The 60,948-nt window shown below is 41.0% G+C and overlaps 1 protein-coding gene across 1 annotated transcript; it reads right to left on the reverse strand.

The window, feature by feature from the left end:
* Positions 1-21,538: 21,538 nt before the first annotated feature.
* Positions 21,539-50,202, reverse strand: HPGD (15-hydroxyprostaglandin dehydrogenase). Its single transcript, XM_074355813.1, has 7 exons — positions 49,856-50,202; positions 49,477-49,600; positions 46,306-46,412; positions 38,700-38,796; positions 26,484-26,560; positions 23,527-23,690; positions 21,539-22,544 (listed from the first exon to the last, which is right to left on the reverse strand). The coding sequence occupies exons 1-7, from the start codon at positions 49,946-49,948 to the stop codon at positions 22,406-22,408; spliced, it is 801 nt and encodes a 266-aa protein (XP_074211914.1). The 5' UTR covers positions 49,949-50,202; the 3' UTR covers positions 21,539-22,405.
* Positions 50,203-60,948: the final 10,746 nt, after the last annotated feature.

The following is a 60,948-nucleotide window of genomic DNA, read 5'->3' on the forward strand; positions in this document are numbered from 1 at the left end:
ATAGCCTCAAAGGCAGACCCCAGCCTCTGATTGCTTCCTCTGACATTGGCATGATAAAGACTCTCCGTTTCTCAGGTTTGTGAATTGACAAGGTGCTTAAATGAACAGTTGGCTCCCCCAGGCAATAATAGAATGGAAGGACCACAGCCAGCAGAGTTCTGTAAGTCAGCAGTTCAGCGTGGCATGGCTGGGTTCTCTTTTCAGAGTATCACAAGGCTGAAATCAGGGTGTAGACGGGGCTCAGTTGTCATTTAGATTTTTCCTCCTGGAAAACCCACCTCATAACTTCCTTCTTGTTGTTGGCAGAATTCAGTTCCTTTGGTTGTAAGACTGAGGTCCCTGATACCTTGCTGAGTGTCAGTCAAAGACTGGTCTGTGCATCTATAAGCTATTTGCATTCCTTGACACATGACCCATCCATCTTCAAGCCAGAAATGGAGCATTAGAATCTTTCTCCTGCTGCTAATCTTCTGCCCACAGCCTTCTTTTTGTGTATACAAAGTGGAATGTGAACCTGGGGAAAGCCTTGTAATACATCCTGGAGTCCAGAGTAAGTCTTTTGAGATTACGTGTAGCTCTGATTGCCCTATTACTGTGTAGATTTGTAGATTAAGTGCATCTATTCCAATGTAATGACACTGAACGATATAAGAAAGAATCATCTAAATTGGTGCCTTCTGAAAAAAAAATAAATGGCAAATGTTCTGGAGTTTGTGCATCAATTTTTGGATGACTAAGTTCAAATCCTTTGAAAAATAATGACTATCTTTTCCTTTTTATTATATAACATGGTTCTCTAATGTCTGTCACAGTCAGTCCTAGATGCATTACAGAAGAAATGCTCATCTTTTTTATACACACTGTCTCATCTATTTTGGCTTTGTCATTATGACTCATACTTTCAGGCATTATTTATGCCAACTATGTCAGAGAGCATTTGAATTTCTTTTTGCCTATTTTCTAGCTAGCGTTGGCTTATGAATATGCAATTATATTTCCCCGTTTCTGTTGTTTCTTTTAACCTGTTTTTTCAGAACAAAATTTTTCCTTGGGTGAAAATGCCAGGTTGAGTTTAAGCTGGATTTTACTGATAACTTTGTGAGTGTTTAGCTAATATATATTATCTTCCTTTCTACAACAAAGACGCCAGTTGAAAGAATCACTTATAAACCTAGTAGGATTTAACAATTTAACAATATTTTATATTATTTGCTTTTGCATGGACTGATCAGACAAGAAATTGTGTTAACTGTTCATTTTCATTTTAGAAAGAGATGAGTTCCTAATTTTTAATTTAGAGGGGCCCATTAGATACCTCTAAGAATTTAATTTGTATAACTGATTTTTGTCACTTTGATCTGCCATGTAAGCAGTACAATCATTTAAATATTGTGCAAACAGCTCTAAAACTTGGCAATAAAGCATGACTTTCCATAGCCAATATGTCAGCCAAGTCCCTGAATTCGCATTGTTTAGAGATATCTGTCCTCTTGAGACGACTCTGACTAAAACGAAATGCTTTCTGCTGAACGGTTTTCCAAGCTACAAGAATCTGTGCACTCTGTTCAGTTCATCCCAAACAGTCATTCAAAGGACCTGGCATTAGGGGAATGATTGTAAAACATTAAAATCATGCACTAAAAAAAAATGTTTTTAAGTTACCACAAAAAATGGCAGTATCTTTGCAAGTGGACATTTGGCTTATCCCCACTGCTGAATATATAAATATTTACCTCTTTGAAAATAGAAGAATGTGTACGTTAAATAAATTTTAAAATATTCTTTGTCTTGTAATGTCATTGACCCAACATTGGGGAGGGTTTTCCCTTCCAGGTAAAAGATGTGTTGGGGTTGCAACGCCCTATTTTGTTGCTAGGCAACAGATCTCCCGCTGGCCTTTCCTAGATCTCCATTCTTCTGCACCGCCACCAGGATGTTTATCTCATGTCTCAGTCTCAGGGATGGGGACTGTGTGTGTGGTGTAGATGTGGGTGTGTACATGGGGAGGTAGGTAAAAGTTCCAGAAGCAATCTTGCTTTGCAAAATGTACGCAATTATCGAATGCATTAAGCTAACTAAGTATGTCTGAAATGTGTGATAAGTTATAATTTCCCAAGAGTCAAATTGATTTTATCGTCACTGATTTTCTTAGGAAACTGTTATATCTCGATTGCTCAAGCTTTACATCATCACTCCCCGGAGAACTGTGCTTTTATTTTCCACTTGAGAAACAAGAAAGACACCACTTCATCTAATTAAGTCAAATAATGACTGGAGAAGTGGAGATGTCCGTCCCCAGCAGGGAAGGGGGTACCCAGAAGCTGAGCAGATGGAGAGCTAAAATGACTTTCCAGCTTTTCTGAGTTAGATCTCTACAGTCTTTTTATTATTTTGTCTGAAATGCAAATTCCCAGAATGCCAGACACACCCTTTATTCCAATGCAAGTACAAAAACAAAATGGAAAGCCAACCACAGTTGAGTTTACTGCCTGCCCCTTTGATTAATCTTGTTCTCTCCCCCTCTCCTCACCCCGGCTAACTGGGATAATCTAAGCTGTCTCTATTTCATGGGAAAAACACGTATATTTAGAGGGTAATTCACACAAGGGGCTTTCCTATGTGGACAGACACTCAACTGAGCAGAGCCTCCTCGTCTCGCTGTTGGCTCTGAACGCTAACGGGAATCACTGATGTGCTGTTTGTTTGTTGGTGATGCCGCTGACCTTTACCAGGTGAAACAGAGACAAACCCTTAGATCCAGCCTTTGCAGCTGTTGGCCCTGTTTTTCCTTTTCGCACAAGATTAAGGGGTAGGCTTACTTGAGATTCTGTGTTCTGGCAAGCCTTGCTGCTGAACTTGGCAGGAGCACTAAAATATCTTTATTAGAAGCCATGAATCAAGTTCCATCACAGAATTCATAACCTTCCAAAGCTGACTGCCTTCTTTTGTCAAACTTCACAGAAAGGTGTGGCTTAAAATAAAGTTTATTTTCGGGTGCAGAGATCCAATGACAATGGTAAAACTTGTTTTATAGCATATGTGGGAAGCCATCATTTAAATTAAAACATATAAGCCCATGATTTAAAAATCTGTCTATAGAAGTTTCTAATATAATCCAGAGGCTTTCGCCTATGAAAAGAGCTGGGCTGTAAAGGAATTCTTGTGAAAAGCACCGATATTTCCTTTGAGCCTGATGAAAATCCATTGGCTTTGGTTCTTTAAAGACGCATGTTGGAATAGTTACAACGGGAAATTCTGTTAGTCCTTTCTTAGAGCAAAGGTTTGAAATTGCTTTCTCGAATGGCTTCCAAGTTCTAGAAATCTAGCCTGAGGGAGCCCCCAAATCTCAGAGACCTACAAGACTTAACCTGCCACTCAGCCATGAGCCCAGCTCTGAAGGGAAGCTCCAGACAACGAGGGGATTTTTTTTTTTTTTTAAGTATCAGGGAGAGAAAGTTCAGAATGTGTCTACACTTTCCTAAACCTTATCTTGCTTTTCTAGCATGAATGGCAGCCACCAGGCCCCCCCACCCCAGGTGATCAGTGACATAAAACAGGTATAAAATCTGCAGAATGGGTCACAGAGAGTCCCAAACACTTCTTTGATCCTGGAAATGATAACGGGACCTTCGGGGGAAGAAGAAGCCAGTATCTTGACTAAGGTGCAAGGTGGGAAAAGACAGACCATCCGTCCAGGGAGATTGATGAAGGCGAGAGAGCATCTTCACACATGGTTTTGTTGTGTACAGCCATTCTGAATGAGTGACGGAGGGTAGACTAGAATAAAAATCCTAGGTCATCTCTGAGAATCATAGAACTGTCCAGATGAATAGGGTTGAAGGCATTTTTAGAAGACTCTTGGGTAGCCAGATCATTGTCGATGTATGTTACAGCCGTGGACATGAAGGCTTTTTAGACCTGTTGCTTGGTGCAAAGTAAAACTATTCTGCCTGATTGTTGACGAAAGTATTATCGGTGAGTTTGAGGCATTAGCTTTATATAAAAAAATGCTGTGTTTTTAAGACTATATGTGATTGTTTTATAGAGAACAATTCTATATCAGAATAGAGAAGGCGAGCTACTTGCTACCTCAGCTCCTGTTACAGAGTCTTTGATACCTTGACAATTGAGCTGTGGATTTAGTGGGTCAAAGATTAATGTATATTATGTCCCTGTAAATCTCAGGTGACTAACGAATGCATTTTTTTCCCTGTTGTGTAATAGCAGTGGACTGAAAACACTGAAGTAGGTTAAATCCTGTCACCGCCACAGTGTCTGTCCGGTGCTCCTCATTGTTCAGAATGCTGCGCACGCCAGGGTGTGACCCTGTTGCTTTGAGAGGGTCAATTAGGAAATGGAACACCTTCGCTAAGAGTGAATGCACTTAACATGCCACCTGGCACATCTCACAGCCACTGTGTGCTGTAAACACTCCTTGTTTATTAAGTCTTACAGTGCAAACTTGACCCAATGGCCAAGGAAACAATGCGCCATTGTTTGCCCCTCGGCTGGCATCCGTCAAGAATATGTGGCTTGGAAGCTTACCCTTCTCTTCCTACATGTCTAAACTCTCTGTCAAAAATTAAATGGAGTTTGAGCAAACGTTCCAAGATCTGGGAGGTGTTTGATGAAACTCTGAGTGTTTTTGGTTTTTGTTTTGAGGTAATTGTTAATACGCTTCCTCTCTGGTACAGACTGCCTGTCACAGAAATTCCCATCGATTAAATTTCTTTCCAGGAGGTCGAGATGAGGAAAGAACACTTCTGTTTTAGTTTCTTCCATGGAATAATGCATATTCGCTTTATATCATGAGAGGCTGACAGTTTTGGGCTCTGCTTCCAGATGTCCAGATGGTTTGATGAAAAAAAGAAGAAGAAGATTTGCCATATTTTCTTATACTGATCCAGAAAGAAACAGCTTCATGTCAAGTCAACTTATAAGTTGTAAGCTGAAGGAAACTGTTATGTAAATAAAGAAGACTGATAAAACAGAAGAAAACGGGGCAGGTGAAGGCACCATGCCCAGAAAATTTTTAAAAAGGCATATGATTGAAAGGACTTTTTTTTAAACAAAGGCTGAAATGTTTATATGATTTAGCACAGCCTGAATTACATGCAACTCCAGCCTCTGAGGTCATCTCAGATCCAACATGTTTGCAAACAGCTCGTGTCTTAGAGTCTTTGCTCTGCAATTCAATAAGGCCACGTTTAAAGTTAAAGCTAAAAGAAAAAAGAAAGAGCGTGAGTAAGCAATTTAAGCCTGACCGAAGGCAGACGCTCATCTACATGCAGACACGTACTATCTGGAGTGAATTTAATTTATACACATAGAACTCCACAATGCCTTAAAGTTAAAACGTTCCTTTTCAATACGAAGTTTAGTATTTTTAAAAACCTCTTGACTTTGTCTTTTAACCAAAACACGTATACAGAGTCCATCGACTTGCTCTTTTATCTTACAATATCCGCTTTATACGGGGAAGACCGAAAAGGTCCTTAGTTGAAGATTTTGCAATTCCATCTTGGCTGTATCAACAATTTAGAAATAATAAACCAGTACTTTCAGAGAAAAAAATGGAATGGAAAATATTAAATATATGGATTTTAGATGCGGAAATAAAAAGAGTTCAGTATCCTACAGTATACATTGTCTGTGACACCATATTTAAGACTGAAACGTTGAAGAAAAATCCATTGAACCTTTGGAAAAATGCTTCTTTCCTTTAATGGTCATTTTCTGCTTATAGTAATTTAAACATACTCATATTATTACTGAGCATTCTTAATGCTTGACAGTTTAATACATGAAGATTTCTTTCACATTTTTATTGAATATATACATATATATTATACATGTATCACATATGCATATGTAATACATATACACATATATTCACATCATCGTTAAACATCAGTAGTTTGAAAAAATTCTGAATATTCAGATAAAATTCATTTGAAAAGTTCATGAATGAGTTTTATGATGGTTTCCATATATTAAGATTAAGGAAAAGCCAGACTGTTCAGACAATTTCAGCTTTGAGTAAATGTGCCCTGCTGCTCTGTTTTTGAGTAAAAGTAGTCCTGCTGAATTTTCCTAATCATTTTTTTGGTGAGGGTGGGTTGGCGCGGGAGTAAAGGCCTGCGCGGGCTGCCCTGGGGCCCCGACAGGTGCTCCTGGCCAGCCGGGGTTTCAAGCTCAATACTGGACCTGTTGGGACAACTGCTAATAAAAATAAAAATAAATGACACAGGTTTAAAAATAAGAATAAAATAAAATTCCTTGAGCACTTACTAAACTCATACATATGTAATTTTATATAACATATTTCATATAATATGCTTTATATTATATATTACATCTATATAATTTCTCTTTAAAACTCACAGCAATCCTGTGAGATAGGATTAATTTACTATCAACATTATAATCCCAATTTTCCATATTAAAAAAGTAAATGGAGGTAGAAAGGAGTTAGTTACTGATAGTAAGGGCAAGGCTTCCATTCGCTGCTACCCGGCCCTGGCTTCCTGGCCTGGATGGTGCTAAGCTCCTCCTTATCTGTGTGGGAAGAGATGCACAGAGACTCACCGGCAGACTCGAGGTCCTGTAGGCAAGTGACTGGACCTGAAGTCAGACCCCATGGCAACAGCTCAGATGGTTGTTTCTTTAGATAATGATCACACAGGGGAAAACAAAGAGCTGATTTTAAAAATCAAGCTTAGCTCTGTCCCATAGGACCAGAGCTCACACCCAGAGGGAAGGGAAGCAACCTTAGTTGGTGTGGCCTTTTGCTGTTATACAGAGGCCCGTGGTCACTGCGGTGGGGACCTTATGAAATGGCCACTGTATAACCTAGTGGAATGAAATGTAGATGTGCATGTGGGTGGCTGGGCTTCGAGTCTTTTCTTCTTCTTTTTTTTTTAAATGGGGGTACTGGGGAGTGAACCCAAGACCTCACGCGTGCTAAGCCTGCGCTCCACTGCCAAGCTATACCCTCTCCTCTGAGGGTCCAGTCTTAGCTCTACCAGTGAGTCAAGTGGCTGTAAGTATGTCATGGGGACAACGGGTAATCTATTAACAGTACAAACAAAAACAACACGCTCAAATGCTTTCAAAGAAAGACATTTTAAACTCAAGATAACATCATTATTGTTATCAGAATTGCTATATAGCTCTAAAATGTTTCCTCTGGAGCTTAATTTTCCGTGTTTAATGAATGTTTTGGTCTATTTCCTTGCAAAAAAGGTGAGAAAGGCAGAGAAGTAGAAGGGGGTGGGTGCAGGAGGCATCTAAGAGCAGCAGGGTAGGAAAATCAAAGAGCGTGTTTCTGTATCATCTCTCTTACACTTTATGTGCAAAACCTAAAGCTACATAGAGCTACAGCTATTATTTATAATTTTTTTTTTCAGATCTAGAAATTGCTTACTGATGTTTGGGTAGCTGGCAAGGTAAGAATAATAAACTATCTTTAAAAATATAAATGTACTTAGTATTTTTTTTCCATATAGAATCTCATGACTTTTATTTTAGTTTTATTTTGTTTTGTTTTGTTTTGTTTTATTTTGTTTTGTTTTGTTTTTCCCCTTCTTGGAAATATGCCAGGATACTAAAGGTTAGAAGTCATACTGAGGAATTTACTCCTTTAAGATTTTAGCAAATGTCATCTTCTCAAGCGTCATTTACACAACAGAAGCTTCTATCTTTGAGGTGGACATTTTCAGAGGGAAATAAAAAATAAGTTCCTGAGTTTGCCTTATGCCATTATTTTGTGTTCTTTCTGATAAGTCGTTCATGTATTCTCTAGAAGCTGGATTCAGATTCTTTGACTATAAGGATAAAGTATAATGATCAACTGGTCATGGTGACCGTCGTGAGAATGGTATGCAAACGGACTTACTGAATTTTAATTTTTTGGCATCATACTTAAGAAGTCTGGTTTTATTTTGCAATATTTATAAACAAATTTGCATAGATCTTTCTTCTGAGTCTAGGATTCTCTGCCACACTTTATTTGATTTAGTAACTCCAAGGTTCCCTTCAGAATTGAATTACTAATTTCTAGGGTGGCAGTGAGTGTGTGGGATGGGGACTGATCAGGAAAATTAAGACTTTGTAGATCCTGTGGCTGGATGAACTTTGATATCCTACCAGGCGTAGCCTGCTTCTGTCACAACCCCTCTAGAGCAGGACAGGCTGCTGGCAAACGAGCCGATGCGAAACCTCGAAGCTCAAACAGTGTAATTTTCAAATGTTTCCTGATTCAACAAAATAAAAACAAAAGGTCAGAATCTCAAAAATAGGAGGCTATGACATTAGTCTACTGGTAAATTGGTGCCGTGGTTCAAATGAGGCTTGAGTGGTGCTCTTTTCTTTCCTGAAAGCAAACCACAAACCAGATCTGTAGAACGGGAGTTTTCCCTGCCAAAACTTGTACATGGCATTCATTTTTCTTCATATTGTAATTTTACATACCAGAGAGTTTTGTTACTGCTGTAAATTTTTATAAAATAATCAACTCAATACCAAGTGGTGTTCAGGTTGTAGTTTTATAACTTAATACAATGTCTTTCTCTCTCTCTCAGTTAGAAAGGAATTAAAAAATATTTGTAAGATCTTTTTTTTTTTCTGTAGGAAAAAAATGTTTTTCCCAAATTGATTTTAGAGACGTTATTCTTTCAAGCTACTCCATAAATATTTGGAAACCTCTCTTAAATCAAATAACCTTTTATTTGATGTGCTACCCAAAAAAGGCAGTTAAAGAGGCAGAAGCTAGAAAACAGAACGGAAAGAAAAAGAAGAACCCCCTTTCTCTTGGAAAAACGAAGTTTATTAAATAGTAGCTAAACCAGCCGCAGTTATGTCTGGAGAAATTTCTAGTAGTTAAGCTTTGTCTTTTTTTTTTTTTTTCAAGTAGAAGATTTTTTTTTTTTTTTACAAAGCTGGTTCCTTTCCAGTTTGGATGGAAAATGTAGCAAAGAACTCATGCAAATGTCTTGTACAGACAGATTGCCAAGAGAATCATTGACTGGCCGGCGGGGTGCAGGGAGGGCGCGGGGAAAGGGAGGAGGAAGGCAGTGGTAGGTTTAAAACGCGGCGTCTGTTTTGTTGGTTTGCAGCAGGTTTCTGGCTTGAACGCTCTTCTAGTTCTAGGACATGTTCTCACTACTTTGCCAGCTGCTGGTGTCAGGGCTCACATTCCCAGGCAGTCGTAAGTGGTCCAAGTATCAGGATCCAGTTTCTCATCATGCTCTACATAGACTGGCTTTGGAGAAAATAACCTCTGAATAACCTTTGTCACTCAGCTGCTCTTCCCTCACTCTTACCTGACGCTCCGGTCTCTGCTCAGACCCGCCGTCCTCTGTGGGATGCTGTGGTCCAGAACTCCGTCTTCCATGACGTTCTTCCCCCAATAACACTTGTATTCCATTTCCTGAGGCTCATTTCTCTGTTGGAGCTAATCTGATAAACTAATGTCTGCTGAGTTGTTAAGTAACAAATAATTACTCCGACTCTGCCCATCTGAGATTATAATTTTGAATAATAAGCTCTTTCAGAGCTTTATCTTGTAAGTGTGACTAATGTTGGGTATTTTATATAATAGAGCAGCTGGTTAGCATAGAGAACATTTTTAGATTAAGCAATCTTGCGATGGCTCACTCCCCTTTCTGGGCATATTTTTCTAACAGGGCTTTCAAAGTTGGCATCAAATGAAAAAAGCACTTGAATTGACTACTGTGTGTATACACTATCAAAAGAGTGCTTGGTTCTGATTAACTTAGGTTTTTTCCCACCATCTAATATTCTTAAATCCATGAAATGCCACAGCGAGTGAAAAAATAAACAGTAGTGTTTAACGTAACCTTTACTATATTCTAGTATTCACTCCTTGGGTAAGTCCACCTTCCCAGATGCTTTATAGATTAGTTGGGATGTTTTTGGTTGCAAATAACAGACTGCCAGCACAAAGCAGCGTTAATCATAAACCAGATTTATTGGCTTGCATATCTGAGAAGCCCAGGCATGCTTTGATTGAGGTAGTCTCTCAGTTTTCTGTGATGTCCTTGGCCATGCCATCCTCTGCTCTGGCTCCGTCCTCAGGCTGGCTTCCATCCTATTCGCAAAATGGCGGCCAATAGCAACCAGGGCAACGTGTTACTTGATTCATACCCAAGGAGAGAGAGATTCTCGCTTTCTATAACCACTCAATAAAAGTCTTAAGATTTACTCTGATTGGGCCAGTCACTGTGGCCACGAAGAAACCAAATGCTGATTGATCTGGGCTTGGGTGAAAGCTTCTTTTGAACCAAACTGTGTTTTAAATGAGGGAAACATTATATAGGTTGGATCTGAGATGGGGTTGATCCCTCCAAAGCTCGTAGCTGTAGCATAATGGGAGAATCTGAGTGCAATTGGGAGAAATGGAATAAATTCTAAGTATGTAACCAAATATCATACACAAAGTTCCTTTATGTGGAGTCTGCTCTTCCAATTTTTTGAACAATACTTCAATTAAAAAAAAAAAAAAGAAAGAAAATCTGTCTTCAATTTCTCCATTTTCAGATCATCATGTTCAAATATTTAAGACAACCTACGAGGCAGCAAATAACTATTTTTCTGCTTGATATTAACATGTGGGCCAAAGGCAGCCCTGCTCCAATCCCCAGCTTAATTGCTACCAGAGTATCTGCAACTAAAAACACCTCTTTGCCTTCCTCTAGTGCCTAGAATTTTTATCTATCGGCTCATTCCTTATTTGCTTTTAGATCTTATCCCAACAAGTTAGTTTCCAGAATTCCTAATACGGCTTACAGATTAGAACATGCTATTCACATGTAAACTAAATCACGTGTCGAGCGTAGACTGTGAAATGGTTAACCCTTGCCCCTCTGGTCCCAGCTGGGTATCTTTTTCACTGTCCAGAGACGGGTACCATACCTGAACTGGACAAATCGGAATCCTTTTAAGAGTTTTGGAAATGGAAACTAAGAAATGAAAGTTGATATCTTTCAGGATGCCAGAAATGTGGGTTTAAAGATAGACAGGAGAAGTCAGGTGCAGCTACTAGTGTGTTGGAATCAAACAAAATCATGAAAGATATGCCAGCTCCAATAGATGGACTTAAATCTAAACACACACACACACACACACATCTGACTAAGTGGTGAAAAAAAATGTAGCTAAAGCTTCAGGGAGCAAAATTCCATTTATCCAAATTGGACGGAGATATTAGTTAAAGCAATGACAGTGCTGTCAGTGGCAGGAATGGTACCAGCCTGCATGTCTACTTCCCAGGCCTTTCATCCTGGCCCCACATCACACAGGTCAATAGCAACTTAACCCACTGTGCTGACAATTCCAGTTCTTTGAATACCAAAATGGTCTCAAAGAGGTTTCAAGTTGAATAGAAACACTGTTAAGTACATCAAATTAATATTTCAGTATTAAGATAAGAGCAGTGTGTTCATATTTGGTAATAAATTATTTACAGTTTTAATATGTATGCTAATTATTTATTGATGCGTTGATGCTTGATTTCATATGTCAACTTGACTCGGCGAGGGTGCCCAGCCGTTTGGTCAAACACCAGTCTAGATGTTTCCGTGAAGGTCTGTTTTTCAGACGTGATTAACATTTAAATCAGTAGATTTTCAGGAAAGCAGATTACCCTCCATAAAGTGGACGGCCTCAGTTGAAGGCCTTCAGAGAAAAGACCGAGATCCTCCGAAGAGGAAGGAAATCTGCCAACCACCCGCCCCCAACCTGCTCCTGCCAGACCGGCTTTGGACTCAAGATTGTAACATGAATTGTTGCTGGAACTACCAGCAGGTCAGTCTGCCCTGCAGATTTTGGACTAGCCAGTTCTCTCTCTCTGTCTCTCTTTCTCTCTATATAAACACACACACTTACACACACACAGCCCATTGGTTCTGTTTTTCTAGAGAACTCTGACTAATACATATTTATAGCAAATGACTCCAAAACTTAGTGGCTTAAAGTCGCAACATTTATTATCTCACAGTTTCTTGTAGATCAGGAATCAAGGTGCAGCTCTGCTGAGCTCCTCTGCTTTAAGGTCTCTTCAAGGCTGCAGTCAGGACATTAGCTGGGGCTGCAGTCCCATTTGAAGGCTCAACTGAGGGGAGGGAGTCTGCTTCTAAGTTCATTCACCTGGTTGTTGGCAAGACTCAGTTCCTCATGGTGTGTTGAACTGAGTGGCCCAGCTCCTCACTGGCTGTTACTGAAGGCCTCCCTCAGCTCCTCGCCACATGGATCTTCCACTGGGAAGCTCACAACATGGCAGCTGGCTATGTTAGAGCAAGCAACCAAGAGAGGAAGACATGTTACCAAAGACAGAAGTCAGTTTTTCATAACTTAATTTTGGAAACAACAGAGCATCACTTTTCATGCATTGTCTTCACCGGAAGTCACTAAATACCAGCTCTCCAAGGGGAGGGTATCATACAAGAATGTGACCACCAGGAGGGGAAGCCATCTTGGAGGTTGCGGCCACTTTTAGCTTGTTGGAGCATCTGACAGTTGAGGTTTTTTTATTCCAATTTAAAATTGGAAATAAATAATTTAATTGAACTTATGATTTGTGTTGCAAAACAGGAGAAAACACTCCTAAGATTGCAGAGATTAATGAAGCACGTGAGGGAACTTCAGATTTATCATATTTATGAATTTAATATATTAGATCTACTAGAGTAGTTTAAATGCTTGAGAAAGTACCTGGGGAAATTTCACTTGTCAGGTCAGGTCAGATCAGGCAATAAAAAAATTCATCTTCTGAATGCAGTCTACAATGTTATAGGCAATTAAATTAACTAATTTATAAGAAGCCTGGTTGTTTAATGAATTCTGCAACTTGAGTTACTCAAACAGCAGTCAAAGACCAATTTGAAAGTGATTGTTAAATTTTACTAAATTTATAAATACTATTATATATAATATATATATAATATATATAATGAGATTAAGGGCTTAAGAGAAATTAAATTTTAGATTTTTTGCTTGAATAAATTGAATATCAATTTAAGAGAATTCCAGTAACTAGAATTTGTCCTTTCTTTGAAAAAAAAATAATGCCCTCAGAGAAAATAAAATCTGATATTGACCAAAACAAGTCTTCAGAGACAGAAAGAGAGAGAGGATTCAAATAGCTGAGAAGAAATGGGCATTGCTGATAATTTGCACAATTTTGATGCCAGGTGTTCCTGCCCTCAGTGGCTTTTCCGTCCTTGAATTCTGCAAGACACCTTGGTGTCCTTAGAATTTTTCCCTCTGGAAACCAAGAGCCTGCACTCATGTTTTCCCCTAAAATCTCTTTGGCAGGAATGCAATTTGTGAAACACAAACCGGAGACACCGTCTTTTCTAATTATAGTAACTACGAGAGCCAGAAAAGCTCTCCAGTTTCGGAATGATGAGATCCAGAGTTTTAGTCCTGCCCCGGCATCACTGTTTCTTTCCCAGATCTGTCAATTTCCCCATTTATTACAATTAAGCAGATTTAATAGTTGAACCCTGCCTCACGTGGATATGGACGAAATAAATCATAGACTTCAAAATGTGTTGAATGTTTCTGGATCGAGGGTGCTGATATTACTGTTAACATTTCAACGATCTCCAAGGCCGTTGAAACTTCATTTATTTCCCAGTGTTGAGATAGGAACGGCATTCTGTCTTATAAGGTTTTCGCAAGAGTTGAAATGAAGAGCTTGGCACGGTGTCTGGAACAGACTAAGCGCTCAGTAAACATCCGTGATTATGCTGAGGATGCCTTTCTGAATGGAGCTGTCCTCCCTGTCCCGGCTCTGTTCCCACCTGGCTCTGCTGATGCTGATTCCTTCCTGTGCTCCTGGCTGGGTTTACAGCTTCGTCTCCATGGTTACCGCACAGTTTGAGGCCACTGTCGCCTCTCCTGCGGGATTTTGTGATGCTGTCCCACTTAGTTCCCTGGGCTTTCAGGACAGCTTCCATCTATTCCATTCTGAACCCACCCCAAGATCGTCTTCCCAACACAAATACGTCCATATTACTTCTTTTTATTTTTATTTTTTAAATTGATATATAGTCAGTTACAATATGTCACTTTCTGGTGTACAGCATCCTGTCCCAGTCATGCATATATGTACATATATTCGTTCTCATATTCTTTTTCATTAAAGGTTAATACAAGGTATTGAATATAGTTTCTTGTGCTAGACAGAAGAAATTTGTTTTTAATCTATTTTTATATATAGTAGTTATCATTTGCAAATCTCAAACTCCCAAATGTATCCCTTCCCACCTTCTTTCCCCCAGTAACCATAAGATTGTTTACTATGTCTGCGAGTCTGTTTCTGTTTTGTACATGAGTTCATAGTGTCCTTCCTACCTTCCTTCCTTTCCTCCCTTTCCTTTCTTTCCTCCCTTTCCTTTCTTTCCTTTCTTTCCTTCTTTCCTTCTTTCTTTTTCTTCCTTCCTTCCTTCCTTCCTTCCTTCCTTCCTTCCTTCCTTCCTTCCTTTCTTTCTTTCTTTCTTTCTTTCTTTCTTTCTTTCTTTCTTTCTTTCTTTCTTTCTCTCTCTCTCTCTCTCTCTCTCTCTCTCTCTCTCTCTCTCTCTCTCCCTCCCTTCCTTCCTTCCTTCCTTCCTTCCTTCCTTTCTAGATTCCACACATGAATGATACCATACGGTACTTTTCTCTCTCTTTCTGGCTCACTTCACTTAGAATGACAATCTCCAGGTCCATCCATGTTGCTGCAAATGGCATTACTTTATTATTTTTTATGGCTGAGTAGTATTATTTCATTGCTTTAGGTTTTTACAGGCGGGTTGAAATATCATTAAAGTAAGATTTGTCACAAGTAAGCTGAAACACAGCAGGGTTGGGTGACTCTATTTAAGTGAAACAAGGGGGCGTCTGGAGATGGGTGAGCTCTCCACTACCCTGTGTGGTCTTATTTGCTGCTTCTGCTGCTGCCACCCTGTTGTATAGCCAGGTCCCCACTTCCAGCCTCTGCCAGGGACCTTTTCAAATGAATCACGGTGGCCACCTAATTGTAGATAAATCCAGTGATTATTTTAAGCAGATTTGTGTGGCAAAAGGCTTACAAAATATTAGCTGATGAGTGGCCTGCTCACTTCTTCCTGCCCATGGGGACGAGAGTGGGCAAATTTCCTTGGTAAGGAGAGTGTTTTGAGTTTGAGTTTTCTTAAGTAAATCTGATCACCCTTATCTGTTGGCTGCAGAAGTATATTTTTTTGCTGCTTCCTCTTCCTACATCTTATCAGTGAGGGGGGGCCGGGAGTTTATGGGAAGGACACAGGCAGACACTGGGGTTTTATGGGGGTGAACATGCTGCTTTTTATGAAACTGAGTCAGGAAGTTGGATCCCTCCAGTCTGGGATCTTTTGTTTTCCCATCCCCTTTTCTCTGACCCACTTCCACTGCGCGAAATCAAGTTCCCGTAACATCTTACATGTGCTAATGGGGTATTTTTACTTTTCTCATAACGGCTCTCAAGCCTTCAGTGTCTGTCCTGGTCAATCAACTCTAAGGAGTGACTTGGGGTAACACACGCTTGAATCGGGTCACTCCCCCGTTCAGGACTTCCTGCCTCCGGTTCCCAAAGACTGGACCTCCAGCCGGATATTCCAGACCTTTCACCATCAGACCACCACTCACCAGTCCTGCCTTATCTGGGCTCATCCTTATCAAATTCAGGCTTCCCCAAATCCACCCCCACCCCACCCCAGCTTCTGGTTGTTCTGTTCCCCTTTACCCTCATCTGTAAATCTCCCCCATATTGAAGGGAACAGAAGAATTTGTCAGGATGTTTTCTGATAGAATCCCTGCAAATGGAAGAAAATTAAAATTAGGGGTTGGGGGAGGGGTGATGCCAATCTTAGGGTAAAGATACTAGGAAAAAATTTGGATAAATTTCAGAGAAACGTGTTTTTCATGTTTAGCCTAAGCATAAGGAATAGATTTCTGAATTTAATTGTCCGCATACAGATGTTTGTAATCATTGTTGGTTCAGAGTCAGTTGAACAGTGAACAAGCTATTCGTATTACAATCGCAGCATCTGAGACAGAAAAGCAGGCCTTTCCGTGGTACCCAGTGCCTCACTGGCTGAGTGCTGATCACAGACCTTAGTGCGTATGACTTGCTGGCTGATCTGAACTCTTTAGTGGTGGGGCGGTTATCAGTCATAATCCAAAACCGTCCCAGTCGCCCCAGGACTGGACCCGTGGCAGTTCCTTCTCCATGTGCTCTAAAGCACCTCCACGTCGGGCTCCGGGGCTGCTGGGCGGCTGTTTCTCTCGGTGCCATTTCACACGCAGGATGACAGAGCCCTGACTGATGTCTTTTTCTCATTATCTTTTTCATCTTTTTTACAAGTTGTGGTGAGTGACTAAGGAGGATTGCTGAGCTGCAAGCATCTTGTTTTTTGTCATTGCTATGAAACATTTGAAACTTAAAAAACAAAACCCAACCAAGTGGAAGAGCATTATTTGAAGAGCTCCTCACGCACAGACACGCAAACGTATGGCTTGACTGGGGAGAAAGCCAGAGAAGAGAAGTGGCCATTTCCAGCAAAACGTTCTCTTTTAAAGGGCGACTCATTTTGAGCGGTTCCTGAGGCAAATGCGAGGATCTTGTTTCATTTACCTCTTCTTGGCTCCTTCAGCAATTTGTAGAGAAGAGAGAAGGCTGCGTCAGCCCCCTAGAATCCTCAGTGGTCAGCTTCCCCGCGTCCACCCCTCTGCGCCTTCTCCTCCTTTACACCGAAGCAGAATGAGCCAGCGCAGGGGCCCGGGGAGGGAAAGTCTGACGCTTTCAAGGGTCAGAGAAACCAATGGGCTAGAGCACTCAGAAAGGAGGGGAGCAAAAATAAGTGTGATCAGGGGAGAATTTTGTTCTAACTGCAGTGGGAAACTAGTGGGGGCTGGAACGAGAAACATGGGCTGACAGTTCATGATTTGCTCATTTCAACACCTATTTGTGTTCTGTTTGGTCCAACATCGTATGTACTATTTTTCCTTCTTTCCTGTGGACGCATCAGCTAATTATTATTATTAAAAATTTCATCTCAATTAGCTTATTAGTTATACAGTATTTATCTTAAATATTACCCTAGGCTCTCTTGATTTATAAATACCTATTATTAACTAGTGGGTTTTTTAACCAAATTTTAGAAAATATGAATGCCTTAGAGCACTTTAACTTATCTCCTTAACTTTCCTGTGCTTTCATAGATTTTAAATCCTAGAAGTCATTATTTTCATTGCTTCATAAAATAAATACTTATTCTAGTTCCTCATGCCTTTTCTTTTTCTACTCTCCTTCCTACCTCCCTGCATGCCTTCCTCCATCTGGGGATCCTTCTTGGTGCCTGTAAAACTTCTTGCTTGTATTTCTTTGAATGTGAATCTGCTGTGATAAATCCTCCCAGAGGGGTTTTTATTTTTCCCCTCCTAAAACACCTTTATTGCATCTTCAATTTTGAAAGATTTCTTACTGCGTGTGGAACTCCAGGTTCTTGTTGGTTTGTTTTGGAACGTGGAATGGTTATTTCATTGTCTTCTGACTTATGTGGTTTCTGTTAAGGAGTCAGCTGCTAATTTTATTTTTACTCTTTTTCTTCCCCCTGTGGCTGGTTTTACGATTTCTTCCAGTCGTTGGTTTTCAGTGGTTTTTACTATCATTCAGCCAGTGAGCTTTTTTCTTCTTCTTCTCATTTGTATTGATTCTTGAATCAGCAGCTTGAGTTACTTTGGGGAAATTCTTAAACATTAGCTTCAAATATTGCTTCTGCCTCATTTTCTCTTTTCTTTGATGCTGACATTTATTTTATCAACAAGTGACATTTGTGTTCATCCTTAAGTATATGAATAATTTGGGGGACAAGCCCCATTTATACTAGTAAAAATGCATTTCTGCTGCACTGAACTTTTTATTTAAGAATAATTATTTATAAAACATTTAATATACTTGTTGTTTTGATCAATCATATATTAATAATTTTAATATTACCAAATCCAAAGAAATTTTTTTAGCATTTAGAGCCTTATATGCAAAACAAAAATTAACTTTAAATTTGTGTATGTGTATATGTGTGTGTGTGTGTGTGTGTGTATATGTGTATATATGTGTGTATGTGTGTGCATGTGTGTATGTGTGTGCATGTGTGTATACATGTGTGTGCATGTGTATGTATATGTGTGTGTTTGTGTGTGTGTATATGTGTGTGTATGTGTGTGCGTATGTGTGTATATGTGTGTGTATACGTGTATGTGTGTACATGTGTATGTGTGTGCATGTGTATGTGTGTGTATATGTGTATGTGTGTATTTGTGTGTGTGCATGCAAAGAGTGATGATCATATAAAAATTCCCAGAGAAACATTCTTTAGGATAAAATTCTGCAGAGAAAATGAATAGAGTTAAACAGGATGTTTCCTGGGAGTGGGAGTGAATGTCTTCAGTGTGAGGAACAAGGGATTTACAGAAACATTAGGTGTGGCAAAGACAAAAGTTTTGTTTGTCCCTCAAAAATTCGCGCTCCCTTCCTACGGTGCAGAGTTGTTTCTGGGAGGCCTGGATGTGTCTGCGGCATCTACATTTCCCAGAGTCCCTTGCATGCTCGGAGACTAGTTCTCACCAGTTTGCTATGAGTAAAAACAACGAGTGTTATTTCCAGGCTGAAATGTTTAAGAAGCAGGTGTACCTTCTCCATTTTTTTCTTCTCCAGTCCACTGGCTGGAAGTGAATGATTCCAAAACCCTTGACTGTGAAGCTAGAGGACAGAAGGCGCCTCGTGGAAACCCGCACAGTGAATACTAGCATTGGATTCTTGTGTGAGCGGAGAAAAAAAATTCTCTTGTGTTAAGCCATGGATTTCAAGGTTTATCTGAATCCTCTGATAATCATCCTCGATGATTACAAAGTATCCATGGTTCTAAAAATTACTTCGTGGGTACAGGAGCAAATATATGTGCCAGTACATCAGGAGCTGAGGTGTTGGGGCAAGGAATAGTGATTTTATTAGGAAAGAGCAGACAGATAAGATGGTGGACTAGTGCCCCAAAGAACCATCTTTCCCAAGTTAGAATTCAGGCTTCTTTTATACTAAAATGGGAGGGGGTGTGGTTGGCTGTTGCAAACTTCTTGGTGCTGGAATCCTTTGTTCTTACAGCTGTCCATGTAGGTCTGGTCACAATGTTCCTATCAACCTCCAACAAGACAATTGCTATTTTCTATTCTGCAACTTTTTATCTCTATATGAACTGAAACGTATATACCTTTAAAGGTCAGAGCCTTGAGAATGGGCTCTCCTGTATATTCCAGGTTGTAGGCAACTTTCTTTTACAAAAGTGCAGCACCAGCACGACTAAGCGGGAAACAGAGCACAAAGGTTAGAGTTAAAGGAACAGATCCCAATGTGGAGTCAGGTTTGTTCTTCTCTGTTACATGACTATATGCAGGATAAAATTTTAGTAAGAGGAATCAGAAATCGTGCTAAGAAATTTGAATGGAGCTGTAGGATTAATACAGTTATATAGACAGAAATTCAAAAAGGAAGGAAATCTAGAAGCAAGGGTTGCAGCCAACATGAAAGCAAGGAGCTTTTGAACCCTTTTCCACTTTGATTCACAATAAGAAATACATTTTATATTGAGAATAAGTGCAATTATATACACGAGATGCTTGTTCTATTTTCTATTCATTTTCTCTTTTCTTCTATCATATCCTCTCCAATATGACAGTTTGAAAAACATGGATCTTGGCATATTATAGGAACCATGATAGCCTTTGAAAATGTGTCCCAGGGATCAAGGCATAAAACATCCTTTGTTCACTCTTTCTATGTCTTCCTCCGTAGTGCCTACCTTTCTGTTTTGTTAGCTCAGCATGTGTTCACCACCTTTCCTCCTGGAAACTGTCCCTCTCCTTTCCTTAATCCACAGGGTTCAGGTCAACATCCTGCCCACTCCCCTGTCCTCCACACTTTGGGAGAGGCATGTCATCTGATTCTGGTCAAGGTCTCTCTGACCACAAGGACTGTCTCCGTAGTCAGCACATAAGTTGAGAAGAGGCCAACAGCTCGGTTGCCAAAACCAAGTTCTTGTTTGGCTGGAAGCTGGTGAGAGTCAGTCCGTGGACCCGGGGAGCCGTCATCCGAGGAGGCTACCCAGGAGGGACGCTAACAAAAGGGACGGGATGGAGGAATGGTAGCACTTGTGACCCTGGACCCAGTCACTTTTCCTGAGCCCCAGTAAACTGCCTTTTGAAATTCTAATGTAAGAAAAGAGCTACTTACAAATGATATTTAACTTGTAAAAACAATTAAATTTTTCTTAAAAATGTACATTTCCAGATCTTTTCAGAATCCTAAATTTATGAACAGACAAGGCAAAATTAGACAGAAATTATTATGTAATCACTTGTACTTTAAATGGAACTCCAAGAATCTTAAATTATTTGTATACGGGAAAATTAAGTGTGTTGGACATTTCATGTAATCATCAAATCTAAGTCTTTCAGTTTCCACAAATTTTTAGTTTTGCTGCACTGGGAGTCCTACTTCCTTTATTAAGAAAAAATATGTTTGAAAAAAATTATTTACATTAGTGTTTTCACTGAAAAATTCAATTAAGAAAATGAGAGATTCCCCCCCAAATTTAATATTTACTATTTTCTCAACCAGTATATGGAGATATCATATGAAATTACAGATTATTTAAAGCTATTATAGAAGATATATTTTAATGTAAAATAACTTTTGAAAACATAACTCAGAATTTTTGTTTTAGTTCTAACAGTATTTGGTTTTAAATGTCTGCATAGTTTACTGATTTAAAAACAATAAATCAAAGCACCAAGTATACTGAAGGCTGCCAGTGCAAAGACTTAGCCACAAAGGAGAACCTTTGAACATTACACTGAAAAAAGAGTAAGATAAACGATATTACTCATACCTATATGAGTGATTAGTCACTGCCACAAGGAATGAACAAGTCTGTCCCTAAATATACAACTTATTTCTCTAAGATGTTCGCTGATGTTCACTTCCTGGTGTTTTTTAAATACGATACATGAGCATCTAGACAACGGTTTCAAATTACTCCTTAAGAGTGAAGGCATTTGTTATCTTTGGCAGAATTCAAACAGAGCAAGATGTGACAGCAACTCCAGCATCCCCAGGCAATCCTTCGTAATCTCACATGGATGGATTCTGCTCCCAGCTGGGAGCTCCGGAGTTAGTAGGCAGAATGAATCACTTCTACACTATTTCTATAAAGAAATGATTGATCCGGAAATCTCGTGCTTTCACTATTATTAGCATTAATTGTTGCCTCCAAATAGTGTTATCCAAAGCAGGTGCATTTAATGATTCTGCCTCAAAATACCTGATGGGGGAAAAGGCTAAACATTGCAGTTGTTTTTGCATCTTGTTTTCATGGCTTTGAGCACCCAGAAACATCCACAGTGAGGCTGTGACAGAACTGGTTTTTTCTCCTCAATAGCTACACAGAAAATACTAACTAACTTCTGGAGATTACGAAAAAAATTTTATTGAAAAGTAAGCACTGCTGAAATCAATACAAATAAACAAAGAAGTAACCTGACAGAAAAATTACATTTGTATACATTTTTCTTAACAAGCTTATCTTAAATACGACATTTTAGGAGCACTAACTACCCTTTTTGCCATAATGATTACAAGTTTCATTCCTGAGATTTCTGGAGTCAAAATTCTTTAAAGTAAGCAAAGAGGAAGGAAATGTTTTCCCCAGCTGGGAGGCTGACCTGTGGATCAACGTCTCAGACAGTTCATTTCTGTCACGTTTCCATACACTAGAGTTTTCATTTGGGATATATTCACACTGTAATTTATTCCTTACCTACTGTCCCCCAAATGTGCCACATTTTAAGGAGCTGAAACATGGTGCACAAGTAAAAGTTATTGTCACTAAATATTTGCCATTGTAGGTAGTAGCTTCCATCTTTTAAAGTGCGAATATAGCAACAAAATGAGTTTTTAACATCTGGCTTGATTTAAATAACAATTCAAGTATCGCCTTTAAAATGATGTTCTAAGAAACATCAATACTTACGAACACAAATTTAAATATATTTTCCGAAAGGCAGAATATTCCTGGAATATCCTTTGTTTTAATCATTACTTAGACTCTAAAGATCAAAATCTAGCTTTGGTCCATGTCATATTTTTGATGGTTCTTAATTTTTTTTTTAATCCATAGACAACTAATCATTTAGAAAAAATTAACATCAAGTGCATGAAAGCAAGCTTCAAATGGTAACATTTCATTCAAAGAGCTATATTCAAATGAAGATAATGTCTGGCTGTAAGTCATCTGTTCTTATTTGCAGTTAAGGCTGACATGTAAGATGTTCACTGAGTTTTTGTGTGAAATGGGGTTGTATCATAATCTTGAAAATGAATTCCCTTGGAAGCTGTGATCTTCATAATAGCGCCATTCAAAGCATCGTCTTCAATGAGTGTTATTAATCCACTGGCAATCATTGATGGGCTGAAAACAAAGGAAACATCAGGGTTTTAAAACTAAAGAATAAGGCATAATCACACCTCATTTTGCGTTGCTTCTGAAGCGTCTATCATCTGTAACATGTAACATGGAAGTGTAAGTCATGGCGGTTCCTCCAATTTTTATTCAGTTAGATATTTACCAGATTGTGAAGTGAGTGGTAGATTTCCACACCCTACCTTCTGCAATTTTGACAGGAAGGATTCATAAAATTATTATTTACATTGAGAAAGTGATTATTTTTCCCATCTTTATCCTATCAGTAGAATTTAGACTTATCAGATAGAAATGTTACTAGTGCAGAAATAGGAAGAATTGTAGCTAACGTTTATTGAATGTCTATTATTTATCTTTTGCTGTTTTAAGTACCTTACATACATCAACTTAGTTGTGGACTTTCAAAAGTCCCCTAAGTTTGCTTTAGTATTATCCCCACTTTACAGGTGAGAAGACTGAGGTCCATAGAGGTTGATGGGTAAGTTCATGGGTCAGTGTTGGAGGATCTGACCACATGACCTTGTCCTGTGAAAACTCCAGCTGCTCTAACTTAGACGTCATTCCCCAAACACGTGTGTTGGTTAACTGCTTCTTATGAAAGTGGTTGAAGTTAGGGGGCCATGTGAAATTTCACAAAGGGTATATCTGAATATTGCTCGGAACTTAGGCAGATAAGTTATCATTGCTTCCAAAGATAACTAAACATCACCTTTTTCAAAAAAGTATCTGTTATGGTTGAAGGTGTTAATGATGTATTCTCTATATCTAAAAGCAAAATTCAAGACATGTAAGCATATTCTATTCAGAAACTCAGAAAAAAAATATTTTTTCAGAGATTTTTGCCAAACTGAAACTTTGACGCTTGCATTAGTTTCTCACATTTAAAAGCGAATTTTCTCCTTTTTATTGCCTAGGTCTAGATCACGCTTCGCTCCACCTTACAAAGGAAGGCAGGTATGGTTTTACTTACTCCAGAATTCCATAGAATTCCATCATATCCTTGATGTGACCCGTATATTCTATATATTGTCCCATGTTTTCTTCTTTTTCGATGGACTTGAGGATAGGGGTGTTAACAAAGCCCGGGCAAATGACGTTCAGCCTCACCCCACTGTTCATGAGATTAGCAGCCATCTGCCAATCAGAAGGAGAAGTTGCAGGTTTCAGGAGTTTTGTATAAACACAGGACAGACTGATAACTAAAGCTAATGGAAAGACTCCGATGTGAAAAGTACTAGCCAGTATACTTTTAGCCATGACAATGACAGCAGCAAGGCTGAAGGGCAGCAGAAAGTAAAAGAACACATACCCAGAGTGCTGAATTAATTCCCCAAAGCCTCACCTAATTAATTTCTAAAAAAAATCAACATGACCGGGCAACTCCTGAAAATGCTGGATGATCTAAGCTGCTCTTACCTACTAAACACAGCAGGAAACTCAGGCTTAAATAGCATATAGTGAAAAAGAATATGAAAAGGAATATATGTATGGATGAGTAGGACCGAACCACCATGCTGTACACCAGAAATCAACACAACATTGCAAACCGACTCTACTTCAATTAAAAGAGGGTGAAGGTGGAGGGATAAACTGGGAGATTGGGATTTGTAGATACTAACTACTATATATAAAATAGATAGACAACAAGGTCCTCCTGCACAGCACAGGGAACTGTACCCAATACCGTGTAATAGTGTATAATAATGAAAAGGAATCTGAAAAGGAGTAAATGTGTATGTATAACCGAACCACCATGCTGTAACTGGAAACTGACACAGCGTTGTAAACTGACTAGACTTCAATTTTAAAAAATGCTGAGGTTTAAAATTGATATCCTAAGTTTTCTTTCAAATTGGAGCTGTACAGCAGAGAATATTTGCTTAAAAATATACTGTTAGTGGGAAGTTCTAGGACTCTGATTCTAAAGGCACTCTTAGTACCTGCACCGTCTGAAAGACAGTTTTAAGTATTTTCAGACTAACGTTCTTTGGTTTAATTTTCAACCCATGGGTTTTATGTGAACTCTGTGTAAAACAAAGTGTAAGCCAATTACTTGTGGATTCCATCTGCTTTCTGGCTAAAATTTATCCGTAGCCCCCAACATCAACACGTGTGGTGCTTTCAAGGTTATCTGAGGACAAGCACAGAGGAGTGAGAAATTCGAGCTGCCGGATGTGGACCAAGGTCAAACAAGACGATGCTCTCTGCCTGCTCGTTTCAGCTCTCATACCATAAACAAGTGTCCTTTTTGCCCTGCTTGTCCATGTTTTTCCTCATCTTTGTGCTTTTTGCTGGCGATTCTGCTGTTTGAAATGCCCTCCCAGCACAGTGCTGATGTGCTGTCTAGTGTTTCTAAGTACAAGAAGGCTGCGATGTGCCTTATGGAGAAATTCGGTTGTTAAGAGACGCTTCCCTTCAGGCACGAGTCATAAATGCTATTGGCCATGTTAATACAATACATATTAAACACAATACATGTTAAGTAAGGTATCTTTAAGTAGAAATACACGTAAAACGAGGTTATGTGCTGCATGGCTGATCAAAGCGTTGTGACCAGAGGCCTGACCTTCCCCTCCGAGCAGCAGTTCAGTGTTCTCTAATTCAGTGTTGGCAAGTGACTGTGCAGAATGTAACTGAAAAATAGTGAACATCAACTGTACAGCGTTCTAGTCTGGTAATCGGAAATACAAAATTTCTGGTCTTTAAGATTTCCCTTGCATTGTCATGGCATCATGTGTTCATTAAAAGTTGGGTTAAAGATGAAGTCTTTGCAAATTAAACGGGAATTTCCAGTCCATTTAAATCAAGAGTGTGAGAGCTGCTTATCTCCCTTTCTGAGGCAATGCTGGCTGCTCCCATGTCACCTGCTTTCTCTGTGCCTGGCGTGTCTGGTGTCCCCTTCACCCGGCCCCTCTCTCTGTCTCATCTAGATGAAGCATTGCAAGGGGGTCCCCTGACTGTTCTTTCCTCTTCTGCACTTGTCCTAATTTTAACATTCTCTAAATGGTGGGCGGAATGGGCTTCTTCAAATGGAAATAGGATCTTGTCACTGCTGTGCAGGAAAGACCCCTTGATGGCCACACTCAGAATAAAACCCAAGCTCATGGCCGCGGCCCAGAAGCCACCTTTGGCCTGACTCCTGTTTTCATCTCCAGTCATTCCTCGTCCTACTTTCCTCTTGCTCAGCAGGCTCTGTTCAAGCTGCCCCTTTTGGTTTTTTTTCCTTTTTCCAGTTTTTATAAAAAGGCAAGCATTCTCACCTCTTGCTGTCAATGCATGTGGTCCATGAGGTCCAAACTATTTCTCTAAGCTCTGCACTCTTTCACGCTAGGTCTCCATGGAGACAGCTTCCGTGATGGCCCTACTGGGTAAATGTCAGCCCCGCCCCTCCTGCCTTCCTCTAGCATCTCACTCGGTTTTATCCTATCTTCAGTGACAAGCAATGCCTGAAACACACTGCCTATTCCACTGAAAGAAGTCTGAAGTTAATAACTTTTCCATTTGGAGTCCTTTTGAAAATAAAGACTATCTCCCTCTTATTTATTCTTAAGGATACTTTTTCAGTAACCTATCTGTGTTTAGAATCTACTTGGCTTTGTGACCAGTGGTAAAGTGCGTGCTTAGCATGCACGAGGTCCTGGGTTCAATGCCCAGTACGTCCATTAAAATAAATAAATAAATAAACCTAATTACCAACCCCCCCCCCAAAAAAGAATCTACGTAATTTTAAAACTTATCTATCTATTCTACATTTGGTCCTTTATGTGATCTGAACACTATTTTTAATAATAAATATTGAAGCATAAGCTTTCTATCTTTAACCCAGAGGTCCTGAATTCAGCCTCTACCCCCGTCTACTTTGCAGACCGCGTGCTGCGCACGTGCACAGAAAGAGGACAAGGGACACTGGGGTTGTTGCGTCCTCACCGCCGCCGAGCGTGTGAATCCGATTATGCCGTGTTTCGAAGCACAGTAAACAGGCTGCTGGGCCACAGGCATGAGCCCTGGAACAGACAAAGAAGAGGTAACATCAATTTTGCTAAGAAATAAGCAGACAAACCCCAACAGTCGCTATGACAATGAGCCATTTGCATCTGTGCCATTTTATGATTTAGTCTGGAAAATACACTAAGATAACCACCAGGCAACTTTGTAAAGCTCACTAGTCCTAGCCCAGTTCATTCCTCCCGTGACCTGGACCACACTGCCCAGCACGTCTGGTAGGTAAGGCACAGCCGAGGGAGGCATCCAGGAGTGACGGGTGAGTTCTTCTGCCTCCCTGATGAAGTCAAGAGACGGCGATGCTATCTAAGACACAGAAAGTCATCTTGAAATCCAGCAGGCTACTACCCAATGTTCAGTTTTTAAGTGTGGATTTTAAAAACTATGTATTCTAGCTTTTTAATGCTTCCAAGGAATTTAAATTACTTAAGAGGGATCTGGAGATGATTAATTGTCTCCACTACCCCTTGCTAAGCATTTCCCTGTCACCAATGGCACTGCAAGATGCCTCTCAGTCTTTAAGAAAATTCAAAGTTAACTTCTTTTGATTCTAAACTGTACGCGATGCCTGGATCTTGGCACATCCCATGACTTAGGAAAGGAAAACTGGAAATAAAAATGTATGCTCCTATTTCATTTCCTTTCATAATTATGGCCCCAACAACAGAATTCAAGCAGCTTTAGAACTGGTTTCATTTTCCATATATACCCAATAGTAACTGTTCAAAAAATGATTAAAGTCATGGCCTGGAAAAAACGTACTATTGTAGAAGTACAGCACATTTTCTCCCCGATCTCCTAGCCAGCCCCATGCCACCGCCTTCTCCCACCCCACCCCGAGCCACAGAAATAAAACAAGAAAAATAAATTTTACTGTACTTATTATTACCATCAGGCTTATTTCTCACAACTGTCAATTCTTTCTCTCCATCAACAGCGACACTTCTAACTCAAGCCATGTGTACATTTCAGTTTTGAACTAATTTCTTGAATGAACTCGTTCTACACCATTTTTAAAACCTGTGAGTTCTTTGAGTCAAGGAACAGCGATCCATGATTACTATAATGTTATTAATATCAAATGTCATAGTAATAATACTAAATGATTCTGCTGAGACGTGCTCATCTCCACCCAGCTAACGAGTCCCAGAACGCCACCAAGGGTGAGCGTGCTGTGCCAAAGTTCAGCAGTAAATGCAGACCTTAACCACTCCCTGGGTGCCTGCCAGGTCTCAATTTATGAAGTATGTTTGCTCAAGAGCAGTTTAAATCCCTGAGGATGGTAGATCACACACAGTGCGTCCACCCAACGATCTCAAAGAGCTGCAACATGCGGTTCTCTTCTTGTTTTGTTTTGTTTTTTAGGTTAAGTAAAATGTGTAAGTCAATTAAGTTTGTCGGTGTCAGTCAACAGGAATTCATGATGCCTGCACAGGATACACAGGTGTATGAGGAGTTCGAGGCAGAGAGAATAAACAGGTGCAGCCGGGCGTTGCTGTTTCTTGTTCTCGTAAGTTAGTCACTGTTTCACCCTCTCCTTAAACATTTATGAGACCGAGGCTGTGGTTGGAGCTGGTGTTCACAGACTGCAGGAAATGCACTGGAAACCTTAATCAGAGGTGAGCTAGCTGACAGTCACAAACAGCACAAGGGCGCTGTTCACAGATACAGCCAGAGATGAATCTGGAATGAATTTTTGTTCCGTACGTGGAGGTACTGAACTTCTTCTGAGCCCAAGCTAGTTCAAAAATGTCACAGTAGTGAAATAAATCACTGTTGTGTTGGTTCCATTTAAGAAGCAAGTGCAAAACATACACTTCCTTTTAAAGGTGGAACTGTAAATGCAATCAGAATGGTGAAGAATTTGTTTGCATTCTCAGAGTGGTGCTTAGTTTTATGAATCTTGCAAGACTCCAGTGACATTTTCCCTGGTAGCCTGCAAACTGTCTCCTCCTGCAATTACTTTCTGGTGTTAGATCAAAGGCTGCATAAATCAGTTTCAGACATTCAGAAACCAAGCATCCTTTAAAAAAATTTTTTTAAAGCTTTGTGGTATAATCGGCATACAATAAACTGTATTTATTTAGTGTGTGGTTTGATAAGTTTGGGCAATGGTATACACCCATAAAACCACGACCACAATCAAGATAATGACTGCATCCATTCCCTAAAAGTTTCCTCGGGCCGCTTTGTCATCCCTTCCTTCTGCCTTTCCCCACTCTCTCGGCAACCACAGCTCTGCCTTGTGTCACTATAGATTAGTTTGCCTTTTCTAAAGTTTTATATAAATGTAATCAGACAGTGTACGCTTCTTTGTCTGACTTCTTTGACCCAGGATAATTCTAATGGGATTCATCCATGTTGTACTGTGTATCAATAGCTCATTTCTTTTTTTTTCTGAATACCATCTACTGTAAGACTGCATCTATCAATCGCACATACATTCCTCTTTTGATAGGGATATTCAGTCTGGGGGTATTACAAATAAAGAGAATTCTATTTTTCAATTATTCTATTTAGACAAGTTATAGTTCACTTAGTTCAACAAAGAGTTTTTTTCTTTATCTCTCCACTACAGGTAGATTCTAAGTGTTGCTTCTTTTGTCTTGAGCAGGTAAAGACTTGCAGTGCTTTTTCCCCGACTCGTCACCAGACTTTCATTGTAGACATTTCCTATCTCCCTCAGTTTGCTGCTTTGAAAAGGGAGGCTAAAGGGAGAGAAAAAAGCTTTTTTTTTTTTTTAAGGGTTTTGTTTTTCTTTTTGATAATGACTTTTGTTGCAGTGGAAATGTCTCAGAAATCCAACAGTTTCTATTGGATCTCAAGACCCCACTTTGCCCACACTAGTGTAACATTACTGCTGGTCAACTCCAGCACTCGTCTCACCTCTGTTGCTAACCTTAGACCCGCAGCACCAACGTACCACGTTGTTTCCATGTGCTGATTCAAATAAAAAGCCGTCCCGAGGCTGGTAATCAGGGTCAGTGCATAGAATTGTGCGGGGGGTGTACGGTATGACTCTGGGGACACCACTCACACAGTAATTTGTGGAAATTGTGCCCCCCGAAGTTTCCACAGTTTACAACCTGCACAATTTTACACAGAAACCCTCCGTGGTAGAGGAGGACGACCAAATAAAAGAGACTGAGTAGGAAGATGACAAACTCAGCATCACGTAGAAATTAAAGACGGAAGTACTCCAAGAGCCTAGAGTGGTCACAGTTACAAGTGCGAAAATCAAACAAGAATCACTTTTCTTTGAGATATTAACACAGCTCAAAATCACACGTCCAAAAATAGGACCTCTCTTGGTTTCCCATCTTTCTCCCGCTATGTCTCCATTTCTCAACAAAAGGTTCTCAAAAGAGGCACTGTGTTTGCTGTCTCCACTCTCCCCAACTCCCATGGGCCCCGCAGCTCACTCTAACCATGCTTTCATCTGACCAGTCAGTCCAGTCAAAGATCTCGTGGCGGCTGCCAGTGACCAAGGGCTCCCTAAGGTTCAATCTCATCTTCCTTTTATTTGATACCTTCTTCAGTGGCAACCAACCCAGTTAACGATGCTCTCCTTGAAATGCTTCCCTCTTTGCTCTGATGGCCTTCTTCCTCACACTCACTGGCAGCTCCTCCTCCATGTCTTTCTCTGTCTCCTCCTCCCTGACCAGATGCAGAAATACACTGTGGGACCCAAGGGCTGGCCCTGATCCTTTGGTTTTTTAGGCACACTCTTTCCCTAGGTGACCTTGTCTACTCCTGTGGATGAAATGCATTCTCTCAATATCCCTCTCTCTCTCTTTCTCTGTCATACACACACAGACACAAACACACGGTTTTCAAATTTAAATTCCAGCTCTCCAGCCAAGATCTCTTACTCTGTCTTGAGAATTCCTGTTAGCTTTCTTCCCTTGAAATACAGTATTTGCTAAGTCAAAAGGTTTTACAGGAATGAGTTCATTTTAGAAATATGTTTGGTAACAATTGAGTGCCAAATATAACGAAAACATGTTTTAAATAGTTAGTTGAAATGTATAAAACCAGTGGGAGGATCGCCATTTTAGCAGAATGTTATTTCTTATACTATTTAATCATTTAAAAATGTCCTTTTAATTGAATTTGTCAAGAGGGATTAAGCACGGTAGTTTGGACTTTGGGTGCCAGACTGGCTGAACTCAAATCCTGAATCCATCACCGTGAGCAATGTCACCTTTGGAGAAGGTACCGCTGTGTACCATGGAGTTTTTCTTCAAACCACTCTGGAAGGAGCTAAGTTACATAAAATACTTCAAACAATGTCTGGCACAGAATAAACACTATTGTTGGCTATTATTTTTATTCAAATGTAAATTAAACATTTTTCCTTAAGATGAAACATCTCATATCCACAGCTAAATTTATCATTTTCATATGTCTCTTTCCATCTGCTAAATAAAATTACCTTGTTATTTGCCTCTTTTTTAACCATAAAATAAAATCCAGTGAGCAAACAAAAAAACAGATGAAATATCTCAGTCTTGTTTTATTGATTTATTTACTTGTTTATCCACATTGTACCTTTTAATGAAATATATATATATATAGTTTTTTTTTTTTTTTTTTTTTGCACTAGAATGCCCCAAGTCTGGTACAGCATCCTAACTTGGTTTGGTTTCTGAACCTTGGCAAACTGGACTGTTGCTAAACCAAATTGAAAAGTATTTTATAGAGGGGCATTCAATTAAGAACTATGTATTTAGAACTTTTAAGTCCAAAGAATAATGAAGTAGTATTTTTAATGCACTCTATTGAAATGTGTAACTGAATGGGAGGCCCCCTGGCGCAGGGGGAGGGTGGAACTTTGCTGGTTGACCAGTCAGATCACCTCATCTGTCTGCAAAATTAGTCCTGCTAGTATAATGCCTTTTGGTCCTGTTGCTGGAATGAATCTAGATTTTTCTAAATCTTGCAAATTGATTCCCATATGCATAGGGAAATTGTCACGTTAAAGGATTTACAGACAACAAAGGATTGTGACAATGAGAGGGCAGTCTCTAAAGAAATGTCATTTTGTTTAATGTTGTGCTCAAAAATGGATGCCTTATATTTAAAACATTAGGAATAAATTTTTTCAATACTTATTTATTCCAGGCCCAGCAGTGTGCAAGTTTACTTAGAGAATTGCTAAATGGTTCTCTCCGAAATATAACATGTCTAATAGTGGCAAGTCTATGTCCATCATAACTGTAGGTTTAGAAAAAATAATATCAATGGAGGGAGAAATTCTACCCACAAAACAGAATATTTTCTACAACCACTCAGAACAGTAACACCAAATGACGCCGACTGATGAGATAATTATCAAAAAAATTAAATGCCTGAAAATTGCACATGTGATTATAGAACAAAGAGATCATTTAGAAAAGTAAAATATAATTTCCATGTCTGCATTAGTTCCTCTATCTTTAATATTCTTTTTACTCATACTTACAAAAGGTAACTTTAATATCTACCTCTCATAGAGGGTAAAAAGCTCAGAAAAAATTTGTGCAAAAAACTGAAATCTGAGGGGGAAGGGTATGGCTCAGTGTAGTGTGTGCCTGGCATGCACGAATTCCTGGGTTCCACCCCCAGTATTGCCATTAACATAAACAAACAAACAAACAAGTTTGATTACCTTCACCCATCAAAAAAAAGAAAAAAGAAAAAAAGACCAAAAAAAAAAAAAGGAATCCCTGAAATCTGCTCAGACGGCAATTGTACTGAAATCTTCGAACATATCCTTTATTTAAATGGATCATGTGAAATAGACTATACAGGAATGCTAAATAAATTCAATTTAGGAAAATAAGTTGAGACTTTAAGGGTACTGATCTTGGCCTGATAAAAACTTGAGTTCAGCAACTGTGCCAAAAAACAGGAACTGAAATCCCTAACATCTTCACAATCAAGAAACTGCCCATTGTTCTGCTTTTAACCATCACTTCTCTAACATGGGGGGGAAAGAGAACTGGTGAGAATTTGTTTACCTATGTTGGTGCAGAATGCTGATCGCACTGACCAGCGGACTTCCTCATCCTAAGATTTCCCACACAAGCGAACACCGTATCTGATGCTGATTTTTACCCTGAGTCTCCCGTTTGCCATTAACAAATTATGTTTTAACGTGTGACATGACATAAAAAGTGGCATCAGTTTCTAGAAAACTGCTCCCTCCTCTGTGATTAGGAAAATCTGTGCGGAAAGGTAGTTCCGAGAGCACCGGCCAGGGATGGTTCATTCTGAGAAAGTTGTCCCTGATGTTCCAGCAAAATCTCCCTTCCTGAAAGTTCAGTTATTGCTTCCGCTGTGACCTCACGACACTGAGATGAACTTTCTTAGCCACTTGAAGAATGTCCCTGTGCAAACTAGCGGCTGGTTCCCTAAAGCGTGGGCCAAGGACCCACATCAGAATTGCAGGACCCACCCCAGACTTACTGAGTCAGAACCTGCCTTTGAACAAGTCCATAGGCGATGTCTCTCATGTTGACTCCTAGAAGACTATTCATTTTCCTAACAGTCTTTTTTCCCCACAGTGGCTAGGAAACCCTAAATCTTTGATCCATTCCTCAAAAGGCCAATTTGATAAATATTTCACCTTTCCTCCTGATTCCTTCTAGTGCGTGTCTTCTTAATAACTCGGAGCCAGAAGACAGAAAAATGGAAACCATGAAGACTTTTGCTGCCGGGACTAAATGAGAGAGACGGGCCACATATTCATACAGCTGGCATCTGACCTGTGAAGATCCAGAGAATGTGGATCCATCCATTCTATGATCCGCACTAAAATACAGCAACATAAAATTGCTTTTATTACTAATTCTCAATGCAAATTTTCCAAGTTATGAAGCCTCTTGGAGATGAGTTATGCATCTATAAATTGGAGACCATTAAATTGCCTTCTCTTGTAGGGATTTGTGAAAGTTAAATGTGATGTCATAGAGCCAATACTTTCGCACAAGGCCTGGAACCCAGCAGTTGCTACATAGCCCTTCCTTACAGCAAGAGAAGTTGCAGAGGGTTGTACCACGTGGAAGGAAAGGGATCAGTTTCAGCTTACCCGAAATTTCTGGTCTGTTGTCCAGTCCAACCACCACGCTTCAGGTCACGTGAGTCCCAACACCTTGCACCTCGCACCACGCTTCTGTTTAGTCCATGCCATGCTAACTATTTAGTTCTGCCATGTTGATGAGAGACCCTGACATATAGCTCTTGGGCTAGAAACCTGGCCAATGACTTTCATATTCCCATTTCCTTTCTCTCAATGTTCAACATGTTTGTTGAACTTGAATGTGTTACTTAAATTGGTCCTAACTTGAACTCCTCCACCTTCACACGAAACACAGGCTAATTACATCATAGACACGACTTAGAGCTCAAGAGAGTATGTCACTGGGCTGGCATTTAAGACATGCTCAAAAAAATTCTAAGATTTTCAAGTATATTCTTGAGTCTCTAATGTTTTCAGTTCAGAGTAAATGTGACTTTCATGGTGCATCTCGCAAAGTGCCACCAAGTGACTTATTCTTGAGGCACAGAGGACGCCCCCGGCAAACACCAAGACCTCAGTAGCCAAGCAGGTGGGAGCCGGGTTGGTGGACAGACTCCCTTTCCTGAGACAATTACTCTTCCTTTCCCACCGTTTGCAGTGACTTCAGTATATAAAAAGCACACTTGACTCATGAGATGTCTCATGGGAGCCAGGTTGCTTGGTTCTCTACATTAAACCAGACTTCTCTCTTCTCTGTTGTTCAACTTTTTCTTTTTTACTAGTTAAGGATGGATGTAGCAAAATGAGGACAGGTTTACATATGATGTCTGCAGACAACAACTCATGCAGAAGAGTCTGTGTGGTTAACAGTGGTGGGGACAACTTCCAAGGCGCCAGCCTGAAAGACAGCCTTCCCTCGGTACAGCGAGGAATCAGTCTCCACTTTAACTGCTCCTCTGTTTGTTAAACTTATTAATTGCATCTGATATTTGGTCTGCGTCAGTGGTCATTACTCATTAACTTCTCTGCCCAAGCCAGTGCGTCAACTTGAGGTTTTACTATGACAGTAGAGGGTTCCACCAGACCTGTGCAAGCGACCATGAGGATGGACTCATGGGTTGAATATTACCCACCCTTCCTTCAACACAGCGAGCAGGAGGGGGGAAATCAGAAAAACCTGGGAGGAAGGGATGTTTGGAAAAGTAGGGAAGAAAGCATTACAAATCCTTCCCCTACAATTTTATTTGTCAATTATACCTCGTGTAAGCTGAGGAATTAAAATAAAGAAATCCTTTGACTCGCACAACTCCTCAAAGACTTTTTTCGTCATCTGACCTCCGCCAACATGCTAGACTTCAAGGGTACAGAATTGCTGATAACATTTTTGAGGAAAGCGTGAAGATTTGAGACATCCACACTTCTCTTCTTCTACTATTACAAAATCCTGAATTATTTTTTTATCAAACTAATCTCACGATGGGAAGGACAGAAGAAGCTCTTGGTGAGTGGATAAAATACAAGACAATATGTATTAATACTCTTTTTGAGAGGAGAGCCTTATCTGTCACCTCAGTGACAATTTTCTTTTTAATTCTGAATTTTTTTTTAATGCACAAAAAGAACATTGCAGAAACGGAACAAGTACTGACTTATTAAGGATGAAGCGCTGTGGGTGGGAGGAGAGGTCGCCGGGTCTGTCTGGATTGGCCACTGGCAACAAGGAGACAGTGTGTCAAGGTGTGGAGGCGGGCATCAGGATGGTGCCGCACCAAGCACAAAAGACAGAGACCAGCTACTTAATCGTTACAAACAGCTACCCGGCCTGTCGGGAGACATCAGGGGAAGAACCACTTTGGATGGCTCTGATGTTCATCAGCTTGTAAGAGCGCCAGAAAGGTCACTTAAAGCCCAAATGGTCTCATGTTGCATTTATAGCCATGCGCTGTTTTATCCGCATGATCAGAGAAGGAGCCACGCCTGGTTTCAGACAGGGGCTCAGAGATAGGGGAGGTGCTCATTCACTCCCAGGGTGGGTACTTTGATCGAGCCAGCCCTTGGCCAAGAGAGCCAAGTGGATGTCCAGCTATAACCCCCAAGCTGCCCTCCCTACGACGTGTTCTGACTCGTGACGTTGGCAAGCTCCCACAAGACATCCAGGGCTTTACCCCGTGTGCGTCAAGTAGGGTGAAAGCTTAAACTTCGGCCGAAGGTTTAGTAAGTAGTCTAGAGATTAAAAGAGTGCCCAGGAGGCCTGAGGATGCTAGCAAGTCGCACTGGCTTAATCAAGTTACAGGAATTCAGCTTGTTTTGCTTTACAGCTAGGCTAGGATAGGCACGGAAAGAGAGACTGACAAACTGACAGAAGGAAGAGTGAGATCTTCTAGCCGCTAAGACAGAGGGGATGTCGTATCAGGCTGCTGGCGTGAGAATTTCAGCTCTATTGCTTCCTCGTGGTATAAGATTGCGCAAGATACTGAAAGTCCCCTGCCTTGGTTTCCTATCTGCAAGATGGAGATTAGGAGGTCTACTTCCCAGGGCTGTGAAGAGTGTTAAATGAGATAACGCACTCAGTGTTTAAAACGCTTATCATGTAAACTGAGTGCTCAGTGAATGTGATTAGCATGTATTTAAGTATTTTTTTATTGGATAAAAGCCAGGACTACATTGCCTTTCTCTGTTCAGGCTCTCTGGGGCAAGTAAGCCTCTTCTGGTGCAGACTTTCTCCTGGCAAGTCCCAAACTCATCCAGCCCCAAGGCCTTCCTGCCTGAGAACGAAATCAGCTTCCGAGGGCACAAGCACAAGGGCCTCTCTGTCCAGTGTTCGCGGGTCTCCAAGCGGTACTGGCCTCTCAGCCTCAAGGCAGAACCCATTCCACCAACTCTCCATCACCACCCAGAGCCTTTTTTCCACATTTATGTTTTTTAAAAAAAATTTAACATTTCTTCTTATTTTTGCAATCATACACACACACACACACACACACACACACACACACACACACACATATATATGTTATGATTTCATTTCAAAATAGTGTAGACTTAGCCTTGACAATTTGCCTTTAGGGTTCCAGCCTCCCAGAATCTTGACTTCGGTCCTCTCTGGGGCCAAATATCTCTTTCAAGTCTTGTCTTTGCTTTCACCTGTTAATATACTCTCAGCCTTGAAATGCTATAATTCATAAGTAGATGTCATATTAAGAAAAATCAGATTAACAAGATTTACCCTGAACCACTTACAGAACTAGGTCTGTTAACTCTAGGGAGGTCATTTTGACTTGAAGCAACCCCGAAAATGAGACCCGAGTTTATTTTTGAGACGCTCTGAAGGGGGAGATGTCTAAGCTGCCACCAGTACCAGGCTCACAATGGACCACCTGACAATGATTCCCAGAGGAACGAGAAAAACACTGGGCATCAGAGAGACTAGCGTTGTTCAGGTACCTCCAAGCCTACCTCCCCCGGCGCTCCTGGAGCCGGGAGGTGGAGGACCAGGTCGGGGTTTGGGGGGGCACCTAGTCCGCAATCACCACACTGACCGAAACGAACCGGATAACTGAGGGAAGTCGCACTGTTTTTGGACACAAATGGTTTAGACTTGCCATCCATATTGGCCAGGCGTCTCAAACTTCATGATTTCACTTTAACGACCCAAGAACCATTAATGATATTTTTTCTCCCTAGAATTTTAAAAGTTAAGTCTTTGGGCAAACTTGCTCCAAAAGTTCCTGCCAAAGGTTTATAGCTAATACTGAGTAATATGATGTCAGCTGAGAGTAAATCACACTGCCCCGAATAAAGCCCACTTTGGACTGCATGTTGTGGCAAAAATGAGTAGCTTGCCACTGCAATCCATCCTTGGGCACGCAGCTAGGCTGCGCTTCCCAGACTCCCTCCCCATCGCTGGGTGAGCCATGAGGTCAGACCCTACATGGAAGGTGAGCAGAGTGAGGTTCACCACGATCGGGCTGGGACTCAGAACCCCATGCCCCCTCAGCGTTCCCCTCCTCTTTCTGCTGGAGAGAAAGGAATCTCCCAGTGCCAGCACGACCTTGGATGCTCTGTGCTGAAGAGCCTCCGCCAGCCTGGTTTCCCAAATGACTACGTACACAAGAGGTTCCCTGCAGCCAAGATCTTGCCCTGGGCTGATGCCGTGAGTGGGGAATAAGCTGATGCTACATTTAAGCCCTTGTCGTTTGGGTCTATTTATTATAGCAGTTTAGCACTGACGGGGGCAGAATATGCCACCCCAAAACACGTCACTTGGGCAGAAGGGTTATTTTGAACTAGAGGCACCTGTCAAACAGCAGGTGCAAGGAGGGCCTTCGGGTCTCCCCTCTCCTCCCTGAAAGCAGGACGCACAACTCCCGTGGGAGAGACGCTGCCCCCAGTCCCAGGGCAAAGACACACTCTCATCACCAAAGACGGGGGTGGGGCCGAGAGGGGTCCGCACGGGCCTTGTCAAAATAACGCTTCCCTTCCGTTCGTCTCGGGCTGTGTTCTAGCGACTTTCCCGCAGTTGCGCCCATTGTCCAAGCTCGTTCATAAACACTGAGGCCTCCCCATTGCTTGGGGCCTTATTGTCCTAAGGAGGTGCCCACGGAGGACCGAAGCCCTCTGTGCTTTGCTCCTGCTGATCTATCTTATGTCAGTTTAATTCTCAGGCAGGGCCAGAAGCCCTGAGAAAGCGGAGATCAAGTCCGGCTCCCCCTGCAGCACATCCCAACCACTATCTGTGCCATATTTCACAATTACACGCTCTTAACTAAAAGCACACAGGAGCAGAGACACCTCAACTTCATTTTAGGACTGTTTCGTTTATCATATGTGCTTTTACGGCCCGACAGCTCAGGAATCTCTCCACAACCCTTGACAAACAGCAATGCTGGGAAAACCTCTACATTCTCTTTTTTGTTTTAAGAATCCTGCAGGAAGATAACTTAAAAAATCACAATTTAAAGTAACAGAAACCTATAGTTCAAACTTTTGATATTAGGCAAAAGAAATTCCATAGAACCAGTTTGCAAAATTAAACGCTTCCATTTCAAACCTGAGTTGACGGCGAAGAAACACTGCAGCTACTCTGCTGGTCCAGATGACCAACAGGGGGCCCCTGTGAACGTCAGAACCGTCCTCACCTGCTAAAGAGGACATGTTGATGATTATGCCGCCTTCACCGCCATTCTGCTTGCTCATGTAATCCAGACCCAGGTAGGTTCCACTGATGACGGAAACCTAGTCCAGAGACACACATGGGAAAAGCAACAGAACCATTATACTACATCACAGAGTCACACATCACGGTTTTTTATTTTACTGCTCTCCAGACACGGAGGGAGATTCCTGCAACTATTATCAATGAAAGGTTTTGAAGTGGCTGTTTGTGGGTTTTTTTTTTTTTTTTAAGCTAGTTATTGACTGGATTCTCTTTTGTTTGCCTAAACTTGTGGCGCTTAACCCATCTCTGCAAAACTTCACTTAGCTACCCGATCCGAGATTTTATGACAAAGGTTATATTCCAACAGTATCTTGTTACTTTAATTCTCAAGCATCTTTGAGAATTCTATGTATTCTTTTTCTTTTCTACGTCTTGGATACAAAATGTATTTACCCTTCTTAGCACATGGTTCTCAGGTCCAGGAATTCCACATCCATCTCTGTTTCATTCTCTTGGATCTTGGGGTATATAATAGTGGGTACCCTGGATTTCCTACAGTTTTCATTTCCTTCTTCTGTTCTGCATTTGTACCTACTTCTCCGTGGACAACAGAGGCAGGAGCGCTCTCTTCAGCTTTAGTGCAGACACCGGCTTATCTAATTCAGCTGCAGAAATTCCATTCCCCTTGTCTGTGACTGGCTTAAGAGCTGCCTGTGAGTTTCTGGCCAGTGAGACCTGAGAAGCAGTCAGCTGGAGGTGAGGTCTGGGTTGGGGAGGGTGATGGAAGAGGATGCTGCTGAGAAAATTTTTTGTTGCTCTTAAGAAAATCAGAAAGAAATAATTGCTTTATGCCCTTTTCATTGCTTTGTACGGATGCAATGGCTGGAATGAACAGTTACATTGCTAACATCCTTAAGAGGAAACCAGCATGAAGGATGGCAGATGCAAGAGGGGAAAAGAAACTGGTCCTGATGAGATCAGGGAGCTGCAGTGTCAAGCAATCCTGACCTCCAGGTCATGTGACATCGCACAGCTGTTTCACCTGGTTTGGTGGGGGTTTCTGTCCCCGGGACGTATGATCTTCAGTAATGTCGTCACTTAACTGTGTTCATCACTCCCACAGCTGTCCTTGGGACAGTTTGCTCTGCTCCACCACTCACCTCCACATACAGTAGGTACCTTTTCAGTTTAATTCTAATATTTAAGAATTACCCACTCTCGAAAACAACTGTGACCTGAAACATATTTGAAACCTTATTTTCCCTTTTAGATTTAAGAATTCCTCTTCCTCCCAACTCAGACTTTTAACATCTTAATTCCTCCTTCTCTCACTCTTTACAATACTGCAGACGATGAGTCCGAACCTGAGAGCAACTTCTTTTTATTCTAAAAAGTCCTTTTGGAGTTTTCTTGACAAGCATTCACAGCTGCCTCTCTATCTAACACAAAAAGGTCAATGGAAAAGTCCACAGTCACTGAAGCCATGTGCCAGTTTGAAATTAAGTAGGCTTAAAGAGAATGAGTAAAATCTCCACCTGATCCCCTTTCCAGAGGAAAAACAAAACATTAATGGTTTATAGAAGAAGGGAAAAATGTAGATGGCTGAGGTGACTGAAGCCAGTTCGACGCTGCGCCTTTCTGCCCAAGACTCCAGCATGTCTGAACAGAATTTCTGTCTATGCATATCGGCTCTATGCTTTTACCATCAGCTATTCACAGCTTTGCTGGCACCGGCTTTTGTGTTTTCAACATCTACAAGATGCAGCCAAATAGAAAATTTGGGAATGTTTGTTTTTAATTTTTTTTTTTAATGCCAGATTTATTTCCTGGTCTTTGGTGGAGGAAGACAAAGGATTACCTTGCCATCCATTATTAGATTAAGAACTGAGAAACTTTTCAGGCGAAAGGGTTCTTAGGATAAATCTGTAAGACAAGCCCTAAGGCTTTGGCTGCACATATATGACATTTGCACATCTTTTTCTTCACCATAACAATCTCTTCCGTATCCCAGGTCATATATTAATGGGGTTGTTACAAACCCACAGAATAAAAATGCCTCCTAAACATATTTGTTGTCTTTTGGCAATGTTTATACATTTTTTAAATGGGGCCCTTGTAATATCAAGTGTCTAGGGAAAAAAAAGAAAATGACAATTTACAGATATGTTCTCCCTACAAACACAAAAAATCTGGAATCTGCAATATTTTATTCCATTTTGTAAAGGTAGTCAAAATTTTGTATTTGACTTTCAAACAAAAAGAAAAAAAGAAAATCTAATGTCTAATTTCAGAGTGAGAATAAATAAAAATTCAATTATTGCCAAAATGGTCTAATTAACACGTGCTAATTCAGTATTTTTGGTCACGAAGAGGCAGTTTTTATATGTAATACTAAAATTGTAATTGTGCCATATTCCACGTCTTAAAATACTTCTTTTATGAGTTAAAGCATTCTATAACTTAAAACCACTCTCATAAATTCCTCTACCCTGGAAATACTTCTTGAGTAATAAAGATGAATAGACTGGTTTAACTCCAAGTCTTCCCATTATACACACAGCAAAATGTATATATGTTTCTATTACATGTACATGTTACGTGTGTATATAACACGTGTGTGTGTGTGTGTGCACTACTGAAATTTCCTATCTGTCATTTCCTTCATCTCATCTCCCTCCACTCTGGAGTTTCTTTTAGCTTACTGATGATTTTTGCATTACGCTGTAATTTTTTTTTTTACTTTGTTAAAAAATCTGTTATCTAAATCATGAAACTGCCTTCAGGTTTCTTGTTTTCTCTCCAGCCCAGTTCTCAAGGAATACTAATATAAATGACCATTTTTTCCTGAACCCTTTTTTCCATCTTTTACTTTCCCATGTTCGATCTTTTTACATTTTCGCTTGTTAAGGGGTTAAATAGGCTTGTCTTCCCCGTTGCAGAAGCCACTCGTAATTTAGCAAGCTCTGCCTGCCTCTCATCGTTCAGTGAGGTCTTTAGATATGATAGCATCTTTGGATATGATAGCGCGGGAATAATAGAAAGTAGTGGCTACTCTAAGTTGTCATCAACACCTTTGGGAGACAAGGAAAAGATGTACACGTGACAAGTGTTTCTACCCATATCCTCAACTCTTCGAAGGTAGAGGAGAGCAGAGAAGCCACCTCTTGTAGAAAAGAGAGTGAGAATGAAGAAAACGTAGGGTTTTAGTCTCTGGATAAGAAACGCGGCTTACGGCGTGAACACTATGCCATAACCCTTCATACAGATGCTGCAGGCTTCATACAGATGATGGTTTATTGAAGCTTAACCATCCTCAGAGGGAAGGGGATTATCCATGTCCTTTTGCAAACTGGGAAGTTCAAGATCAGAGAACTGAAGTAAAAGTTCATGGATTTTCAATTCAGGTCTGAAACAAATATTCTTAAAAAATCGCCAGCAACAGCCATCTATTTTGTATGTTTGTTTGTTTGAAGATTCTAAGGTGGTGAATATAAGTGAGTCCATCTATTTTGTATGTTTGTTTGTTTGAAGATTCTAAGGTGGTGAATATAAGTGAGTCCAATGTCCAAATCAGGTTATAAGTCCCACGTGAGTGGGAATGCATTATTTAGGTTTATTAAGAAATAAAAGAAATACATTACCAAATGGCCTTATCAACATTCAAATTGAAGTCTACCTCCGCCCAACTGACAGACTAACCTTTGATAGTTTGCAAAAACTGGTTCTTCCCTGCACATTCCTTGTGAGCCTGAGTAGCTATAAATTTCTGTGGCTGGTTTCAGACCAAGGAGGAAGTGCAGAGTAGTCTCATGGAAACAAAAGACTGGGAAGAGGCTTGATGTATCTCTTATGTGGGAGAAGTGGTGACATCTGCTGTCTGGAGAATCGGGGCGGGGGGCAAATTTGGCAGGGAGATAAAGTGGAAGGACAGATGACAACGTTTTCAGCACTGATCTATTAGGAAAACATCCAAATATTGGACTAAAACACAGAAGTGAACATCCAAGTAGGCCATCACTGAATAGTAGCTTCTCTGTCTAATTTGTTTTAATTGAACATCTACTATGTATTCAAAACAAGAATCTTCTGCCTTGGAAGAACTTACAGTATATGAGCATAGACTACACATGCATAGAAATAATTCTAATAAAATTAAAAAACCGGTAAGCCCTCTAAGGTTGGCATGTATATGCCATATGAGACTTCAGAAGAGGGACCGACACGTGGTGAGGCCTTTGAACCAAGCGGTTACTCTCTGACATGGACAAGAACATCGGGAAACATGCAAAAGAGCAGCCATGGAGTTGCACAAGGAGGCAAATTACATCCAGAGCAGAGGAGGAAAAAAATTATTATACAAACCACACACAAATATTTGCGTTATACCAACAGAGATAATCAACTTAGAAGGACAGTGATTGGTCAGACGCTAATCTACTCTTGCAGTGGGTGTTGTAGGTAGGAGGGGAGGGAACTTGGTTTTAAGTTATATTATGGGTAACAAAGGTTATACCTTGTTTTCTTTATTTAATATTAAATAAATGTCATCAGTCCCTGGAGTCAACCTAAGGAGTGGCCTACAGCAGCAGAGTTCAAAATCAAGGTCAGCTAAGTTTCAATGAGGAAAAATCCAGGAGAGTGAGCTGTAACCAAAGGGGGCAAATAAAAACTCCGTCTTCCAGAATTTTCTATCTGCAGACAGTGCAGGAACTTTCCAGCTTGGAGCAGGCGTTTATTTACCTATATTTGTTACATTAAAGCAAACGTGCCCTCTCAGCTGGATGAAGACAGATCATTCAAACCTACTACCTTTGTGATAATCTCTTCACCATTTTCATGTTTCTTTATATTAACTCTGATCATTGCACATGTTTTCTGGCAGCTGATTTCTCAGAGAAAAGACACAGTAGGCGCCCACTACGAATGCACTGAATATAGGAACTCTGTACTCTGGTGTCTTTTATCTATGAAGTATCTGTAGCTTGACTGATGAACCTAAGAACAGTAGTGAAGGTCAAGAGAGAGAGCTACTGTGTAATTCATGCTTTTTCACTCATATCTCAATTCAAAAAAAATCTTGTCACAATATGTCATTTGGAGAGTGGCGTTAAGTTTACAAAATATATTCTTAAAAATTCCCGCAGTTTCCATTTGGTTGCATAGTCAGAGGAAAAAAAATTTGAGTTTCACAACCACAGGGCATAATGAAGTGAGGTTCATAATGAGTCAGGGATAACTACCAAAGATTAATATAAAATGTACGATTTCTTTACTAAGTGAAGAAAAATTAAAGCTATCCAATGGAATTGAAAACAAGGATGGAAAAAGAAAGTAAACAAAAAGAAAACTCAGTAAATATAAAGTGTGAACTAAAGTGGAAAAAATAAATCCTCATTCATAGAAGAGGAAAAATAAATATGAGTGGCTTAAATTCACGAATTTAAAAAAGCAGGTATTTGCAGATGTGACTTGAAAAATAAGATCTCACATTATTATGTCAGTAAGAAGCAAAATCAACATAAAAGGTTACTTACAGTTTCAAAATAAAGAAACAGAAAAAGATATGGCTAGGTACACATGAGTCAAAAAAAACCACAAGGAACCAATTTTATGCCTAGAAACAAGAAAATGAATCAAAAGTCACAGGTTGCAAATGGGGCTACAACTTTAAAAAAAAAATCAAAGATCAATAATAATCACTAGCAATTTGTGCTCTGAATATTATAGGTTTAGAATATAGAGTTGAAACTGGCAGAATTACTGAAAGAGGTAGGCAAACTGGCATTTGGCATTTGAGCTTGGACTTCAGTCTACTTGGGAACTGACCGATCAAGGAGATGAAAGCAGGTGCAGGAATGTGACATCCAAACCAGATAAAAATATTTTACGAAAAGAAAATTATAAGCTGTTATCACGTATAAGCAGAGATACAAATATAAACTCAAATGGGGTATTAACTAAACAAATTCAGTGGTGTCTTAGACATTGACATACCATGATAAAGTAAGGTTTAGCCAAGAGATGTAAGGATGGTTCACAGTAGGAAGATGTTTCATTTTATGTTACTACACTACCAGCCTAAAGTAGAAGCAAATCAGGTCTCTAAAAACACACACACACACACACACACACACACACACACACACACACACACACATCCTGGAACGATTCCGACGGACACCCGACAGAAAGGTTTTAAAGTTATTCTGAAGTATAAAGATATTCAGGAGCACTTGAGACAAATTTTAGAAAGATCTGGAAGGAAAGTGTTTGTACTTTATTATTCTGGGATAGAGAATTTTAGGAATCTGTCAAGTCTAGGGAGGGACTTTATCAGCTTTTTTGTGAATTACTGGTGATTCTCATTACTCCCATCAAGTTATTACAGTTAATTCATCACTCTTGAGAATGTCAATTCAAGTCAAACCTTTATTGACTGAGCCCTATCTTTAAGACATGGTGTTGACTACTGAGAGAAGAACAAAGAAGAAAGAATGTAATATGGTTCCTGTTTTGAAGGAGTTGACCATCTCCCAGGATATCACAGAGCAGCGGCCACTCCCCTCCTGTTTATACACACTTGGCGACCCCTCTGCACTTACACATGACTGCTTTGCAAGATTAGTAAGAATGACCTGCCCAAAGGGAGGGTGACCACATGCCCAGTCCAGCTATGACATCCGGCTTTAGCTAAGGTTCGAGTTCTACTAAACCCCAGTATCTTACATTAAGTGTGTTTATAAAATGGGATAACCGGCCAACTTGTAAAACAATAGAAAAAAACAAATTTTCTTTCCTAATCCTACACGTTTATCATTCAAATAAGAGCTAAATAATCACCAGTGTGGAAATTACAGATACCCATGCGTATGCACACTGATGTTCAGGATAAAAATCTTAAGAATTACAAAGTCCAACAGTCACGTTGGCCTTGTTTCCTATTATAGCCCTGGAATTAAATTAAGATTTATTTTTTAAATAAGTTCAGCCAGGCGCTGGCACATTTTTTCTAGAAAGGGCCAGATGGTAAACATTTTAGCCACTGCACATCACAGGGTCTCTACCACCCTACTCAACTCTGTCTACCTTTATAGCTTGAAAGTAGCCCAAAACAGCATGTAAACAAATGACTGTGGCCGTGTTCCAATAAAACTTTATGGACACTGAAATTTGCATTTTATATATTCATATACTGCATCTTTTTCTTCTTCTTCTTCTTTTTTCCCCACCATTTTTTCAACTATTAAACCATGTAAAGCCCACTTTTAGCTTGCAGGTCACACAAAACCAGGTGGCAGGCTAGTTTGGCCTGGGAGCCATAGTTTGGCAACTCCTAAGTTACACAATAAACTATGGCTTTTTTTATACTTCCTCTTAATATTTTAAGACAAATTTATTTTCATAATTAAAAGCCTCAAATGCCTTCCTACTTGTAAAAGGAAATGCTTTTTTCCTAGCTTTTTGTAACTTCCCTTTTTCTATACTGTAGGTCATTGTATTGTTTCCGTGAGAAAACCCCTTTTTTCCTTTTAAAGCATCATGTTATTAAACAATTGCAGAAAATGAACACAGCGATGAGAGCTTACCAAATTAATCTGCAGTGTTTTTTCCCAGTTTTTCTCATTATTCACTCCAGCATTATTGACCAAAATGTCCAGCTTTCCAAAGTGGTCTACAACTTTCCTGAAAGTATCTAAAAGACAAAAGACATTATAGACACGTTCTGACTTTCCATAGACACATTTATCACAGCCGATGCCCTGAAATGAGTTTTTAATTTATCCACCTTCCCTGTGAAAGTTACACTCAGACAAATGTGGGGAGAGACAGCTGTAACAATTAGCACTACCTGGGAGCCCGTTAGAAACGCAGAAACTGTGGCCACCACAGACCCACGCAATCAGAATCTTAACTTTAATAAGACCCATAGATGGTTTGAATGCACACTAAAGTTCTATAAACAGTAACTTCAGGGAGTAAATCTTAGAGAACTGAGCAACCTGTGCTAAGAACTCTTGGAAGCCAGTTTGGGCATCTCTGTCCCTAAGAAGTTACTGACAAAGTTAGCCTATGACAAACACGCTTTTTTTTTTTTAAATAAGCCATATTATCTTCATAAAGTGGCACATTAAACACTTGTGTATTCAGATCCATTATGACCATTTCAGTGCATGTTGATATCCTACTAGGTACAGGTCTACTCCATTCAGTTGGTTTTATCTGATTACCTTAACTTTGCTGTTTGCCACTTCTTTTCCTATTTTTACTACTTTGTATTATTAGTTGGTATAAAAACTAAGTGCAACCAAGGTAAAGTCCGCATAGATCTCGTGGTCTGAAGGTCCCTCATTACATAGTCCAAGCACTCATCCTGTCCCTGCAAACCCTCCTTGATCACTTAAAATTAGGTTTTGGATTGAGAAACACTGTTTCTCAAAGTAGCCTTTTACATAATCCTGTTGCTTCCAGGCCTTTGACCACTGGTTCTACTTCTGTGACTTGAAACTATAAATAGTGATGGTGGTTGTTCTTCCGAAGGGTAGAAATGTGTTCTCAGGTCTTGGGTCCAACAGAGGTGCTCTTTGAAAATGCAAACCCACACAAACTTTATTTTGATGGAAAAATGATTAACTACCACCAGACACACTGAGGAGGGCATGGGCTAATCAGTTGCCAAATGACTAAATCACCATGCAAGTTAATTGCCTAAAATATTGCCAGGATGTTCTAATGTGTACCCTTTACAGTACCTTCTAGTGTATCGAAATGGAAAACAACAAAATAAAAACTGCTGACTTTTTCAAAGAATTTTTTAAATGCATCTTAAGGTCTCACATTGATTCCCGGAAAGATCCTCCAGGAGGAAACAAGAAATATATATATATTTTTTTTTCCATTCCATCCTGGGTATTTTCTACTGGTCAGAACCCCATATGCACCTTATATGCGATTAGCTTGGTAAATACGCATGTCTAATGGCTGTTACTTTTTCCCCTCATTCTGGTCTGCACTGCATTCCTTACCCTGCCCTTACCGATGTACAGCACACTGAATTCTACACCGCAGTTTTCTTTATGACACACCACTGAATTTTGGGCTCAAGCAACTTCAAATCGCGCTCTTGCGAACATTTATATGCTGTGGTACTCTTTATAATCTGCCTAAACTCTTTGAGTTGCATTTTTTTCCATTTGTAAATCGTCTCCAAGAACATTTCCACCTCTGTCTATTTTAAGATTTCAAGGCAGTCTTTCTCGACCCCATGTCTAAACAGTTTCAAAAGTTGCGGGCAGCCTTAAATCCTGAAATTGGAAGAGCCAAAGCCATGTTTCCCTTACATGCAGAAAAAGCTGACATCCAGACAACATGCGGATTTCTCGTGACCAACATGCCTTCCCCTGGTCACTCATTATGTGTCTGGTTTCCTCCTCCACAATCACTTATCCATAAGGAATGTGTTTACAGCCAAGGTACTAATTTTAAATACTGAGAAGCAAAACAATTAAGGTTAAATGTCACACGTGAAGCTACATAAATTCAGACAGAAATAGCTTTCAGATGATCTATACCGTTCCCTACTCCATCAGCATGACTGTCAGGATTTGACATGACTTGCACAGTCAGCAAAACTTTATCCTCCAGCCAGAGCCATTCCATGGCCCTTGTGTCTACGGATCTCTTCCACACAGTCTTGTAATCCATGTTATCTGTCTTTGTAAGGTTTTCAGATGTTCATGACACAATTTCCCTTAAAACAATGTCCCATAACGGTGATGTGTTCCTTTCTAACACATCACTCCGTCTCTTCCCTCTCTTACAGACGAGCCCAGCGTTTTCCAAGAAATCCACACGTCCGTGTTGAGAACAGAAGTTACTTAGAGTGACTTTTATGAAAGCTTTTTGGTCCCTTGATTAAAGACGTGCCTAACAATTTACTTTCAGCAAAACTGTATGAAATACAAGTATTTTATTTTCCTATTTCCCCCCCAGAAAAATATGTAAGTTTTCATACAGCTCTGTTCGCCGTGCACCCCAGTACTGCACACACAACCCCCCCCCACCCCAGGCTTCCCCACTGCATGGGTCTATTTTAAGGGAGTGGACGGAAACAGGAAAGCATTAGGAAAGGCTGGTAGAAACTTTTCTCCCGAAATTCCAACCCTGCAGTAGCGCTATTATTGTTTTTAAAGTACCATTTCACAGGGGAAAAACCAGAGAGAACATCTGGTTAAAAGCATCCAGCACGCCTGCGTTGACCTTGCATTCTGGTCTGTTCCGAAGGGAAACACTGCCACCCTTGACTGTCCCCGGACGCCGCGTCCCCCAGCTTTCTGGGGAGGCGTTGTCTGCGTACACGCCTAGCCTCCCTTACCTTTCCAAGTTCCATCTGCAAGTCCCATCATTTAATAATTACTGCAGCAGCGCTGTCTTGGAATACACCGAGGAATTTTGATTACATTATGTGCTGCCAAATGACTGAAATAAAAGGATTTCTCAAGCAGTCTTGGCTTCCTATCCCCTTGGGGTTTTTTGTTTTGTTTTGTTTTGTTTTGTTTGTTTTTATGGCTAGTGGGATGTCAGAGAGAACTTAACAGTCCCAGCTATCTCTTGGAGCGAGCTCGGAGGTAGATGCTCCTCAGGGGGTACCGGCCCGCCCTTCCCGAGGCTGGAGGCTGGCTCCCTGGCCCGGGCCGCCTTCAGGTTGCTGCTTGTTCAAGGCGCGTTCCGTGTTGATGGATTGATTCCCCTTCTCTTACCTCTCAGCTGCTCCTGGTCGGCCACATCGCACTGGATGAAGAGAGTCTTCTGAGGTTCAAACTTCTCATCCAGGGCGGCCTTACACTTCGCACCTGCTTCAGGGTTCCAATCGACAAGCGCTACCTGCAGGCCAGAGGAGAGGAGCCCAGGTCCTGCGCGGTCGTGACACAGACAGACCAGCCGTAAAAAGACCAGGGGACGCTCCTCTTGTTGGACCTGCAGTCGGGCAGTGACAGCTCGGGCGTCGCCCAGCGCGCTCGAGGCCGGCTGCGGCGCGCCAGCCCGGGCGACTTCGGGGTGGGGGGCGCAGCCCCGGTGCCCCCTCCCTCCCCCCCGGGGGCCCGGCGAGGGTCGGGGCGCGCGCCTCGCCGCGCTCACCTTGGCGCCCTTGAGCAGCAGCGCCTCCACCGAGGCCCGGCCGATGCCCTGCGCCGCGCCGGTCACCAGCGCCACTTTGCCGTTCACGTGCATGTCGCCGCCTGAGCGCGGTGGGCGAGCTCGGCGTCTCCGCGCGGCCGCGGCTTTTAAGGACCCTGCGCGCGCGCGCGAGCCGCCCGGCCGCGCTCCCCGGCCAGTGGGCGGGGAGGAGGCCGTCAAGCCCGCGCCGGGCACCCGGGCTGGGTCACCTGGCCCCGAGCGCTGCAGAGGCGCCCGGCGCCGCGCTCCTGCCTTCCTGCCTCGCCGCCGGGCCCCGCTCGCAGCCTCCCCTCGGCGGCGGCCGCCTGCCTGGCGGCGGCGCGGAAAGCCGCTCCCGGGCACGAGCTCCCTGCCGCGCCGGGGACCACCCTAGAAAAGGAGGGCAGAGGAGAGGTCTGCAAACGCGGGTTCCTCCCCCTGCGCGCGGGGCCTCCCCGCCCCCACCTCCCTCCCCGCCCCCCCTCCCTCGAAAACAGAAACAAGCAAACAGTAAAGCACAATTTTGGGGATCTTGTTCTTTTGTCTAAGTTATTGTCTGGGCTCCCATCCCCTGGCCGTCGGGGCGGGGACGGAGGGAGCAGAGGTAACTGACACCGTTGTTTTTCACTTGGTTGTGTTTGGGACAAACCTGTACAGATATGCGAGATGAGACGCGCAATGTGCTGTGAACAGAAGCCCCCCCCCCCCAAACCCCAAGCCTCTCATTTCAAGGCTGGAACTTCGAGACTCTTGTTGGCACTTATGTTTCAGATCAGTGTCAATTCTGGGTCATCTTGAGAGGACCCCGCAGGAACTGTCATCACTGACTGCCCAGGGCTTCCAGAGTCGCTGTCAGCCTGGCTCAATGGAATGCTTGCTGGTTGAGTCATTCTTGCTCTGGAGGCTCTGAGTTAAGCGTGGGACAGAGGTTCCGGGTCCTCCAGGAACTTGAGCTTGAGCTGTGCACGGAGAGGCACTCAGCTGAGCTAGCCTGTCTGTCTGTCTCTCTCTCATGTTATCACCCGCAGGCTTCAGTTTTAACCCTGTAAGTTTAATACCTGTTTGGCATTTATTTTCATAAACAAATCTTGCGGGAGGTGGGGGAGAGGTCAGGCAAAAAGCTCACACAGCAGAATGACTCCTCGGTATCCTTTGCTGCTCACAGGAGGCAGCAGCCAGGTGACTGGCTTAGCAGGGAAGGCACGTTGGGGGAGGCTGTGTGAGACAGATGTTGTCAGTAAACCACTGAAGCCCAAGTCTTGAAAGAGAACAGCAGAGGACTAAAAAAACCACTACAACAAAAAGGAAAACCCAACACCTTGGTGGGGGGGGGGGGGGGGGGAGTGCCCAGAACATAGAAGAAAAGGAACCGTTTTTTTCTTTAACAGGAAAGAGCTAACATAAGACCCAGGAAGATGTTGGGAGATCAAAGGGTTGAAGCACATGTGGGGAGAAAGAGATTGAAGAATAAAGGAGTAGTTAATACTGCAAAGCGCGCTGAAAAGCCGGGGAGAAGGATGAAGAAATTGTCAGGACAATAGTCAGTGTCAGTCAATTTAAAAGGCACAGAAACCAAACAGCTGAATTTTTTTTTTTTTTGCGTCTCCACATAAACTTTTTTATTTTATTTTATTTCATTGAAGTATAGTCAGTTTACAATGTGTCAATTTCTGGTGCACAGCATCCTAGTTCAGTTATACATATACATACATATGTTCGTTTTCATATTCTTTTTCATCGTAGCTTACTACAAGATACTGAATATAGTTCCCTGTGCTGTACAGAAGAAACTTGTTTATTTTATATATAGTAGTTTGTATCTGCACATCTCAAACTCCGGATTTATCCCTTCCCCCCCTTCCCCCCCGACACCATAAGGTTGTTTTCTATGTCTGTGAGTCTGTTTCTGTTTTGTAAATAAGTTCATTTATCTTTTTCTCAGATTCCACGTATAAGTGATATTATATGGTATTTTTCTTCCTCAAATGGCTGAAACTTAAGAACGTCTGGGGAGCCAAGATGGGTTTCGAGACCACCGTGACTTGGAAAGTTGAAAAGATTAGCAAGCAAATTAGTTTTTCTTTTAAGAAAGGGTAGGGGGCTGATTCAGGCTAAAAGGCTGCGGGGCAGCGAGAGTGAGAGCAGGAGCACAGGACGCAGTAAGGGGGTGGGTGGCTGAGAGGTAAGGGCATTGGCTTTGGATTCAGACAAAACTGGTTTGGAACTTGTCTCTGCTCTGACCATCTATCTGCGTGACCTTTGGCCAGTTGCTTTGATGCTGTGCCTCAGATTCCTTACTCATAAGTAGCAGTTCCTCTAAGACTTTGGTGACAGTGGAATTAGGTTTTGCCAATGAAGCACTGTGACAGTGCCTGCCGCAAAGTAACAGCAATATTAGTTCTAACTAATTACTTCTGGATTATTAGTAAATAATACACACGAAATGGAGCAACAGGTGAGAAACAGTTTTCTCAGCACAAAGGAAGGACAGGGACCTAGGGCACAGCTGGCACCCCCAACCCCCTTTCCTTCCTCTCGGTTTCCACGGCCACTGCCTTTGTTCAGACCCTTGTCCTTTCTCCTGTGACAATGACAGCAGTTAGACTCCCGAATGATTTCTTTGCCAGCAAATTTCTGAAATCCAATTCAGTTTCTACACTCCTCCCAGGAAAAGTTCCAAAACACAGATCTGATCATGTTTAGACATTTGTGTGGTTAAATCCCTTGAGGCAGTGGGAGGCGTTCCAGGCCCAGTTTCCTTCTTGCACCCCCGCTGCACGGTCTGGGAAGCTGCGTCAGTCAGAACCCGCCTGCTGTCCAAGCTCAGGCCTTGTCATACGAGATCTGCTCACCTGAGTGCGGCTCTCCAGCCGCTTCCTTCACCTGTCTTCCTACTGGGCTGGAGACCTCTGCAGTGGAAACACGGCTTTCATCACCATGACTACCCTATTTCTGAGTGTCTTCAAAGAGAGCTGTGTCCTTAGCATCCAGTGCAGGGCCACCTAAAGTGTGTGCTTAAGACAAATTGAATGAAGTAATGGACAGATGTATGAGAGGTGTGTTCATGAGAAGATGGAACATTTGACCCAGCTGGTGAGAACTCCCATATCCTGTCATTCCCTTCTTACACAGCTGAAAAGTTAGATTGGAAAAAATCCATTGATTTGGTATTTTGGAAGAGGAATATTGTGAATATTTTATCATATTTTATATTAAATGTACATGTTGACTTAAAAATACCTGCAGGACATTATGTATAGTATATTTGAAAACCGAAAAAAACACTTTTTACCAGTAAACCAATCCTCCACTACTCTTCTGTGGCTTTTTGATATTCATTTCTCAGCTTCTATGTTTATAACATTATTTAATTTCATTTACATTAGCTCTATAATTTGATCATCAATGTAATTGGTGTAATTAAAACCATAATTCTTAGCTAAGACTAAGTGAAATCTGAAACAAACCATTATTCACATGAATTTGTGAAAGCATCCCTATTTATAGGTTATATTTTATTTAGTTTGTTGAACAAAGTTCTCTGAAAATAAAAACAAAATTAAATAACAGTCAAATTAAAAGAGATTATTTTTTCCCTTAATGCAATTGCAGGAATTGGGTATTTACTCAGGGACAGGTGTCCCATAATGGCTACAAGCACAGCCTCTGGAATCCAGCTCCACCACCGACTGGCTGTGTGATCCTGGGCAAGTGACTTAACTTCTCTGAATCTCAGCTTCCTCTTCAGTAAAATAAGGATGATGATAATACCTGTTTGACAAAGTGGTTGTGCAGACTGTACCGAGTTAAAGAAACACAAGTCAGGTGCTGAGGCCAGTGACCAGCACACAGCAAATGTTATCCAAATGCTATTATCACTAAGTACTATACCTATATAATTGCATTTATTATTTACCACCAAACTGTGAGGTAGTTATTATTGTGGTCAGATTTACAGATGAGGAAAACAGGTTTGGGGAGGTTAGGGAATTTGACCAAGGTCACTTACCTAGAAAATGGAAGGAAGTGGCTTTGACTCAAAGTGTGACTGACCCCCAAGTGATGTTTCTTTTTTTTCCCCTTAATGAAACTTATTTTTTGAGATAATTGTAGCTGAGCAGTGCTTTTTGCCATGATTGAATAGCAATTTCTTTTTTTTTACATTTTAAAACATTTTTTATTGATTTATAATCATTTTACAATGTTGTGTCAAATTCCAGTGTAGAGCACAATTTTTCAGTTATACAAGAACATATATATATTCACTGTCACATTTTTTTCTCTGTGAGCTACTATAAGATATTGTGTATATTTCCCTGTGCTATAATCTTGTTTATCTATTCTACAATTTTGAAATCCCAGTCTATCCCTTCCCACCCTCCGCCTCCTTGGCAACCACAAGTTTGTATTCTATGTCTGTGAGTCTGTTTCTGTTTTGTATTTATGCTTTATTTTTTGTTTTGTTTTGTTTTAGATTCCACATGTGAGCAATCTCATATGGTATTTTTCTTTCTCTTTCTGGCTTACTTCACTTAGAATGACATTCTCCAGGAGCATCCATGTTGCTGCAAATGGTGTTATATTGTCGGTTTTTGAGGCTGAATAGTATTTCATCTTATAAATATACCACCTCTTCTTTATTCAGTCATCTGTTGATGGACATCTAGGCTGCTTCCATGTCTTGGCTATGGTAAATAGTGCTGCTATGAACATTGGGGTGCAGGTGTCATTTTGAAGTAGGTTCCTTCTGGATATATGCCCAGGAGCGGGATTCCTGGGTCATATGGTAAGTCTATTCCTAGTCTTTTGAGAAATCTCCATACTGTTTTCCTTGCTTCCCTCTCCCACTCTTAATGATTTAGATGTCTTCTTTTACAATTTTGTGCTTATTCTTTTTGTAATTCATGGCAGTTATCTCCTTTCCAGTTATGAGTTTCTCATTTTTGTAGCATCCTGCTTCTTTTCTATTTAGAGTAGACCTGTCAATATTTCTTTCAGCATGGGTTTAGTGTTGCTAAATTCTTTTAGTTTTTGCTGGTCTGTGAAGTTCTTTATCTCTTCTTCTATTCTAAAGGATAGCCTTACTAGATAGTGTTTCCAACGCTGCATCTTTTTTTCATTCAGGACTTGTAATATATCTTGCCACTCCCTTCTGGCCTGTAGTGTTTGTGTAGAGAAATCAGCTGAGAGCCTTATGGGGGTTCCCTTGTAACTCACTCTTTGTTTTTCTCTTGCTGCTTTTAGGATCATTTCTTAATCCTTGACTCTGGCCATCTTGATTATGATATGTCTTGGTGTGGGTCTGTTTGGGTTCTTCCTGTTTGGGACCCTCTGAGCCTCCTGTACTTGGATATCTGATTCCTTTAGGTTTGGGAAGTTTTCAGTCATGATTTCTTCCAATACCTTGTCAATCCCCTTTGTTCTTTCTTCCCCTTCTGGAACCCCTATTATGCGTAGATTGACATGCTTTATATTATCCCATAGGTCCCTTATATTGTTTTCATTGGTTTTTATTTGTTTTTCTCTCAGTTGTTCTGATTGGGTGCTTTCTGTTGTCCTGTCTTCTAGGTCACTAATTCATTCCTCTGCATTATCTAGCCTGCTTTGTACAGCCTTTAGGTCAGCTCTCATCTCAGCAAATGAGTTTACTAATTCTACTTGGTTCTTCTTTATAGCTTCTATTTCATATCTCTAAACACGAATAGCAATTTCTTTAAGAAACACAAGTTAAAAGTAAACTTAAATTCAGGTCAGAATTCCTTGATCACATATACTTTTTTTCACACACACACTCACATACACACACGTCTTTGTTGGCTCTTTTGTTAGGACAAGCTAGTCTTCACTTGATTTTCCTTCCTCCTATGCTCAGGACTGAGCATAGACACGCTAAAATGTACCCAGGCCGAGGCCCTAGCTTAGACAGAGGCAGATCAGTCACCTGCTAGATAAAAGCTTATTTACATTTTTAAGTGATCACTAGAAATCAATACAGCAATAGGCTTTTTAAAAATCAAAACCAAAAAACCCTGCTGAAATAAGGGAGTTTCTGCTAACACCGGGGTCAAGGATTCTTGTCTTGGCTTTGCCTCCCCAGCTACAGCAGAGGGACTGACCATTTCTGAGTATCTATGATGTTCCCTTCTTTTGTGTGTTATCGCATTTAATCCTTTTTCCAATCCTGCAAAGTTTATATTACTCTCATCATTTTACAGATGAAGTAACCAGGGCTCATGGAAGACAAGTGATCTGTCCCAAGATCAGAGTCAGAAGTTTAGCAACACATCAAACCTCCGCTCCTTCCACCAGACTCAGCTGTGTTAGACAATGCGCGTTCACATGCGGTCTCCTTTCTGTGCTGGTTGTATGTATGGTCTTGGGCTGGTTACTCACCTGTGGCCCTAAGTGTCCTGGGCTGTTAGGTGGAGAATAAATTGACATTCCACGAAGCACCTAGCTCAGTGCCTGGCACACAATGGGCTGACCAATGAATCTGCCTCCATGGAGCCTGTAACCTAACCTGGCTGAGGAGGCTGATGATAATGTGGATGCAGGCTGGTGTAGGGAACAGGTGTCAGAGGACTGGGCATGGCAAGGTGGGGTGGGGAGAGGCAGTCAGCTTGGGAAGTACAATTTCTCCTGAAGCCTGACATATATATAGGAGTAGTGCAGAGAGAGGGGGAGGGGCAGAGTTCACACACCCTGAAGGTTCTGAGGACTAGAAGAAAGAAGAACAATTCAAACAAAGACTAGAGCTTGGAATGATGGTGGGGGATGAGGCAGAAGATGAGGCTGGAGAAAAAGCCAAGAGCCAGACCCTCAGAACCTGGTAAGCCGTCAAATGGAGCTCAGATTTCCCACTCAGACAACAGCGCATCACAGAATGACTTTAAAAAACAGAGAGAGCCCTAAGATTCGGGAGGTTAAAAGTTTATCTTGGATCCACATAGATAATGAGTGTGCAGGTCAGGGGCAAGGGAAGCAGGTCAACTGTATTTATCCTGCTTTGGTTTTATAGAATCTGGGGATTTGGGAAGAACAGAGGAATCTGAGCAGCTCTGGTGGGGACCACAGGGAGGGGAAGACTCCATCATGACGTCAACCACAAGAATCGACCTGGCAGGACAAAATCGGAGGGAGCGGGTGTTCATGAAACCTCTGGTGACATTTGCATTGGATTGTTTTCTGTTTTTGAGTTTGTAACACTCTGCAAAACAATGAAAAAATACATTGTGTATAATGCTGGATGTTAGAGCTTGTATAGCTGGTTTTGAAATTTGGAGAAGGAAGTGTTCTTGCACTTGGCTGAGCTGTTTCATCTTTGGGAGGTTATTTATTCTTTCTGACATTTTTAGCTAATGTCCTAGAAAATCTTCCAGGACTGGCTCATTTTTAAAAATTTATATCTGTTTATTTTTTTTCTTAAAGTATAGTTACTGTGCAATATTATATCAGGTGTACAACGTAGTGATTCCAAATTTTAAAGTTATGTTCCATTTGTAATTGTAAAGTAATGGCTATATTCTGTGTGTTGTGCAATATATCCTGGCAGCTAGCTTATTTTATACCTAATAATTTGTCCTTTTTTATTTGGCAGTTTAGCCATCTCAGTCACAGAAAAGTAATCAGATTAGTCTTTTTGCATTTTTTTCTGCACTTAAGGGATTCCATGTAAGTTTTAGACCCTCCCCGGCACAGGGGAGAAAACAACTTCATTCATCTGTGTCGTGATCCAATTGGAGGGCTTACCAAACAGGAGGAATTCTGGGGACTGCCCGCAAGACTGACCTGAGCTCAGTACACTCAGAGGTACAGCCACGGTCCCCTGTGGGGCGAAGATTTAAGAGTCTAGAGGTGCATTTGTTGCTGATGATCATTGCTGATTTAAGATTTTTTTTCCCACAGTCAGACAGGCCTGCTCTTCAGTACTTGTAATGATGGAGGACGACTGTCAGAAGCCCACTGCCTCTTGGGCTGGTTACTCACCTGTGGCCCTAAGTGTCCTGGGCTGTTAGGTGGAGAATAAATTGCCATTCCACGAAGCACCTAGCGCAGTGCTTTGAAGAGCCTCGCTTAATATATGATTTTCCTTGTTTTGTAAATTCTTAAGGCTTTTAAGGCTGTCCATTTAATATCCTTTATACATGAAGGTCGAAATGCATTCATCAGTGAATCTATTTTTGGTTCTGAGAGTTAGAAAACCCAACGGAAAACCAGATTCAGAACTTCTAGGATCTGTGACTTGGAAGTCAGGAGAATCCGCCCTCCTGTAAGTGAGGTAAAGGAGCCCTGTGGATATTTGCAAATCGAATCCTCTGTTTCCTGGTCCTGAACGTTAGGTCAGGCTCAGGGAGATGGGGGAGCTCCTCGAGGGGAGGTAGCTGCAGGTCCTCCCCTCCCCACCTCCACCTCCACCCTCCTCTCTTTTTTTTCTTTCCCCTCCTCCATACTCCTTCTAAGCCAGGCTTAGAGTTCCTTGAAATTAGGAAACAAAGAATGGGAGTAGGACCGGGAAGAACTGAGTGTCATGGGGGGGGGGGTCCTTCTTGGTTTGGAGCCTCTGCATGTGTGAGCGTAGGAATGGACTCCCAGAGCCGCCTGAATCCTATCAAAGGTGGGAGATGGGAGGTGGAGGAGGGCGGAGCCAGGAACCCAGATGCAGGTGTCCACACCTGTCCATCCCCCTTACCACGTACTGTCTGCTCTTGAAATATTGGTGAAGATCAGTGGCGCTCTCTAACAGCAAACCTCAACTAGTTTTAGTGAACGAAATATCCATTTTTGTTTTTCAATAAACTAATGAATTCCTAATTTGCCTTTGAAGACGTTAAGATAGGATAAATCTATAATGTGTATGTGGCTGTATCTGCATCTGGTCAAACTGTTTGTGACCCTGAGAAACACCGAGTTGATTTATTCTTTGAAAGTGAAAACCTGCTGGCAGGATGCGAAGTTAAATACTACACAGCAATCAGTTATAAATACAATTATGTGCAGAGGTGTGATCTGTCAGTTGCACTAGTGTTTCAACATGTGATTTATGAGTGAGCTCACTTGATAAGATTTTTAAATTACTTTTTTTTTTAGGATAATCTCAAACTTGGAGAAATGTCCAAAAAAATACTACAAGGAACTTTTTTCTTCCTGGAACCATTTGAGAGTAAGTTGTCAACATATTGCTCCATCACCCCATAATAATTTGGGCCAATAAGCAAGGACATTCTCCTACATAAGTACAGGATAAGCATTATATTTGAAGTTTAACAGGGCTGCAGAATAATGCCAGAAAATGCCTTCCTCATGGTTCCACGCCACAAATACTGTATTATTTATTGTTGTTATTAATAATAATCGTTTTGTAAATGTTGTACATATATATCTGTAATTTCTTTTTTTGACTATATTTTTGTAAATATATTTCAAATTTCTTTCTGTTCTCCTAAATTCATGTGGTCTACAAAAAATATAATTAACTGACTATTGTTTGAATTATGCTGCCATTGACAAAATGTTGCCAACGCATGCATGACTTTGCTAACAATAAAAAACAAATGGTTGTCATTTAAACATATAAATAAATCGGTCTTATTGTATTTACATAATAATGTGATCCATAATGAAAAGACATCTTTCACTAATTTTATCATTTTTGTCCCTGTCGAGTGGAGTTATTCATAAGATTTGTAAAAACTTGGCACATGAATTAAAATGCATTTGCTATCTTATTATAGCATTATTTTCCATGACAAATATTATTATTCCATGGAAGGAAATATCTTATTGTTGAGCACTTTGATTGTTTGCATTTTACTTTAAAAAAAAAAGCTTTTCTAATTATTTCCTTGGTTTAAATTCCTAAGAGTAAAATTTCTGAGTTGGATATAGCAGATTAACCTCCCAAAAGTGTGATACCAACATGACCTCCCACCAACCGGTGTCAGAGTGACCGTTTCCCTACTAACTACCGAATCTTGTCACACTTGTACATCTTTGCCAAATGTGGGCAAAAAAAAAAAAAAAAAAGAAACTTACTAGCTGTTTGTTTTTGAATTTGTGTATCTTTAGTGTTAGAGCAGTTGGGTATTTTCACCTGTTTACTGGTCACTTTTAGTTTTTTTTTAATTCTGTGAATCGTTGAGTCATTCATCATGTCCATTTTTGGGTCATATTTTAATTATTTTTATTTTGTGTGATCATTACTAAGGTTATTAGTAAGGAAATTACATTTTAGAAATGCAGTCCGGAGAGGTGAGGCGTTAGGGGATGTGATGCCTGGGATCGTAAGTGAAATAACCGTGTCATGTGGTGGAGACCAATGAAGCGAGAATGGCCGTGAAATGACAGATAACAGGGGACCGAGGCTTCAGAGGACATTCCTCGCCACCTGTACGGAAATGTGACAGCATCCACTCCAAAAGGGCAGGTGTGTCCTGCTACCAAAAATTTTGTATGTCACAAGGGATATGGATTCAAAAGGGCAAGAAGAAACTTATGCTTTCAAAGGTTTAAGCAAATATCAAAACATCAAACTGTACATTTTAAATCTGCAGCTTTATTTGTAGTCGCCCCAGCTAAAGACTTCCCCACACTCATAAGACCTTTTCTCCACTGTGAATTCACCGACGCCAAACATGTTCGTGTTGGTGGCTAAAAGCGTTCTGAATTCACTGCACTTGCAATGGTTTCTGCTGTGGATTCTCCCCTCACTTGGAGCTGCTGTGTGGCTTACCTCCAGCTGGGCGTGGCCTGGGCTACAGAAGGTTTGTGTTGCCCAGGACACCCATCCCAGCCTCCCCGCCCACGTCTCTTCTCCTCTGTGCTCCTTCTGGTGCAGGTACAGGTTTGCATGGAACCAGAAGCTTTTCCCACAGGCTCACAAGTGCTCAACCAGGTGCAAAATGCCTTTCGCCACCAGGACACACATCTAGGGGAATGAGCCTTCTGGATGGATGGACTTGGCTGTGCCGTCCTGCCCTGTGACATTTTTCTCCTGAAACCCTGTGTGGTACTGGTGAAAGAATAGACCGATAGATCAATGGAACAGAATAGAGAGCCCTGAAATAGACCCACGTAAA

The sequence above is a fragment of the Camelus bactrianus genome, chromosome 31 (genome assembly GCF_048773025.1).
Source record: "Camelus bactrianus isolate YW-2024 breed Bactrian camel chromosome 31, ASM4877302v1, whole genome shotgun sequence".
Lineage (NCBI taxonomy): Eukaryota > Metazoa > Chordata > Mammalia > Artiodactyla > Camelidae > Camelus > Camelus bactrianus.

Bases quoted from the DNA above. Each gene is read 5' to 3' on its own strand.
- HPGD (XM_074355813.1), bottom strand. From the start codon at position 49,948: ATGCACGTGAACGGCAAAGTGGCGCTGGTGACCGGCGCGGCGCAGGGC. The intron at 49,601-49,855 runs GTGAGCGCGGCG...TCTGGCCTGCAG, and splicing joins TGCTGCTCAAGGGCGCCAAG to GTAGCGCTTGTCGATTGGAA. The intron at 38,797-46,305 runs GTAAGCTCTCAT...TCTCTGGACTAG, and splicing joins AAACACTGCAGATTAATTTG to GTTTCCGTCATCAGTGGAAC.